At 42.7% G+C, this 72,089-nt stretch overlaps 2 protein-coding genes across 2 annotated transcripts; one reads left to right on the top strand and one right to left on the bottom strand.

Annotated features, from left to right (window-relative positions):
• Positions 1-20,690: 20,690 nt before the first annotated feature.
• Positions 20,691-39,203, bottom strand: FAM199X (family with sequence similarity 199, X-linked). The gene is made up of 6 exons (XM_037908410.2): positions 38,796-39,203; positions 35,019-35,238; positions 30,011-30,160; positions 29,460-29,621; positions 27,686-27,946; positions 20,691-26,634 (listed from the first exon to the last, which is right to left on the bottom strand). Exons 1-6 carry the CDS (start codon positions 38,975-38,977, stop codon positions 26,464-26,466), a joined length of 1,146 nt encoding a protein of 381 aa, XP_037764338.1. The 5' UTR covers positions 38,978-39,203; the 3' UTR covers positions 20,691-26,463.
• A 1,375-nt stretch (positions 39,204-40,578) lies between these two features.
• On the top strand, positions 40,579-71,863 carry COMMD5 (COMM domain containing 5). Its single transcript, XM_037908475.2, has 7 exons — positions 40,579-40,802; positions 47,315-47,475; positions 49,063-49,091; positions 53,692-53,742; positions 61,211-61,306; positions 64,663-64,738; positions 71,603-71,863. Exons 1-7 carry the CDS (start codon positions 40,634-40,636, stop codon positions 71,702-71,704), a joined length of 684 nt encoding a protein of 227 aa, XP_037764403.1. The 5' UTR covers positions 40,579-40,633; the 3' UTR covers positions 71,705-71,863.
• Positions 71,864-72,089: the final 226 nt, after the last annotated feature.

Below are 72,089 nucleotides of genomic sequence, written 5' to 3'. Positions count from 1 at the left end.
AGGAGAGTAACTGCTAGAAGTGAAAGACAGTTTTTGAAAAACATAATGAGGATTTGGCAAGAAGGCATCCTTGCAATCAGGCGTAACAGTGGTGTACATGATGTATTGAGATTTTTAAAAGCACTGGGTATTTAATCATTGGATATCATCCACAAATAACCTTTAAGGCTTGATTAGAAAGGCAGCATGGTCTAATGGTTAGGGCACTGCCTTGGATTCAGGAGATCAGAATTCTATTCTCAGCTCAGCCAGTGATCTGTTGTACTGCCTTGGACTTAACACTTCACGTCTCTCAGCATCCTTCTTCTGCCTGGTCTGTTTCAACTGTAAGCTCTTCGCAGCAGCGTCGTTTCTCACTACTAGTCTATGCAGTGGGCCACTTATCATGGTTAGGGTTTAAGAGTGCTACTGTAACACCAATAATAAATCACACCCTACATAAGCAAGTCCTGTGTGGGGACAAGAAACTCCACAAGTACCGATGCACTGAGTTCCTTCTGAGTTGTTGCATGTGGAGCCTGCACTAATACTTCCCCATTGGCTAGGGGAGTTAGCCCCCAAACTCATGGATCTCCACAGGTTCAAAAAGACCATGAAGCAGAAGCCCTGTGCCTCCATGAAGCTCCCCATCCAGCACAGCTGTGTCAGGCCAAGCAAGACACCTCTACATTACCTCGTCTAACCACCATGGCCATGGACAATATCTGCATTTCCCCATATCTTGCCTAGGATGAGATTTAAATGGTGTATTGAAAGCTGGTGCTTCTTGGGCCTCCAATCCTACTTAAAGGTTGGTTTAGATTTACTGTTTCTTTTAACAACCCTAATTAACAGGGTTTTTATTATTCCTTTTCCTGGGAGTGTTTTTAAAAAGAAGCTGTTTATAAATGTCATTCTAATCCCCAGCCTCTAATTTGCACCTTGCAATATCATACAGCAAATCAGTGTCACTTCCACAAATTAATATGGGACATTACACATTGGCCATCTTATTGACAGGCAAATCTGCCGTACCTTATTTCCATTGGGTGTACTTGGGGATCCACTCTGAATTTAGGCACAGCCCTGAGCAAAGCGGTGGGGTGTAAATGGCACCACCCCAGGGGTAGCACCAGGAGATAGTGTGACTCAGGCACCACTCTGAACAGTTCCTTCCCCGCTTCCTCCTTGTTCCCGGAAGATTGTATAGGCCTGCAATAACCACACACCCCCACACTGGTTCAGCTACTCTGAGCAGCTGCACCCACTCTCCACCCACTCACTCTAGGGAGGAGAGTAAACTGGTAGGTCGCTCTGCTTACTCCTAAACCTCTGGACCCAACCTCGAAGTAGACTGTAGTGGGGATTCTTATTTCTTCTTGTGACTTTTTGACTATGCACCCACACAGTTTAACCCTTTGTAAATTAACGTGTTCATGGAATAGATGGAAATCCTACATTTGAGTCTGCTCTGCCATTTCGAGACCATTGAATCCACTGCAGTAAGACAACTGAAAGGAACAGCCAGCAATGTGATTATGGAACATCCACAGATACATATGTCCTTAGAGGATGTGTTCACTAGAGACATTCTAATAAAAACTATTACAGTCTCCAAATAAAAGCTTTTCTGGGCCTGACTGCTCCTCACTCAACCGATATCCTTTTATCTATTCTTTAGCTATTTGCTCTTTACCATTCTACTTATTACACTCCTCTGTGGGTGTGTTCCAGACCCCAGAGTTTTCAGTTAACCATACGTGTAAGTAATCACGAATAGACCTGAGGCTCCAAAAGCACTAGGTCAGTGGGTAGCGGGATCTGCTGCACTGGTACCTAGTGTAACTCAAGCAGAGTCCACCCAGCAGTGCATGTACATTGATAACAGGATACTGTATCGGGAATTAGAAAATCAGACATTCCATCTGATATCGGTTCTTCTCTGTGCCTACATTTTGTGCATGATGCTTTTGTCCTTATGGAATCAAATCTTGCTGCAGGCTGGGGGTGATAAAGTGACTCATGAAACTTATGAATCATTTGTCAGCCCTAAGTCAACAACCCCAGCTTTGCTGCGGCAGGAACCAAATTCTTTCCAACCTCTCTTCAAGCCAGCCTTTCGTGGCATTAGGCAGCATCTATCAGAATCACTCCTGAAATTCACCGGGAAAGGAAAAAGGAAACTTAGGGGGATGGGCCCAACTCCAACACCACTACTTCAGCAGCTCCTTGCTTCGAGTGCCATTCCCCTCTAGACCTCTCACCATAAGAACTTGCTTGTCATGCTGCCTCTCCTTCACTTTGCAAAATCCAGAGTTCCAGCTTAGTAGATCCTTTCCACTGGGCCATAAAGACCAGCTGCAGCCCTGTTGCTTGACCTGGTGAGTTAATTAATCTTTCCTGCTCATCTTCAGTTCACCTTACTCAGAAGAACGGGGGCTTTATTACTCCCAAATGTTTTGGCACGGTCTCTATGTTGGAGCACCCCTAGCTCCTACCCTCCTTTTAACTTTTTGTCTTCTGCCCTTGTGCCATTTCCCCTCTGCATTTCCTTTTTGAAGACCAGGGACCAGACAAAAAATAAGTAAACCCAGAAAGGAACAACATCCAGCAATAGTGGAACCATCCGTAAAGTTACTGCGGTTACCCAGGGCTGCATTCAAGCCTAGGAGTTCACCAGAATCATACTTCAGAAGCTGTCAGCCTGGGAGACTCCAACCACCGTGGAATGAAGGTGCCCCTGTAAACCAAAAATAAAAGCAGCACATTGTCCACGTAAGCTAAGCTCAGTTTCTTTCCAGAGTGGCTCTTTTGTCCTCCTGTTTGGCATCACTAACCTCTGAAGGAACTTTTCTATCACAACAAGAGATTTACAGATGCCAAATTGTCCATGAAGTGAGGGGAAGGGGGGATTCTCCCCAGTTGAAGATACTTTAAATATTTGGCTTCCCAAGTAGCCACAATTACTGAGAGGAGAAAAAAAAATACATAACTTAAACACAAGGAGTTACTGAACCAAGAGTGATTAGCATTAGCGTAAAGCTTTCAGGGCTTTTTCATCTTATTGATTCTAAACAGAACAAATCCGTAAATGATAATAGTGCTCAATTTAAATTACTTACACCAAGCGCCGCTTTTCAGCCCTCGTCAAACAATCATGCTATTCATTCAACTCCATTTTGTATGGACAAAGCAAATTAATGTGTATAAAACAGCTGTAATACAGGCCAATTTTCTATAAATGTATCTTTTATGTAGCACACAACTGCTTTTTATTGACATGGTTTTAATTAGACATATAATGCTATGCACATTTTCTACCCCAATTATACCTGAAAATACCCCTTTCCCCCCCCAAAAAAAATACTGCAAGCAACTCCCCCACTGTTGAAAGTTCTGAACACTAACAGACGAGGAAGAAATGTCAGTTAAGCATGGATGGGGATTGTTTAGAACTCTTGCAAAAAGGCACCTTGATTATCACTACAAAAGGTTTTCTCCCCACCCCCCCAGCTCTCCTGCTGGTATTAGCTCATCTTAAGTGATCACTCTCCTTACAGTGTGTATGATAACACCCATTGTTTCATGTTCTCTGTGTATATCAATCTCCCCACTGTATTTTCCACTGAATGCATCCGGTGAAGTGAGCTGTAGCTCACGAAAGCTTATGCTCAAATAAATTGGTTAGTCTCTAAGGTGCCACAAGTCCTCCTTTTCTTTTTGCGAATACAGACTAACATGGCTGCTACTCTGAAACAGATAATTCATGTTTCTCAGGACCCTACAGATGAGGAGCAATATCTTGAGGCTGTGATTTCCTCAGCACACTGAATTGGGAAGGCCTGTCCCTCATGGCTGTAAATCAGAATTTGTAAATAAGCCTGTCAAGAGGAAGTCAGGGAGCACTACAGTGTCTGTAGACATTTCTTACATTATCATGAAAGCCTCCAGCCTGGAATAGTTATTTCCTGAGAAACTGATTTCTCTAGCTTGGAAGGAAAAAAAAAAAAAATCTGACAGTGGATTTTATTCCATTGCAACGATCAGTCTCCAGCCAAAACACATCTACAGCCTTCTGAGCTATACAAGGCCCGGGAGGCCAGGATGCTGCCTCTTCAGAGAAATTAGCTTATCCCGGGGAAAGGGAAGCCCTCAAGCCAAAAGGAGCAAAGAAGTTCCAGAAAAGAGTTCCCTGCCTTCCACAACACATTCTCTCTGGGAATGTCAACAGACCTAGGCCTGGAGTAGCTCAGGTCATGGGTCACCATAGAGACTAAAGGGGGTCCTTACATTCACCTGGAGTGAGGACCTCATAAGAACCCTTCCATGGTGGCTAAGAAGGAAACTCCTGTCTGGTCTACGGCTTGAAGAGACTTTTAAAAGGACAGTCTCAATCTATGATTTACCTCAGACACTTGTTAGAAAATGGCTTCCCCCAACCCATGGAACATTTCAACAAAAGGGGGTGGGGGTGTTTGTTTAAATATTCTCCTGAAAAAATATTCAACGTTTTTTTGTGAAAGCAAAAATTTCAGCTTTTGGTCAAAAATATTTGGGATTGGGGTTTTCAGTTTTCTGATAAATATCGAAAAGTTCTTGAGGAAAGCATAGACTTCCCAGGAAAATGTTCATTTTGCTGCAAAACCAATTTTCCATCAAAAAAAAGTTTTGAATTACAAATTTTGCTCTGCCCTATTTATCTCTTATGCATGGAAGTCAAGTTTAGGATTTATCAGTAATCACAACTTGATGGAGACTGGCAGGTTTTGAAAAGTGTGGCTACATTCCAAAATGGCTGCGGACCAGAGAGCTTCAGTGAAGTATTTATTATGCAACATTTACCCAACCATAGAAACTACTGTCTTTGGCCACGATTCATAAAAGTGTCAACCAAAAACATTATTCCCAGAAATGACCTATTAACACTGGAGGCTGCTCTTAAGTCTTTGTTCCAGGAAGCACTGCTCTCAGGAGGTGGAAATTCAGTGCGTGACATCAAAATAAAAAGTATGAAAGTATTCTGCAAGGTATCTGCATTTGGCATCCAACTCTTCTCTAACCAGAATTAAAATAGTATGATGTATACATATTTGTGACCTTTGCAAGTATTGAGAGCACTGAAAATATCAAGGTTCATCTTTGTGAATGCTGACTGTCCAGCTAAAATAATAAAACACAGAGCCCTACTTGGGAGTCTAATGATAAGGGTAGTTTAATTAATGTGATTTAGTTTAAAATTGAATTGAAAATGAGCCCAAATTCTATTTTTAAGGAAGCCAGTCTCTCCTATTTATTACAGGAGTTGCCACCATTTCTCAATGGTTTTAGACTTGGAACTACAAATCTGAAATAGCCTGAAGTTAAAGACATGTCTGTCACCTATCTGTGACCCCCCAGGGACCCATTGGTACCAACTGGCAGAGGGCACAGGAGGTGCATAGGGTTTTACAAGGATCCACTGGGGTAGTTATCTGCACAATAATTCACCAAAGGGTGGCGTGTGAGGTCTCTATTGAAAGTCAGTAGCCCACTGGTCATTAAAATCATTGCAAGATGTATGCATGGATAATATTTAAGGAGTTACATACCTATACTGAAAATTATGTCCTGGAAGTGCTGGAGTTAAGGCAGATCCCCACAAGAGGACATACCTTGGAGATATTCCTTTCAGGCTGGAGACATCTGTATCTCCCTCTCTAGCCAATCTGTGTATTGTGTGCCTTGCACTGTAGGCCTATTGGCAATCTGAGGCAGATGCAAATTGAGAGATTGCAAAATCTACAAGAGAGGAAATATACAGGAAGAAACAAACAGCAGAGGGGTGTCCTGCTTATGAATAAAGACGAAGAACTGGTCAGGTATATCCTGGAGAGCAGAAAGATACACTGAATCCTTCACTTAGGCAAGCTCTCAGCTTGCCTCATGAAAGAAGGGTCACAGCCAGCTTGGCAGTAAAGCTCTGCAAGGATTTTGGGTGAGCAATACTTCATTAGACATGAGGTTCTTGTTAATCAAGTCTAGGCTCCAGAATGCATGTTATGATTTTGTTTTATATGTAGCCATTTGTTTCCAATACATCTACTTGCTATTACTTGAATCTCTGTGCTTTGTTAAATAAACGTTATACATTATTTCACTACAAACAAATCTAAGTTCTCTGAGTTAAGTGAAGCGGTGATCAGAGGTGGAACGAGCAAACTGGTTTGTACTGCTCTTTTGTAAACAGCGGTCAGTGAATAGTGAGGGGTTTGTCTACAGCAGTGGCTCTTAACCTTTTCAGACTACTGTACCTCCTTCAGGAGTCTGGTTTGTCTTGCGTACCCCCAAATTTCACCTCACTTAAAAACTACTTGCTTACAAAATCAGACATAAAAATACAAAAGAGTGCCACAGCCCACTACCACTGAAAAATTGCTGCCTCTCTCATTTTTACCATATAGTTATAAAATGAATCAACTGGAATATAAATATTGTACTTACATTTCAGTGTATAGTGCATAGAGCAGTATAAACAAGTCATTGACTGTATGAAATTCTAGTTTGTACTGACTTTGCTAGTGCTTTCTACGTAGCCTGTTGTAAAATTAGGCAAATATCTAGATGAGTTGATGTACCCCTTGGAAGACCTCTGCATACCCCCAAGGGTACACGCTGAGAACCACTGGTCGACAGTGCAATATAAGCCTGTGCTAGAACCCAGGCTCAAGCCTAATCCCACCTTGTATCTCCACTGCAATTGTGCTAACCCAGGGATTGGACCCAGGCTCCAAGAACCCTGCAGGGGTGGAGGGTCCGAGCTCAAGTCAAGCGGGGACCCAGGGTCCAAGCCCTACTGCTTCACAGTGTAGCTGCAGCCCTGCTTGACTCAGGTCCCAGGCGTCAACTGGAAGTATCGCACAATTCCATGAGACAACTTCCATAGATCTCTCTATCCCAACAATCTGCAATTCACTCTGTTGAAAACAGAAGCACCCGCCTTGGCACATGGCAGCAGCTCAGGTCAGCGTTAAGCCATTCTGTTCTGGTCACCAGGCTGCAAGCACACTAGCAGAGAGCCTCCTGGATTCGCATGGAGAGCGAACCAACCAAGACTTTTGCAAAGTGAGCTGTTTCCTGGTTGGGCAGGGTGGGCAGTAAAGTTTTCCCACAGTGCACCATGCTCCTAGGGCCACATTTTGGGGGTGGAGGGAGGGCGGGAGCCATGTGCTGCTAGGGACTCCGGGATATAGTTACTTAGACTCGGGTCTGTGCACTGTAGTGTGGATGCCAGAGCCCTAAGTTCGAGCATGGGTCAGAAAACTCTTAACCTAGGGTTTAAATACAATGTAGACGCTTCAAGCCCAGGATTCCCTAACACGGGTCAGCTGACTTGAGTCCGGCTAACCCTGGGGTTACATTGCTGTATAAACAAACCCTGAGTGTCTAGTGGACCAGGGTTTGGACACTCCATGGAGCAGCTCGGAGGGCTCAGGGGTTGGACTGCGTCTTTCGCCAATCAGCAGAGAGACAGCAGCACCCACAAGGCTTAGAGAGGAGTGCTTGTGCTGCCTGTGGCCAGGGGAGTTGGGAGCCAACCCATGGCAGGCACAGACAAGTTTTCCTCGCGCTAAGGGCAGGTGGTAGCGAGATGCCTCGCAACCCTGGGAAGCGTTATGCCATCATGAGATAGTTACCAGAGATATTCACAAAAATCTAAACAAGTGTTCACTAAGGGACCCAGTACAGACCAAGAACTGTAATTACCACCTTCATTTAGTGACCGGCAATATCTTACCAGCCACTGTAAAAAACAAACCAATTAAACTGATGTTTCAGATGCTGTTCAAACTCAGTCTGGCATATATCAAGAGGGAGCCAAGTCCAAAGGGCACTTCTGAGATCACTCGGCCATTCAGGACTTTATAGAGGACAGTCAAAATTATCCTGGCCTGCTGTGCTTAAAAGCATGTGTAGACACAATCTATTCTGGCCAGAACTAGTGATACTATTCATGCTGTCAAGTAACAACGAAGACCAGTTAGCACATCTTCAAAACAGAGCTCGCCATTGGGATTCTGGGAAACCAAATACAAGCATGGAAAGAAGTAAGAACTTAGATCAGAGATAAATATTAGAAAAATATATGAGCGGTTGAAAGGCATGTGGACTTGTGTGAGCCCAAGTGTTTCCAAAACAGCATGGAATAACCTCACTCAAGTCTGAATACAAGGAACATACAAATTGAAATAATATCTGCAGAATATAGCATTTTGCTTTTCTTAAGCCTCAATCCAAAGCCTGCTGATCAAGAGGAGTCCTTCCGTGAACTTTGGATTGGGCCTTCAAAGACCAGGAGGACATCATCTGGGTTTTTTAGAGAAGAACCATAGATAGATACAGGGTTACCAGCTGGAGAGTCACAGATAAAAGGAACATGGATGAAATCCTGGCCCCATTGAAGTCAATGGCAAGACTTCCGTTAATTTCAACAAGGTCAGAATTTAACACCAAGACAGCACCTTAACTTTTGGATGTAGTTTTATTTTCTTCCTCACTTGTCAGGCCTGCATTCTACTCCCAGTATCCCTTCACATCCCTTCCAGGAGCATATTTCAGTACTGCCTTGACTTTTCTTCCTTATTGCCCCAGGTACTTTAACTTGAGATTAATGTTTCTTTGTGAATAACTGATAAATGTAGAAAGAAAAGGAGTACTTGTGGCACCTTAGAGACTAAAATTTATTTGAACATAAGCTTTCATGAGCTACAGCTCACTTCATCGGATGCATTCAGTAGCTCACGAAAGCTTATGCTCAAATAAATTTGTTAGTCTCTAAGTATAATGACAGGTTTCAGAGTAGCAGCCGCGTTACTCTGTATCCGTAAAAAGAAAAGGAATACTTGTGGCACCTCAGAGACTAACAAATTTATTTGAGCATAAGCTTTCTTGAGCTACAGCTCACTTCATTGGAGTGAGCTGTAGCTCACAAAAGCTTATGCTCAAATAAATTTGTTAGTCTCTAAGGTGCCACAAGTACTCCTTTTCTTTTTACGGATACAGACTAACGGGGCTGCTACTCTGAAACCTAATAAATGTAGACCCACTCCTGCTCAGACACAGATGAAAGAGTCAACAGCCAGAGATAATACATTGGAAAACAGCTTCCCCAGCAAAAGACCATCCCTTCATTCTGATCCCAATGTAAACAATTCAGATATACCTCTCATTGGATCAACACTTCTGCCTATCGCTTAGATAAGTAGGTAAAATGTGCTAGCCAAATGCTCTACTTCACTGTAATGGTTCTGGTACCTAAGCGACCTTTTCCTTTTCTCTTATCTTTTCCTTTCTTTCAAGAAGACTGCCAGGCACAGAAATTAAAGTGTGTGAGTGCTGGTGGAAGTTAAAAAGTAATGGATGTTTGATCTCTAGGGGAAAATATTTAAGATGTGCACTGGGATGTATTTACTAAACATTTCACTAATTCAAATAAATCAAGTTAAAATTACAGACTTGACTGTCACTTTTCTGAAAGCCTTTCATTCAGAAAAAGCAAATAAAAATGGTAAGTTCATTTGTCCTTTGCTTTTTGACTTGGAGTGGTGCTGACATTGATGTTGTCATGAAAGACCTTAGTATTTAATTACTTGAAGAAATTCATGTTACCAGTGTCCTCTAAATTGCTGTAATTATGTTCGCCACATAAGTTGCTATTAGCAACTGTAAAAACTTATATTACTGGCTTGAATTGGGCAGAGGGGGGTATTGTATTGAATTCTTTAGAGCTCATCCACTGAGAGATGTTTGAAATAAAATGAAAATTTCTCTTTCTAAAAAGGACTTCTGTATTCCAAAGAATATATTGTTCATTGTAAACAGAGCCCCTAAAAGCCAGTGTAGCTGAAATATAATTGCGAAGTTTTATTATATGAAGTGAAACAAATCCTTCTTAGAACATTGAATTTACCCCTCAAACATCACTTTCTAGCTTTTGAGCCAAAATCCATAATATGGATAGATGATGATATGGCTCATATTTAAAATAGATCCTAATTGCTTTGCAGCATCCACGAAAAGAAAGGCAAGTAGGAATGAAATATTAATATATTTTATTTTGCATGCCATTTTCCAAATTTGTTTCTACATAAAGATCTAGAATAGCAAATTAGTTTCCCCTTTAAATTAATAGAGCTGGAATGTAACATATTTAGTGCTGAAGTTTGCAAATATATTTAGTCAGTACATAACTTCAGCACTTTAATATGCAACGCCAATACATCTCAAAGCAAAGCTTTGCTTGAAGGATGGATGAGTTTCCCTTAAATGCGTAAAAAACAATAAAATATTAAAAGACACGATATCCGCTTTATAAAAATAGACATCCCGGATCGTGACATTGGCTCAGGAAAAAAAACGGGGGTTGAACTGATAAATTCTGTACGTAACAAATAAACTGAAGTCCAGCTGGGGAATACATGAATAGATGGGATTCTCATTGGCTTAAATACTTGCTCCTCCAAAATGAGCATTAGCAACAAGCTTCCAGATTTTGAATGAGTAGTGAAAGGGGTCAAATAACAGGTTCCACCTCTGTGCATGCACCTTATGATGCCGGTTTTCCTCTTCGCATTATCAAATGAGCGCCGCGAAAGAGCAAGACAACCCTGTTTGGGAATGTGTTAACGCTCTCAAAAGGAAGGAAGGATAACAAGAGGTCAGATGAGGGCAAGATTCCCAGGTTCTAGGCCCTGTTCTGCTTGATTTACTCTGTAACCTTGGTCAGCTCCCGACTGCTCCGTGCCTCAGTTCCCTATCTATAAAACAGGGTATTCATGCTTCCCAACCTTGAAGGGATGGAGTGAGGCTTAACTAGGGCTTTGGAAAGCACCTCAGATTTAGTTTCTATACAAATTCTATATAGAGGTATTATAAAATGAAAAAACATTCATTTTAGTCATTCAAGAGCCTCAAGTTTCAGGGACAAAATTGTTTCTCATAATTAAGAAATCTGCTTTTCTCACTCTGCCTTATGATTTCTTCTCATTCCCATCTTAAAGTCAAACCAAAGTCTTCTTTAAATTTTAGGAAGAGAAGTGAAAAGCCTATTGCTACGAATCAGAACTAAGACAGGAAATCCTAAAGCTTTTCAATTTAAATTCAAAATTTCACAATCATTTTCTTCTCAGGGGAAAGCTTACTCAGTAGGAGTTATCCCATTATTTCAGTGGACTAATCAGAGTGAGTGACAGGACTTGGAAAGTCACATGAGTGTCATTGTAAAGTAATGTTACTGTACACAGGACTAGCCTGTTATTCGTTGCCTAGGGATATTTGTTAGAAACATGGAAGACAGCAGCCATAACAAAGACCTGTACATTTCTTCCTAAGAACTTGAAGGAATGTGATCATGTGAGATATGACCACACTGGCAAGGTTTCCCACCCCCCCTTTGGCACTGATTCAGCAGCCCATCCCTATTCAACACAGCATGTGCTTAGCTTTAGGCATATGCTTAAATGCTGTGAATTGGAGCCTTCGGTCCCCGTCCTGCAAACACCTGTGCACACGAGTAGCTTTAAGCATTGAAGAAATCCTCTTGGCTATTAAAGAGAGTAAAGTTAACCATACACCAAAGTTTCTGTAGGATCAGGACCTTATTTCTGCTCTCCCTTAAAAAAAAAAAAAAAAAAAAAAAAAAGATCAAAATCTTGGTGTTCTTAGCTTTTGTTGGTTTTGGGGTTGTAGTGTAGCATCTAACATCCTAGCATAGATAAAGACAGCATTTAAGATAGCATCAGCTCATTATCCTTTTTCACCAATTCATGGTTTGGAGCGGTTGGGGGCCATCACAATGCGGTTTGGTTTTTTGTTTAGCTTTTTGCTTGCAAGTGTTTTTCCAGCCCATGGGATCTAGACTTCGTTCAACCCTTGAATTCATTTTTCTACTGCATCCTAAATACCCTGAAGATGGCTAGTTCAGAATACTGAGAGAGACACACACACGCGCACACACACACACATTAGGGGGAGAATTTCATTTCCTCAGGTTTCTAAATAAAAACTAAACAGTTAATGATTTATGCATACAGATTGAGCATTAACGTCATGATGTCATGTTAGTCATGCTATGGCAAGAGGGCCCATTTTGTCAAACAAATGTAGATTAGCTTCAATGACTCAGATTACTTTATCCAAACAATTCTAGGTGTCAGCATTTTCCTACTGATCATCACTAAGATGCATGTAAAGTGGTTAAGTCTTAATTGAAAAGCCGAATAAGAATCATTTGATTTCCAACATGCCTACTTGAAGCACTGCTATCAACAGAATATAGAGCAGCACTGTTGAAAGCGTACACCACTAGTTCCAGGTTCCTTTTAAAATCAGGATTTGTCGCATTGAAAGCCGGTCTCCAGCTATAGTATCTAGCCCTCATGGCTGTATAGAAAAGCTTAAATATAAACTCTAATGACTCAAAAGCCAGAAGGCAAAATTATATTATAAATAGACACATACCAAATACACACACAATATATATGTTTTCACGATTAACTTGATATGATTTTGGATGCTAGCTCAGGATTTTTGACCACTTGGGCTGGCAACACTGTCCTGAACAGGACACCTGTGATTTTTGCAACTTTGCTGAGGATCTTGGTGTACATGTTGGTTCCTAAACCAGAATATTCATCACAATGGGTTTCAAAGGTTTCAGATTTGACCCACTACATGTGTCCTTTCATTTTCTTAACCGTTTACTCACAGCAGCAGAAATACATTTTGGAGATAGTGGTGTCTGGCTGCATGAAAGTCATTTTTTCCTACTCCACCAATCACAATGAGTTCTTGCTCTGCATAAGCTGTTTGTTTGCCTGAGATTCACAAAAAAAGGAAATACCTTTATAATTTGTCAAATCAGTGGCTACCGTGGCAATTTTGATGTTAACTATCGCCTCGGACCACTTTTGGGGTAACTATCCTACTCAGCTTCGTGTGGTGGGTCTTGCACTTGAGAAAGCACTGTGCAATATTTCAGAACAGGCAAGAGACAGAACGCTAGCCATAAAGATATAGCTTAATTGTATGGGAATATGGTAGAAATCTGTGTATTCCCCAATACTTAAATGGGTATCAAAATTATACAATGAGGTCATGTGTAATTTACCAACACCCTGCTTGTTGAACTTTCTGTACAAAGTGCAACATACGTTTGTTATGGGGATTTTTTTTTTAAAATTAGAGCTCTGTTGTGCTGTGCATGGCTCACGCTATTATTTTTATCCCTCTTATAAAGGTAGGAATGGGGTGCTCTTAAACCAGCCAGGCAAAATTGCCTGCCCTTTTCCAGGATGAAAACTAGCACTCTCTTACTCAGCTCTCAAAAAAAAAAAAAATTATCCAAGGTGAGTAGAATTTTGCAAGACTGGTTTAAAACTCATAGTGCTGGCTTTATGAAGTGCCTTCATATTTGCTATTTCCATTTTTCTGGGGTGATGTGTAACAAGTGGGGTCATTAGTCATTATTTGCATTACAATAGTGCCCATAGGCCCCAGTTAAAAGAAGGGCCCTGCTTTGCTAGGCACTATACAAACAAAGGAAGAAATAGTCCCTGCCTTGAAGAGACAAAATAGACAAAAGATGGGAAGAGGTAGAGAGAGGTGCAGTGACTCGCCAAAAGGCGCACAACAAATGATTGACAGCCAAGAAGAGAACCCAGCTCACCCGACTCTCAGTCCTGTGGCCTGTCCACTGGACCATGGGATGCAGACAACCATTAACACCACATCTCTGGATAAGAGGTGCTATAAAAACACATGGTATTATATTACTGATAGCCAAAAACAGAGTAACACAAATGTTACCAAACAATATTTTAGTCTCTCATTCACTCTTCAACATGTAGCATTTCTCCCCCTAGATTTCCTTATGAGAGTTGACAGAATCCTCTTCCATAAACTCAAACCTCCCTTCCCAATACACATTTTCAGAAAGCTCTGTTCGAAGGGCAAGGACACAGCTGGATTAGAGTCAAGTGGAACACAGATAACTTATTAAAATTGTGGTGCTAACATAGCAAGTAAACCCTACAATCCTGATCTAATAAAATCCTAAGAGAGTTGAGAGCACTCATCAGCTTGCAGAACTGGGCCCAATATGAAAAACTGAAGTGAAGAATTCAGCCGCGAGTGGAAGATACTCTCATTTGCAGGGTAAAATTATTTTGGTTTTGCAGATGCAAGCTTGTTACTCCAAATACTACTTTGGTTTGACCAACTGGAATTATTAAATTTGAAGGGGGTGGTGCTGGTTTGTTTTAATCAATTGCCTTTTCCCTCAGTTCCAATTCTGCGTTATCAAAAACTGACCAATTTTTCAAACGACTGCATTGTTCAGACATATTCCCAGTCCCACATTGACAACAAGGCAATTCTCTGCATGCACAGAATATAAATGGAGTTAATGCCACTAAGCAAACATGGCATTTTTGTTGTACTGTGATCACAGATGAGTCACTAAGTAAAATGATTAATCACAAATCAATGTTACTAGGCTCATTTAGAGACGATTCTCCCTCTGCAAAGCAGGTAGAAGCTCTAAATTTATAAGCTAATGCGTTTATTCTAGCTGTAGGAGTCTCGTTATTGGTCTTAAGCATCAGAGTCCGCAGGAAATTTGTGTGCAATTAAGCTAAAGTGATGGCCTCCTTACATACATTTTGGCACTTTTTTATCTAATAGTGTATTGTGCAAATATATAAATGAATTCAAGCATTACATAGAAATTACAGTTAATGCAATACTAAGAAAAAGAAATATTCTAGAATTTTAATACATATGCCAATAAGGTATTTGGAACTATCAATTACACTCATTTTATCAACCTGCAAATGGGTTTGTACTAAGATTTTAGTCACTGCTTCATTTTCGGTTGACTAGCGTTTGTAACTTCAAACAAACAGTTTTACGATCTAAATCCTTTCAGGAGGAAGTGCATGGATTTGTTAAGAGTAATAGGTTAGTAAGCCGTACTTATGCTTTGAATGGCTTCTATTTGGTAAATAAACTCACCTTATTGAACATATTTCAGTGCTAATAGAGATGAGGATGTTGTTTTTCAGACTTCATGAAGGACATGCTCCCTTTCATGTCAATATACACTTTCTCTTTGGATTAATGAAAATATTTATATACATATTACTTTCATCTGCCTACCAAATAAACCAATATAAATGGTTTCTGGTAATACTGTTTCCATGCCGACAAGAGTGACTGTTAGAGCAACAGGAGACACTGCAGCTCAGATACACTGTATAGGCAGCCAATTTCCTACCCTATTTAAAACAGACAGCCAAATAGTACTCAAATAGCGTATTAGAATATTTCAAATAGACTAGTAGGCCTGTCATTTTTTTTCCATGATTCAACCAACTCTAGTAAACAGGTCCACTACTAGAAAGCACTCACATTCTTGTTGATTACACTGCGGAAATTATCTGATTGCAAATCATTGCATGATATAAAACAAGAATCAGTTTTGGCTACTTTGAAGGCATGGGTTTGCACAGTTCCCAAGTTTTGTAAGGTATCTATTGTGTTCACAGAAGGTGCTGGACTGAGATTTGAAGACTAGATTTCTCTGTCTGTCAACCAACCAGATATAAAACTTAGCTAACGCAAGTTGCCCAACATTGCTCTATCAAGTTGCCTATTCATCCAAAGGGATTTAAGAATGAAGTGTCTAAAGCTTCTAGGCTACATAATTTAGGTGTCATTACAAATCAGCTACTGGAAGGTAGCCAATGTTCTATTTATCTTTAAAACAGAGAGCATTTCTGGGAATTACAGGTCCATGAGCCTTCAGGTAAATTAGTTGACACAATAAATGAAGTTATAAAACACTGGCATAAGCATAACATAAGGACAAACCAGCATGACTTGTGTAAAGGAAAACTGCATCTCTCCAATCTATTATAATTCTTTGAAGGAGTCAACATAGTAGCAAATAAAGACGAACCAGTAGATATTTAGCTGGACTTTCAGGAAGCTTTTTTAAAAAAGATCTTCCTCAAAAGACCACCAAAACAGCAAAGCATTCACAGGTTGAGAAGTAAAGTTCTGTCATGGATTGAACCCTAATTAGCGAGTAGAAAATAAGAGTAGGAACAACTGGTCAATTTTACACATGGCCGCAGGTTAATTGCGGGGTGTCCCAAGGATTTGTACTAAAAGTGATGTTCTAATGATTATCCAGGGAAAGAGGGGAATAGAGATGACATTTCCAGTGACATTATTTAGGTTGCAGAGAATTGCAAGGAACTTTAGAGGGACCTCAAAGCCCAGTGATTGGGAAACAACTGATGAAATTCAGTGTGGACACCCAGCGGGAAGAACAATTTCATGCACCGATACAGGTAATTTAAGAACCCATCAGTGTGTAACAACTCAGAGGAAAAGTAGTAGGTGCCCTCGTGCACAGTTCAATGTGAATATTTGCTCAGTGGTGACAAGATATTAGGCTGCCGTAAGAAAGGGACAGAGTATAGAAGGTTACTGAATTGGTTGGCTTGTCTGGATCATGAATCCGGTCTTCCATTCTCATTGCCCTAACTCAAGGGAGATCCATCATGAAAAAGTAAAAAGTAGAGAAAGGCTCTAGAGAAATAGTTAGAGACATTGAAAGACCTCCAGGCAAGGACTGTCTTTTTGGTCTGTGTTTGTACAGCACCTAGCGTAACGGAGATCTGCTTAAGCGCTACTGCAATACAAATAGTAATAAGAGAAAAACGAAACATTTAGGGCTATTAGGTTAGAAGAGGTAGGGTCAAAGTAAATAAAATAAATGGCAGAGAGGTATTCAGTTGGGCTCTTCAGTTTGCCTTTTCTTAGAACGCAAAGCCAAGGAGAACAGCCAATGAAATTAAATGGCACATATTTAAATACTGATGAACAGAAATAATTAACAATTCCTAATTAACCTGTGCAACTCAGTGCTAGAAGATATAGGCTAAGAGCTTAGTTGCATTAAAAAACAAGACTAGGAATTTTAATGAGTAAATCCATCCTAGAATTACTTCAGCTCTTCCTTTTGATTTTTTCCCTTTACCATTATTTTTACACTGTAAAAACCTGGTTTTATTACCCAAGTGACCTTCCTTATAGCACATACAATATGGGCTCTCTCTCTAAAGGAGGTCAATAATTCCACCATACCATCAGAGAATTTATGGATCAACCCTTAACATTCAAGGACATTCAATATGACAGTCCAAAAGGACAACAGAAATTAAGGAAAAAAATCCAGACTACAAAAAGGTGTAATGAAGACCGAACATAATTATTAAATATTAAGATCCCCATGTCTGCAGATTTCTCTGATGTACAACTGCTGCACATTTTAATACTTTGTTCCAATTTGTATGGTTTAATACCAAGAATTGTATTTAGTTATGTGGAAAACGTAGGGCTACTTTTAGGTTGTGGTTGTGTGCGCTGTTACAGTGAGGAGAAAACAACATGGGCAGCTACACATCCCCAAGCAGCATTGCACTGAGGAAAAGAGATGCCCAACTAACATGTCCAAAGGGATGTGAACAAATGGTGTGTCTAGTTGTAACCCACACACCACCTTATGCAGCCCTGGTCTCTCCTCTGCACCACCATTTCAACTTCCTAGTAGGTAAAGAAGGTACTAGAAGATTGGGAAGAGGAGAGGACTTTTGATGACCAAAGTATTCAGTTGTTAATAGCTGAATCGTGTATTTCATTACCTTTTCAAAGTATATTCCCTCACTCCAGGGCTCTTTGGGTAAACTTTTGGTAGGGCCAGTATTCTAGAATTAGCTCCCTAAAAATCTATCCATCTAGGGAGTTTGTACAGGAAGCTCCTGTTTCTTTACAAAACATTAGAGCAGATTTCATGTGACTGCAAATCCAGACTTATTACCAAGAGGTGTGTTCTGAAACTTTGCACCTCCACTCTTCAGTTCTTTCCCTCACTCTCCCCATCCTGCTTACTGATGATGTACACACAAACGAAGTGCCACTGGGAATACTTTACAGGTCAGTGGGCAAGGAGGAAGTAAAAATACCCACTGCTGCTGAAGGAGCTGAACGGTCAGTTTTTCAAGCCAGTTTTCCCCTTCTCAGAGGGAAAACGTGTATGAATAGGATACCAACTCCACTATCTGCAAAGCAGTAAAGAACACTGCAGCTGAGCACGTAATTAAAGGACACATAGTGTATGAGACTTTTTGTACATGCAGCATGTCCAACTCTAATTATGCAGCAAGGGCCAGCTTGATACTAATAGGATCTAAGCTCCTCCCTCATTTTAGAAACCAGGAGGTAGGGAGGGGGAGAAACAGAGAGAAAGTGCACGTGTGTGTTTAAAGTTAGGGGATCTCCTGAGAATTAAGTCCAACTACAGGGAGGCCTAAGAAGGGACCTGCTGCGAAGTAGCAATTAACGTCAAACCTGACAACAGGGCAAGGCTTTCAAGCAGGTGAGGTCTTTCCGGGGCAGAGCACCTAAACTCTAAGACAACAAGACATTGCTTCGCTCTTGTTGGAGCTTAAGTGTTCCAGGGGCAGGCACATCCCTGGCTAGAGCCAGTCCCAAGATCACCCCCACCAGCCTGCCCTGACTCCACTGTAGATGGTGATCTGGTGGGAGCATCTCTGCACTTTAGAGATGCTGAAATCAATGGGAGTTAGGCACCTAAACTGCTCTGGGCCTCTGTGGTTGCAAATAATGCATGCACTGGAGAGCTCCTGAGCATTGCACAAGCACGGGATTCTGGGCAAATACCTGCCTCAGAAATTCTCTCCCTCCTGCCTGAATTTTCTTCAGCATGCTAAGCTGGCTATTTATGCAGCATCATGAGGAGGAAAATGATACTGCCACTGTAGATCCACTCTAGTACAAAGAGTCTTAATACTGTACAAGACCAGTAGGGCCATGAGCTCCCAGAACATGCCTGAGACTCCGGGGAAAACACCGCCCTATGCTGCAGTTGTTGTCTATATTAAGAAAAGATGTTTGATGAGGGTAAAGGGCACAAGCAGAACGTGAAGCATTTTGTTTACCTATAGAACAGGTTCAGCAGAGGCAGCAATCCAAGTTCCCCATGTCACCCACCAATGAACCCCAAACGTTACCTGGAATAATTGGTGAAAGGGTAGGAGTCCGCCCCGCTGCCATTTTTCTAAGGGTGCCAACTGCCATGATCTGAGTTTTGTGATGTAAATACCCCAGCAGAAGGAACTGGATTCGGACTACTATTTCATTTCACATCAACCACCTAGCCGTGCAGCTGTTAGCAACTTTCAGCTAATATTCAGCAGTGCTGGATTTGAACCAAAGTCTAAGAGACTTTAAAGTTTTCCCTGTTCCCTATGAACTACAGGCAGGATACACATCCGACTCACAAATGCAAGCACCATCAACAGAGAAAAATTATGGTAATGTCACCTATTAAAAAAAAAAAAAAAGCTAAATTAAACTTTTACAAAAACTACCTGAAGTGTAAATGTAATTGTAAAAGATAGATACAACATTCTTTTATAGGTTCTCTCTCTCCTACTAAAAACATTCTAGAGCATGAATCAGTCATCCTGATAAGTATAACTTTGAGGAACAAAGAAGGGGAATTGAATAAAGTACACTGTTTGAAGAACAAGTCTGTTATAATGTGCTGTCAGAGGAGGTAAATAATACAATCACAGAACACCCTCTAGTGGAAACAGACAAAATTAAAAACCTTAACTTTTCTAGATTGCAATTGCAATACTTTGAGATTAAATTGCTCCATTTTAATTGGTAAACTGAGGAGTCAGTTCTACAACACATTCTGCAGCATAGCAGAATACACAAGGCCTTGCCTATATGATTCTGAATGTATCTATTTAGGATAGGTCTTCACTAGTTAACTCAAGTAATTAGCAGCCAGGCCTGAGCACCCAGGTTAGCCTGGCCCAGGTGTGAGCCACCACACTGCAAAGCTCACACACAATGCTGAAGCCAGCATTGTGTGTCACTACTACTTCTGTAGGCTTGTCCTTGGTTCTTTGTGCTACAGTAGCAGAGCCATTTGAGTCCTTCCCAGTGAATTGTGGGAGAATTTATCTGTCCTTCTGGGCATACAAGGGGAATTGTGGGAACGCAGTGGAGGACTATCAGCCCTCAAGTGGTTTTACCTGCATCTTCATTATAAAGTAGGTGGGTTACGTGCGTGATTGAAAGTCTCACTTGGGTTTTAGCCAATACCCCAGGATGGGCCAGCTAGCCTGGGCTGAAAGCACCACTAAACTCAGATCAGAGGTTTGATCAGAGGGGGATAGATTAACTCACAAGTGAAGATGTACTCTTAGAGACTTCCTCTCCCTATGCACACCACCAGGATTGTACAGAACAAATGAGAACTTTTGGTGACCTAGTCTGTAGGTGCAAAGTCACTGATTAAAGCCAGAGCATTTTTGCTAGTGGGTCTCAGATTACGTAACTCACTTCCTCTGATCCATCAGAATTCAACTGAAAGCACATCTGCTTTAATCAAGTGTATGTTTTACTATGAACCTTTGCTGGGTTATTTACATTGAACAACTAGGGCTGTACATGCTGTCTTCTACCGAAGGCAGTTTAAACATGCTTCATTTATTGGTCTATCTGCCCACATGTTGGGCAATGGGCACATAAACCCCATGTCAGACTTTACTGTTCAAAACAAGACCACATTTTCAGTTTCATCAGCACATCTTTGCTGTGTTTTTAATTCCAACCCCTACTTTGATGTTCACATGACTATTTTAAATACATTGAAGAGCTGAAAATAAAGTCAGTCACCAGTGTTGCAGCTATTAAGTTCTTCACAACTTCAGAAAAAAGCTTTCTATAAACACTGTGGCAAGTAGGTACAGAATTTACAGAGGGCGGTTTTATGTACAAAAGTGCGTTGTTGCAATACATGTAGCAGAAACCCTGGAAAAATAGCTCCAATTTAACAGTTTCATACATTATAACTCTTAAGACTATTTGAAGCAGATTTTTCAAATGAGACAGCTTCCTTCTTGCTTTAGTTATGACTTTTAGTCTCAGGGTTCCAACATCACTGACCTTTTAGAATGAATTAATTTGAAAATTTTAACCACATTATGAAATGTTTTAAAGCTCTCTGCATTTCTCTTCTCTATTATTCATTCAGACCAAAGCATCAAACATACAAGGTTTAAGTTGGGCTAAAATCTGCACTTCACAAATCAACAGCTGCAAGAATGGGTCTTTATGCACACAACCCATTTCATCTGAGTTTTCCATGCACAAGAACTGCAGGAGTCAGTCAGTCAACAAAATAGTGACCATTAGGCCAGCTAGTCTTAAATGCTGGGCATGAGAAACTGTGGCCTAACACGACACTTCAGACATCTAAAACAAATTTTTAGAAACCATTAATATTTAAAGGCCAACATGTCAACCTACTTTTGAAGGAAAAAGTACAGGCTTACAGGCCTTTCAGCAACTCAGATCAATATATATTGTCAAATTTATACACATCTAGTATGTCCTCTTTAATAGTTTAAATGCGTATGTATAAATTTAAGCAATAGTTTCTAGAGAAAGATCTCCACGTTTTATTGACGACAATATAAAAAAGTTCACATTAAAAAACTAAATATTGAACCAAGAGAAGAGATCTGATTTTTGCTTACTGTAATGCTCAGTAAGCATTCTGTACTGAATGTAAGTTTAGCATCTTTTAATCTAATTAAGTTTGTCAAGCTGTTAAAGGGAAGAAGATACTGAAACCATTTCAAACAAAACAGAAGATGAAATTAGCTATACATATACAAAAAGTGAACAGGTCTGTCAGGTAGCTCTTTCTTCCTCATGTTTAATCGTGCTCAAGACTTTTTTTTTTTTTTTTTTAAATATAAACAGTCCTCTTGCAGTTAGATTTTCAGTGCTCCTTCTAAGCCTTTATAGAGAAATAATTCCCAGGCAAACAGTTAATGTTCTTGCAGAGTTTAAATGGATTAAATTTATATCACAGCTGTTACGAAGCTCAAGATAGCCACAGAACCAATACTCAGGAACCAAATAACTATTAGCACTTCCTTTTCCACTTGGAAATTTAAATATTGGAAGCAATGTACATCAAGGGATAAAAAGCAGGATTGGACTTTTAAAAACGCAGTTCGAAGATCTAAAATTTTAACTGTTTGGCTTCTTTCTGTAGCTACGATGTCAGTCCTGCAAAGACCAGATGGGATGACAAATCACAGTAGTAACTAACATCCATGTGGCAAAACAAGTATCTTTTTCAACTACAAACCCATAAATTAGATTGACACCAGGGGCAAGTACCTGATGAGAAGGACACTGCATTTTGTAAGTGAAGACCAAAATCATTGACAAAAAAACGCTGGTGCTGAAAAAAGTTTTGTTCAAATGTGAGAACTGTAATCTATGAAGGGACAGAAGTATTTAACTTTTTGCATGCTGTTACACCTTTTGTTCTTGGAGCTATTTTTGCTCCAGCTCAGACACACAATCTCAAAGTGTAAATAAGGACCTCAGAACAAAGAAATCATCTAGAGCCTTATTTTCTGAGGTGTTGAGAACTCGGCCTCTGATGGACTGGTTTTACAAGACCAAGGTAAGAAAGTCAAAACATTTAGATGCAGGAGATAAAGAAAATGAAGAATGTTCAGTTTGGTGACCAAAGAACCACACCGTTATACGTGAATAACCAATAATGTAAGATTTTACTTTAGTTGCAGGATGCTAAAAACTACAAGTTATTAAAGCAGCACCATTTTGGCACCTTTTGGAAGCCACTTTTTCCTCCACCCTTCTTGACTACCATCAAATTATACGAGGAGGAGCTGAACTCTCAAGGTGATGGTGAACCACCACCACCATTTGGCCAAAATAGTTCTGGAAGCTATTCATCCAAGTTGATCAAAACTGGAACTATTTAACCACTAAGCTTAAATTTAGATTTACACTTTGTTTTATATAGGACCACTAACACACCAGGATAGAAATGCTATTTCTTTCCCTCTCATTTTGGTGTTGTAAAATATTAATAAAGAATTATATTGGCTAATATTTAAATTGATGACTCATTCTGCTCTTCATTTTTTAAAAAAATTGTCAGATTTTGTCCAGGAGGGACCTATTTTAACTAACAATTCATTTCGTAATAATTTTAATTTGTTTTCCTTTTCCAATACATAATTTTAAACAAGTGTCAGACTCACTTTAAGGCACATTAAAAGTGATATATCCTCATTATGACGAATGGGAATAGACACATCCTTATCTACAGAGGTGAGAACTTAAGTTAAAGCTTGGAGGCTAGTACAACGTCGTTTTAATATTCTAGTATTTTTAAACAAACTAATGTTTTGAATGATATCCAGTTTAAAACAATTATAAAAATAAGTGAAGCATTTCATATAACATTTACCAAACGACAAACAAATAAAAATAGGAAAGCCTCAGGCTTTCCATTCCTTTCAGTGAAGCTTCCCATTTCAAGGAATTCTTCTACTGCACATAATCGCTATAGCAAGGTCTTCCTCAAACATTGCTCTACAACTTAAGGTTTAGATTTAGGAATTTATTATTTAGAAAAACTAACTAACTTGCCATTCTGGTAAGTAAGGGTGACAAACTGCTTTGGGGTTAACACTGACATTTACTCTCCTCTGAAGCTGGTAATAAGTGACTCAAAAGAGTTGCATCTCATCAAAATGAGGGGTCACCTCTTGCAATAAAAACTAAGAATTTTACACTTTGAAGAGCAGACTTGCTGAGACAGAAAAATAAAGTGACACTTTCACGCCCCCCAAAATTGAGATTTTGCATCCTTCTTACAATTAATTTCAGCATTTCAATGCTCTATGTACAATATTCTTTAGATAAAATAGTAAATGCATAGTTCAAAGCCACTGTAGAAAATAAAGGCTGTACTGAACTGCGATAGATACCTATATGGATTATGTGAAATGTTTCATGATGAATTTGTGAACTTCTGCCACAAGGGTTCAATACTTGGACCCTGAAATTAGCAGTTTTAACAGCAATACAATTTCATCTATCCTCCATCTCAGAAACTTGTTAACAGAAAGCACAAGGATTATTTGGTTTGAGTTACACTTATCACTACAAACAAGATTTACTATTCAAGTTTATGGGATTGTTTTTGTATTTTACTATTGCAACCATGTATAAGAGACAAGTAATAAAAAAAAGAGCTCACTGCCCAGGACAAGTTACCAGTATATTCAAATGACAAGACAGAAATGACATAGCAGGTATTTGAATTTTAAAACTGACAATTAAGTTGATATTTCTCATTGCCACTGAAGAGAGTGGGCAATCAAACTTGTTAGTGACTTTTGAAGAATCGACTGAGAAGAAGAGTTTACATTTACTATTTTGACTGTGGACCTCTCTCTTATTGAAGCCCTTTCATTTGGCATATGGCATTATAAATACTTACCAGACATTTCAGATCTCCAGTATATTTTGCATCTACCTCACAGGTGGTCCATGTTCTGGAGTTTGTAGTCTGAACAGTAATATGCCTAGGTCATTTACTATCAAACAAATATTTCCAAAGATGCTACAGTCTAAACGTATGTCATCATACACATGTATAGAAGTTTTTACTTTCGACCTTCCACTGAAAGCGTGATCTCAACTGTAGTATCGTTGTTAACATTTTCTTTGTCCCCAGATTTTTTTCTCCTTAATTTAACTTTTGCAGCCCACCAGAAAGCAATAAAATTCTACTGTCAGGACTAATTTAGGGCCCAATCCTGTAAACACTTGCACTGTTGGATAGTCACACTGAGTTGACAGGACTACTCACATGTGTAAAATTATTCATGAGCAGAGTTAGGTCCCAATCCTGAAAATGCACGCCTCAGGACTCCTGTTTTCTGAGGCCACATCAAATTGACAGTAAGAGACAAACTCGTTATCTCCAGAGTGAACAAATCTAAATGATATTAATGAAGCACCAATATAAATGAGAAGGTCACCTTTCTGAATTCAGAATTCTAGTCACCTCTTTCACCTCTAATAGTTGCATTTGAATGAACACACAGCAATTTTATCCAAAACAAAACATGAACCCAACAACCAACATTTCCATAATAAAGTCAGAAACTGGTTTACTAATTGTCAAGAATAAAATCATCTCAATTTGAGTTTTCAGGTGCAGAAGTAAAAACTAAAAGGTGTGGCTTGTTCTCCTCAGCAACACTTATTCAAAAGGCTATACAACAAAACCAGTACTCTGAGTTAGATTAGCAATGATACAACACCTCGTAAAAAAGTTCCATCACCTTAAACTATCCTGCAAGTGGTAAATAAACAGGGAGCATACAGTTAAAACACACAGCTGCATCAATAATTAGGTTCTCTTGCCAACAGCAAATAGTTATTCTTACATATAGTTTTGGCCATAAAGAAATATCTACCAAGTTTGGGCATCAATTGTTTGCACTTCGGTTTCCAGTAACATTTTTTAAGACTTTTTTATGAATAGTATCCTATGACTGAACTGTAGATATTAATATAATGTATGAGACTTTCATTTTTTAGGGTTTTTTTTCTTCTTAACATCAAGAAAGAGGATGTACTGATTAACCATTAACAACATAAATAAGACCATCAAAGGAACCAAAAACTAATCATCCAAATATTGAGGAGCAAGATAACTTTTTAGAGACTAAGGTTTACATCTTAAAGAACAGCCAATTCCTCCTAGAAAAAATTCTACTTTTGAAAATAACCTTTTTCTTCTACATTTTGTTACTAGCTGACATTTGCATTACAGCTTTGTGTGGTGAGAAGTCTGCTTCTGCTTATTACTCCCCAATTACTTCATAATTCTTTCAGTGAAATCATAACCATCATTTCCAAAAATCCAATTTCATGAAGTATTAGGATTTGATATGGGTGAGGGGCAAGAACAGAGTAACTTATAGAACTAAGATCCTGTTTTCATGAAAACAAAGCTCCTAATAAGAAATAAGGGAACACAGAATAAGACAAAGGTGAGATCTCCTATTTAGAAACAGGGTTTTGTTTTTTTGTTGTTTTTTTTTTTCCAAAGTTTGCTATCAGTATCAGTGTATCTTTAAGAGTACCAACCCATTTAACAGAACAATCCATTGCAGTTAGATTCTTGAAAGCAAATACCACACAAACCTAATTCAGTGGCTTATTTTTAGACAGTATCTTCTCAGCAGCTTGTTAAAGTCACTGTGAAATTGTCTGTTGAAGTCTCAATCTTAGTCAAAATTGTTAGTCTTAAAAAGTCAGCTCACTTGAATAAATTATAAATGTTCAAAATATTAAAATTACACTTAATAGAGGGTTCTGTTTGATACATTGTTAGCTCTGTCCTAATCAAAATTTTGGTCAAGAAACGTATGTAAACAAAGAGAATACACTTAAGGCTTAGAAAGAACACTGATAAATTCATCCCTGTCACATTAAAACATCCACATCTCCTTCATGGTCCTCCTCAGTCACTTTTAAAGAGAGCACTTCTTCATTAAGAAACAATCCACTCAGTCTTTCCTTCCGAGCCTGTCTCTGCTCTTTCAGCTGTCTCTTGCGTAAAGCCTTTTGCTGTAGCTTCCGTTGCTTAGAACGTTTCTGTCAAAATAAAGACAAATGGCAAAATGAGTTCTTCTATATCTAGACTACTGGAATAAATGGTCCTTTATTAGAAACATTAAAGGTAGATTTTAGTGAACATAAATTAGTGTAAAGTTAGGGTCTGCTCTGAGAAGTGACTAAAAAAGGCACCCTTACTCAGATCTATTCCATGTGTTTATTCAAAATCCTACTTAATTTTGTCACTTAAATAAGCAAGTTTTTACTGCTTTTTACTGTTTAGCCATGCAGAGCCAGTGCAACTACGAGTGAGCAAGATGCAAATTTTATTGCATGTTGTGCATTCTCCAAACTGTTTAAGTATCTATCAGTTATACTTGTGCAAGCTCACTGGAAGAGGATGCATAGGTAAAACTGAGCCTTTGAGATGAAGAACCTTAACTATAAGTGATGAGTCACGAGACCAAGAGAAATCAGCTTGTCTTAAAGCCCAGACTGAGTTTGCAAAATTGGAATACACACACACACAAAATGAAAATAATTGAGACACAGATGCCATAATGTTACTTGTAAAGAATCACTTCAGTGTACAACCACGCTTGCATGAGCAAGTAATCTATGAGAAATATGTTGAAAAAACAAAAAGAAATTAGGAAACCAGACAAGTTCTATCAAAAAGATCAAGATATTCTTTAATATTCATGTATTGTGCTCTGAAAGATTAATTGATCTTTGATAAATTCAAAGGAAGAACACATCCTTTTATCATTAAAAGAGTCAAGCTGATTTATCAGCTCTTTAAATACTCAAACAAAAATCAAACTAGTCTTAGCCCTACCACATACACACATCTCAAAATAATTCTTCACTTGCCAAAAAAAAAAAAAAAGTGATACAGAGCAATAAGAACACCTTTAGACACTTCATGGGACAACGAGTCAAATAATTTCCTTCGGTCCTGCGACTATCAACGATACTTTTTCTGTCAGTAAAAATACGACAGTCGCATAAGTGACTTTAACAATTGATGTGCACACTCTCTCTCTCTCTCTCACACACAGACACACGTGCGCATGATTAGAAGTTTTACTTTTGAATCCCGGATTCTCTCGGCGGCACTCGTGGATAAATTACTGTCACTGTGCGCTCGACTCATGTTGGCACTGGAGTTTGAAGCAGAGTTGCCCGCACTGGAGCTGCTGCTGCTTGCCGAGCTGACCATACTGGCACTGCTACTGCTGGCACTTGCACCACTCACGCCACTGGTGCTTGCACAACTGTAGCTGCTTCTCTTCCAGCTCTCCCTTGCAGACCGTTGTCGAGGACCGTGTTCCTTGATATAGTTTCTCACCTTTAGAACAAAAGCATTAAAAAATGATAAAAGCTTGACTGGTGACAGCATATTTAATGGAAAAGCTATACATTTTATGTTTATTACAACTAAGTTTGGGGGGAAAAAAACGAAACCAAAAATAGTCTAAAAACAACGATTCAGTTAGCCAGTTAAAACTACTTATTGTAATGACCACTAGGAACATCTTCACTTCGGCTTTCTTAAAATAGACGTAATTAGCTAGGGAATTACAAACATTCTTCCCCTTTCTATTCAATGTATTACAAAAAATATATCACCATGTAGAAAGGTCAGCCATACTAGTAAAAGACGACTAACATTTGTTTAAGCAAATTATATTTTATAATCTTATTGTACTACATAGACATAGCCAGTAGTAACCCTCAAAAGAGTAGGTTTCAGAGTAACAGCCGTGTTAGTCTATATTCGCAAAAAGAAAAGGAGGACTTGTGGCATCTTAGAGACTAACCAATTTATTTGAGCATGAGCTTTCGTGAGCTACAGCTCACTTCATCGGATGCATCCGATGAAGTGAGCTGTAGCTCACGAAAGCTCATGCTCAAATAAATTGGTTAGTCTCTAAGATGCCACAAGTCCTCCTCAGAAGAGTAGATTCTTATCCATTTTAGGTTAGGATTGGGTTTTTTAAGTGTTCTGAAATATGAAATGGCCCTGAATCTGTGACAGACCTGAGTGCTCTCAATTTCGATTGAATTCAATAAAAGCTGAGGGTGCTTGGCATCATGCCAAAACAGGGCCCCAAAATAGGTTCAGAAATAATATAAGTGGAGGGAAAACAAAGCTTATGATAAAAAATGAAGTTGTGGTACCATCCACCTCATGTGACACTAAGGGTTGGCTGAGTAGTTACTCTGCACACGCAGTGAAGAGTTATTTTTGCTCTATTTTCTATAAGGTCAATAATCCTCTCGCTTCAACAAGTTTTTTCCCCAAAAAATATTCATTTAGAAAGCTGCCAAATCAATCAGAAGAATTACATCATCTCTCATGAGAATTTTTATTTTTCTTTAAGTTTAGTTTAGTTTTTGCGAGCAAATTAAGGCCCCAATCCTGTAAATGCTTATGTAGGTGTAGAAGTATAGTCACACAAGCAGTACCTCCACTTTGGGACTACTCATGTAAGTGAAGTTACACACCAGAGGAAACACTTGCAGGATTGAGGCCTAAATCTTGAAGGTTACTCAGCGAGTATTTTGTCTGAAACTGTTTCATATACCAGAACTAACTTACCACTTCGGTCACGTTTATGTAATTAATGTGTTTCATGTAAGGTCCAAGATCATATACTGATATGAAACTGTTGAAGAAGAAAGCCAAAGTTCAACAACATACTTTGTGTTCCATCCTGCCCACTGGGTACTCAGTGAATATGGAAAAAAAATTAGTCACAACCCAATAGATGATTTTCCAAGACACATATCAACACATACCACATGTCAGAGCAATGGTAACTCCAATTCAGGAGACACATACAAAAATTTTAACCTACCTGTTTCAGTTTTTCATCCGTAAGACAGTTTAATTCAATAATAAACTCGCTATCTGTAGGCGAGATCTGAGCAGTGGGATCAATAATTTTAATAATATCAAGTTGCTCTCGAAGACCCATCTCAGTACTGACTTTCCGACTCAGGTATTCAATATATTCAACCTAATAAAAACAAAACGCACAAAGTTATTAAAAACTGCTAGCTCTTAATATGAGTCAAAGCAGAAGTAAAAGGAAGGAACCAGTACCATTTTGGATCAAAGAAATGCTCTCAAAATGTTGCATTTCCTATGATTCTTGACTCAACCTAGTTGAGTATCATCAAAGATAAAAATTCAGAATGAAAAGTAAAGGAAAAAGTTAGCAGTCTCTATATGTACACTTGACGAGAAATTTGATTTCTCACTTCAATAGTCATGTACACTTGTTCAAAATCCTACTTACATTGCTGTAACCAACAGAACTTCTATTAAACTAACAATTTAATTGAGTCTTAATTCTTCTGTACATCTACACTGGTTCTCTCCAATACAAATGAAAACAAAGCTCACCTGTTCATCATTTGTCATTGCGCTCCATGGGAGTTCATCAAGATTCCTATGCTTGTTTTTCTTTTTTGGAAGCAAGCATGGAGAGCTTGGAATACTAGGTATGACATCAGAAAGTACATCACTCCCACTTGCAATGTCACTGCCAGGCAACTTGTAGGTGTGCAAAGAAAAAAAAGAAACAGAACAAAAATCTCAAAATATGCTAGGTCGGAGTAGAAAAATAGTCAGACCAATACTATTAACCATGCAAAATATGCTGTCAACTGGGCAAAGTATCAGTTCTTAATCCAAACAAACTAACAATTGCCCACAATGATTTACAACTCCAAAACACAAAAATTAATTTTGTGAACCATCTGCAGGAGTGAAGTGTAGCAAACTCAAACTATGCAACTTTCTACTTCATGATTTCCCTTTTCAATTTGCATTCAGGGAAATGTCAGAAGTATGCAGCATTTCACTCTTCCTTATCCATTAATACGATATGTTAGTAAGTTCTATTCCTGGGGGAATTCTGCATCACTGCGCAGAATTTATGTCCCCTTGCAGATTTCTTTGCTTCCCCGCCGAAAAATGACTTTCTGATGGGGAAGCAAAGGGAAGCCACAAGAACGGTCACACAACCGTCCCCATCAGTACTGGGTGCCCAGAGCAGCCGGCAGAGAGGTAAATCACTGTGGGGAAGGGGGCGGGACTGGGGAAGACCCGGCTAGTGGCTCCTACCCTTGCGCTGAGCTCAGCTGCTAGTCCCGGCTGGATTGGGGAGGATGGGACTTCCTCTTCCCCTGCACAGCATCCGAGGATGCATCAGACCCACCCCCAGATTTCTCCCCCAGATGTAGGAAGGTCTGCAAACTCCGCCCCACTTCCTGCACCCATGGCTCTTCAGCTGTAGGGAGAGGGATCGCTGTACAGGAAGCTGCTCCCCAATCTGCACAACCCCCGTGCATCCAGACCCCCCATACCCATACCCTCCTGTTGAGCCCCACTCCCCCTTCACCTGGACCACGCCAATGAGCCACCCGAACGCCGATCCCCACCCCACTGAGCCCCATCCAGCTGCACCTGGATGCCCACCCAACTGAGCCCCACTCCCCCAGCATCTGGATGCCCCACAGAGCCCCCCCCACTCCTTTACCTGGACCCCCCCACAGAGTCCCATTACCATTGCACCCAGAACCCTCCAACAAGCCCCTGTTCATCCAGATCTCCCCCTGCGCCCAGATCTCCCACTGAGCCACCCGCACCCAGATGGCCCACACAAAACCCTCTCAACCCACACCTGGATACCCCCACACTGAGATCCTGCCTTGCTGAGCCTGCCTGCCCACACCTGGTGCACCTGGCACGGAGGTGCAGGACCCTGGGCTGTTTCTTGGGCAGGCCCGGTCCTTGTGCTGTGGCAGGGTTGGGTGCAGCGTCAGAGTCCGTGTCCTGGAGGGGAGCTGCACAGTGATCTCCCACCTCTGTTCAGCCAGTGGCCTATGCTTCCCAATGCCATGGTGGAACTTCCACATTTAACAAATAAAATTTGCAGAATTTTAAAATATTGTGTGCAGAATTTTTAATTTTTTTGGCACAGAATGCCCACATGAGTAATGTTCTCTATTAAAGCATCATTCTCTGCCAAGCATCATCCAACAGGAATGGTCATTGTGAAGGGAAATCAAGTGAACCTGATTTGCCTAAGCTCTGTTAGAGTCAAACTTTTTACACCGAAAGGAATTTTAAAAAATTTAGCCAACTACAAGCTGGTTAAGCTGGCACTAACTGGAGCAGTGCTAGAGCAGCTGGCTATGAACACATTGCCTTCTCTGATGGAGTTCTGTCCAATTCCACTCAGTGAGGTTTTGGATGGGTTGCAGCCAACTACATCAATCTGGAGCCTTGCCACGTGGCCAATGAATTCTAATGAGAAGGGGTTTTAGTCCTTCATTGAGGATTGTTAATGCTTCCCATTGTGAAGCTAGGGTGCCAGCTATACTTAAATAGCATATGATGAAGCGCCTCCTCAGAAAATCACCACTAGTCAATTATTGGACAGTCTCTTACTCACCAGTTTTAAGGAAGCTCAGTAACAGAGTGATATTAAAGAAACTTCAGACAAATATTGAGGTTGAGGGTGCCCTCAACTAATGCCAGATTTCAGAGGTGGGGACAGGCCAAACTCAACTACAACGGAAGCAATGCTGATGGCTAAGGAGAAGCATCTGGGCAGAAGTAGCAAAGGTGAAAAGACCACCTTCCATTTGTGTGGGTGTAGGTCCAACCTTTGCCAACAGTCTGCAGGCTGGAGGTCATAATTTTATCACTACACCTGAGGTCTCAGCTATTAGCTGTAACACATACTACCTTTTTCATGTATGGTTGGCCTGGAGGTTGTGATCATTCTTTTCTAATGCATCCCCAAACCAGTGATACAGGTTTATTACCCCAGACTGCATTACTGCAACATATGCTACTTGGGGCTAGCCTTGAAAAGTCCCTGAAAGCTTCAATTAGTGCAGGATGCAGCACAAACCTGTTGTCCGCAATGGCTACTTACTCACTTCTGTGCTGAGTAACATTCAAGATTATATTTATAATCTGGAACTCCTCTCTCCTCCATCACATGAGTAACTCTGTCAATATACATTGCTTAAACTTCCCATGGCAGGGCATTCACAGTGCCTCTAGAAGTGCTCCTTCTAGAAGTCCACCACAGCCAGAGTTTAACATGCTTCTGGGCACTACAATACTAATCTGTTTGGTCAGATTTCTCAGAATGTTTTATTTAGTTTAGCAATAGGAAGTGGAGGAACATGGCTTAATTGCTGACCTTTACATTGAAAAGCTGGGATTTTATAATAACTAGTTGCTTTTATAAAATAAGGTGCTCAGATGCTTAGAGAAGGGAAGCAACAAATTTATAAATTAATTTTAAAATGGTTACTGCAATTGGCTTAAACTGATTTTATGGATTTACGTTTACTTTGATTAGATTTTGATTTTCAAAATTGCATGTGTTATATACATACCAATTCCTGGCACATGTGGAATTTGAGTTTTTCATATTTAAAAAAAATGTTAATGAATAAATGTTTTGGACGCTTATTTTAAAAAGATGGACTTTTTTGTTCATTCCTATTAACATAAATAACACTAATTTAAAAAAGACTCTTCAAAAGTTGAGAAATAAAACTCAAATGACAGTACATTGTAACTTAAACCCAGGTGGCCCTAATGTTGCAGAAATACTATTATTGTCATTTAAGGCCTGTAATTTATTGTTTTAGATCCTACAAAGATGAACGTATGCACATATAAAAAATGGTAGCTTTAAATTTCAAAGGGACGCCCTAAAATAAAGGTATTTATTAAATTTTTGGGTAAAATTATTCAGTTTATTATCTTTTGTTTATCAAGCCACATTTCTAATTATGAGGTTATTTATTAAAAAAGACATTCTGAACCACACAGTTCTAATTACCTGCACATTTGTGTAATTACAGGTGTTTAACAGAAGTTATATAATTGGGAATATTTTCCACTGTAAAATAAACATTCTATTCCAAAGGTACAGTTTGAGAAGATTGGAAACCTATTTATACTATACACAGTAACTACACAAGACACCTGCATCATGTTTTTTTCCTGTAAGCAACAGCAGAATTTTAACTAGCTTCATTTGTACAACTGACATGTAATTTCTGATCCACTTCAAGTTTAAATGTGACAACTGAATTACTCACTTACAGAATTTGCTGTGCAAGGTTGTAAAAACAATGACAAATCTTTTCCAAAGCTCAACAAGTCCAGTCAAGTAGGTCTCTTCTAGCAAATGCTTATAGAAAAAAATGTCCAGTAACTGCTCAAAAGGAAAGCTGGCAGCTAATCAAATAACCAGGAAACGCTCTTTTAAAATTATAATCCCACTGTATCCATGTGGTAATGAACATTTCACATCTCAGTGAGGAACTAAGTCATCTGAGTAGTTTTCTGAGGTATTTCTACAGGCTGCATTATAAAACTGCAATTGGAATTTCCAACTATATCCCTTTTTGTACAAGGGATATAATTGGAAACTGGGATCCTAAAGCTGCGGTAAGAAACATGGAGCTACTTTTAGCTAATGCTATCCCACACAATGTCATTTACAGTTTCTCTTTTGTGGGATATCTGTAACATTCCTAATTCATCAGGGAATGCTTAAATTGGGGTGGGGGTTGGGGTTTAAATCACATTTGGAACAGACAGTATATTTCTATGACCGCAGAGTATTACATACATTGTATGCCATGACTAAAGTCCATGAAAGATAAAGGAACATTATGCTTTTAATTGATTATTACACTTATCCTAGAACAGCATATTTAACTACAATTAAAATAAATTGAAACCTGTAAAGAAAGGATGTCTGCACATTCCACAGGTGAAAGACTGCTATATGCAAAAACAAAACAAAAATTGTAAAGATACCAGATTAGAATCCGAGGTCAGATCAAATTGCACGTAACAGATGCGGAGAAAAGTGCCATGGTAGCACGAAGCTCACCTTTGCACTCTTCCCACCCTTGGACCACAGAACACAGGGCTGGTCCACGTGATCAGTAACGGCCCCACAGAGCCAAAAATCACAAATGGGAATTAAGAACACAGCAGCAACCCAGCCACACCAGAATGCCAATGCAAGGTATACACAGCCAGATTCTAATACACATGCAGATGCCCCACACCAAAGGATAGGGCCTCATAGATGCAAGATATGCTGATAACTAAAAATGATCTGACCATAATATGCAACAGCCCTATTTCAGAAGCTGGTCATGTCTTGTCATCAAAATTCTATATGAGAACTTTGTAATAAAATGGTCTATCAAAACACTTCCTTTACTGCTGAATCTCAATATAGGCAGTGGGAATTTATCGTACCATCAAAGAGCTTCAAACATTTACTTCTGAGTCAAAACTGCAAACAGCAGCTAGTAGATCCCACTTCATCTGCTCTGTTGACATAGAAATAGTTTACCTGCCACTCAAACTCGCTGTCTGACCAATCCCAGTATGTGCTAATAGAAGAGGAGACATCACTGCAGACACTACCCTCTGGGAACAGATCAAAAGACGTGAACTCCTGGTCATCCAGCAGAGAATAGCAGTCATCCTGATCACCAACTGAAACTGATGAAAACAGCTCCTCGCTGCATTCTGAGCTGGCTACACTTGTTCCACAAGAAGTCAAGTTCCACCTGCAAAGCATACCAAACAAATTAACATCAACACACACAGAAAAAATGCTTTGTCCTTTGAAGATGTACATTAAAATATCCATACCTTTGTATCAATTGTTACATGTGGATTTTGCTGGAAATAAGTTAATTCATCTAATAAGCTGCATTTAAATTGATATTAAGGGTCTAATTTACATGCACAAAAATCAAGAAAAATTCAAAGGATGAATACTCATATACAAAGACTCTAAGTGTAATAAAAAATTTTACTAGAGCTATAATTTCCTTATATTTATAGTCTCAGATTTCTAATTAAATGTACTTTTTAAAAATGATTTCCAGTTTGTTTAAACCTCCATTAAAAGTATTCCCATAATAAAGCATGACAAAATTAAAGGTACCAACACTAGATGAGGGAGGGAGGATGGTCTTGTGTTTAAAAGACAGAACAGGGAGTCAGCAAGCATAACTCTCTCTCACATGAGTAGATCCCATGAAGTTAGTGCTTGCCAGGGAAACATCTGGGACTCATTTACTAAATATTTTGGGCTCTGTTCTCAAAGCCAAAAAAGACATAGGATACAGAGCTTTTCATTCTAAAGACCACACAGAAGAACAAAGAATACAGAAAACGATCCACATAAAAAAAATCGAGTGCCTCAATCAATACTACTTAAAAAGGATTATGTTCACCACAGCTTCATTACTACAAATTAGTTAATTGTGCTAATCAGGGAAAGTATATTTCCAACTGGAAAGTCTGTCTGGTCCCATAGAAAGCCATGGAACAGGTTTTCACTCTGCTGACCTACTCACATGAAGTTTAGCAAGGTCAGGAAATTTGTTTCAGCATCTCAATTATTTTTCACCAATACGATGAACAGAGACTTGACTATCTTTCATAATTGCACAGCATTCTGGCCCAATCCCAGAAGAGTTGGGAAAATTCAAAGGTTTCCAAAATTCACTGTACAAAGCCATGCAAGCTATCTTTAATCTGTTAAGTTTTATCCATTTGACATATTGATTACTATTGGAATATCCCTTTAATCACAGACTGAAGAGCAAAACCTTCTGATGTGGGAAGCATGCCTCTCAGCACCTTTACTTGATTTGCACACATGCTTGCTTGTCAACACTTATGTTTCTTATGATGGCATGTTGCATGTTCCAATAGGCCAAATATTTGCCGTAAATCATTAATGAATGAAGATGAGTGCCGTAATTAATACTGTAATTGCCAATTCCTACAGGAAGTTCATGGTCTGTGAAAGCCTTGCTAGTCTCCTAACGCTTGATCGGACACGAACATCAAAATAGTTCAAAAACTTGATGAAAGAAAAAGTGGTGTCTGGCTGCTGAACATAGTACACCTGAGCAAGTACATGAGAAATGAGAATTGCATTATATTTACTTGAAATTTCAAAAGATACAGAGCACTTGCAGACACCATGGAAGTAAGTAGCGTACTCTGACAGGTGATAAGGACAAAGTGAATTGAAAAATAATGAAGACAAGTTACACGCTTCCCTGAAGAAATGAGGGACCAGCTCAAGATGCAGAATACTGACTAGTTAACTGACAGAGGCTTGGTTACACCTGCTCAGAAACTTGGATGACAGGTATGTTATAAGGAGGAACATTTAAAAATAGTCTACACATAAATTTACAAGTTTGGCACTCACATTGATCCAAAGATTGATCAGAAATACATGAACCTATTGTTTAGGTCACATGCAGGCTGCATAGTAGTATAGTGCAAAAGCCCAGAGAAAATGTAATTGAATTGATACTGAGTAATGAAAGCACCCTTACTGGATAATGTTTGTATTAGAATGATGGCTAGCAATGCTACGATTAAGAGCCTGTCAGCTTTTCCACTGTCAACTATATTTCTAAGGCTATGTCAACGGCACAGTTTTGCCGCTGCAGCCACACCATTGTAAGGTGCGCTGTCTGACCGTTCTTTATTACCGGGAGTGAACATGTCCATCAACAAAATAAAACCACCCCCAACGAGGGGCGACAGCTTTGTCAACAGGAGTGTGGCTCCCACAGACAAAGAGCACTGTCCACAATGGTGCTTCTCATCACTAAAACTTCTGTCATTCAGGGTGGTGTTTTTTCATACCCCCGAGCGACAAAAGTGCTAGCAACAAAAGTGCCAGCATAGACAAAGCCTAAGTTAACTTATTTGAATGTAAATTGAGCCGGAAGTTGGTATGTTTCTTCTCAGTCTAAATTCAAACTTTGCGAAGTACTTGCCATATTTACACTAAAATAATCAAAAAATGTAAAGTGTGGGGGAGTTAAATGCACATGTGTAATGAAAAAACATTTTGAAGTCTAAACAGAGAATCATCAAAACTATCTTGAATTCACATTTAAGGCCCAGATCTGTAAGTTGTTGCAACTTTAGCGTGACTTATTATCGACATACAAAAAGTCACTTCCGTGTACACATGTACAAGATCTGCTTCTTGGGTAGACAAAATTATTGTTTCACTTTGGGAATTGATGTGTTTGTATTTTGTGGTAAACAGAAGTCATAGTTTTTAGCAAAACTAGTTGTGCACTTTTGGAAGTTACACCTTACCAATGCCATAAGACTGTGTGCACCAGAAAATTGACCAGTTCTTAACCGAAATGTGAAGACTGCACTAGTTTAAGCAAAATTTCAATCCATCCACTCTAGCCATTCTAACTCATGGCGTGAATCTCTGTAGGTTTGCTTTGAGCCCACTCTAGTGCTGTTCTAAATGGTTTCAGCTGCATCATCCTCGGAGTTTCTATCCCACAGTTCCCAGAAACAATGATTTCAAGAAGATTCAAAAAGGCCACAAATACACCAGAGAATAGCTATCTGAACCATTTTAGTACCAGTCATAATGTCATCAAACTAATTAGCCCTGCAGAAAGCAAGCCTAATCCAAACGATATTCGCCATGTATGTGGGCTGGCTGGAGCAATTATGCATTTTACGAGCACGCCGGAGTTGGGGTGGAGGAGAAGCAAGTAGTTATTAGCGTAGTAAGGGGTTTTTTTAGCTTAGTGAAGGCTTATAGGCAATGCTACTATATCACCGTGGCTGGGCAGTAATACAGGGATTTGCAAATGTCTTGCGGGTGGGCGAGGAGGGAACTAATTCACAGAAAGACCTTGTCTGCACGAGAGAAACGGGTGCTATTTCCCAACCCAACTAGCTCAAGTTAAACTAGCGCACCTCTTAACTAAACTATCATCCGTCCTGCCGAGCTCGTCAGGTACACTCTGGGGACGGAGAGGTTTCAAGGAAGCGGAGCCGATTGCACGAACTCTACTGGGGGAAGCCACCTTTGCTCCTAGCGCAGCCGGCGGGGGGCAAGGGGCAGATTCAGGAAAACAACTCGGTCGGTGGCAACCCCGTCCACCGGAGAGGCGGGGCGAGAGCTGAGCCGGGCACAGCCCGGGGGCGAGGGTAGGGGAAGTACCGCCAAGAGCCGGGGGCTCGCCCCCCACGCAGGGGAACCCCCCGCCGCCCCGCCCCGCCTAGAAGGGGACCCCTGGGGCGCCGCCCCCCGCCCCCGGCCCCGCACCTGCTGGAGTGGAAGCGGCGCAGCGGGTCGGTGCGGTGGCAGGACGAGAGCTGGCAGCCGAAGTCGCTGACATCCAGGCAGCCCTCCTCGCTCAGGCTGGCGGCCCGCGGCGGGGGCTGGTGGCAGAGCAGGGGGCAGGGCTCGTCCGGGGCCAGGAACTTCTCGTACAACGCCTCGCTCATGGCGCCGCGGGCAGGGCGGGGGGCCCGGGCGGCGGCGGCTCCGGCCCGCCCGGCCTCAAGCACCCGCTGCTCTCGCGGGCCCACGGCGCCACCATGGACCGGGGCCCGGGCGGGGACGCGGGCTCTGGCCGGCCCTGGGAGCGGCTCACAGACAGAACCGCCGAGCTGCGGGTGCCGCCATTACAGGCCGGCCGGTGCCAGGCTTCAATCAGCTCCGAGCGGGAGCCAGCCGCCGCCGCTTCCGGCTCCGGCTCCGGGAAGAGACGGGGAGGCTGCGCCCCCTGCTGCCACGGAGGGGAACTGCGGCCCCTAAGCCGCCGGCGATCAGAGCCCAGACCCATCAACACCGCCAGGGAGAGAGACACAGTATCCAACACCCTTAAGCAACACCTCTAGACACATATATATGCAGCAACACACACACCATACCCAGGAACACCCCCTGCCTGCCACACACACACACACCATACCCAGAAAGAACAGGAGGACTTGTGGCACCTTAGAGACTAACCAATTTATTTGAGCATGAGCTTTCGTGAGCTACAGCTCACCCCCTCACACACACACACACACACACACACCATACCCAGGAACACCCCCTCACACACCCACACACCTTACACCCAAGAGCAACTCCAGCCATACACACAGCCCATACCCAGCAATACACCAGCCACACACACCATCCCGGCAACACCACACTCAGCAACACCCCCTACACGCAACCCATACCCAGAAACGCACACAGACATCCCATCTGCAGCACCCACCAGAGCCAACATACCCAGCAGCATATAACTGCCCTATAGACATCATTCACCACACTTCACACCCAACACACCCCGAAACACACACCTCACACACTAACACAGGGAGAGCCGGGTCTGCTCTAGAGTGCAGAGGCACAAACACAGTAGATGAGAAGAGGAATGGATTCAAGGGTTATTTGACAGCTACATGTGTTAATGGCTAGTTGTGTAGCTTGATCCTGTATCTATTTTTCTGCTTCTCTTTCCCCTTTCTTTTTACTCTTTTGTATTTCTTTCTTTCTCCTCCGCACCCTCGGGTGCACAGGGTGTCTACCAGTTTCTGCCGTTGATTTCAGTCTCACGCTGATCTGTTCAGGCTTCTGTATCATGTTGATGGACTTGGCTTCTTTCTCTGTTCCTCTGCATAATGTTTCTCTAGGGCGCCTTCTTTTTTCTCCTTTGTATTTGCCTCGTTTCTCTTTCTCGCTTCTATATTTGCGTTCCCTAAAAATCCCAGCAAAGCCGACAGGGAAAGCCAAGGAGAGTGCCTTGTGGTGTGTGGTGTGTCTGTCATTCTGTCCTTACAAACACCGGCTGTGAAATAGGGACCCGAATTGGTTGGCAGGGGGATCTGCAGCCAGCTGCAAACATCTGCACAGGCTCTGCAATGGCCTGTGCACTGCGGGGCGTTATTAGCGTTGCTTTACTCCAGGCTACGTTTGGGCGCAAGCCTGACACGCCACCCCTCCACCGAGCCGCCGCTCCCGCTCCCCGCCCCTCCGCCGGTCTCCCAGCGCCCCGAGCGGCGCCGGGCCAGGCGCTGCCGCCTCCGCCTCGGGCCAGCAGGGGGCGCGCCCGGCGCAGGGACCGGCCGGGCGGAGCCGCAGAGCCGGGCGCTCGGGCCGCCATGGCTGCAGCCGGGAAGGCGGGGTCGCCGCCCTACTCGCACCCGGGGCACGGCGAGAGCAGCCTGGGCAGAGTCAGCTTCCTGGGGGCCCGGCTGCCCGCCGAGGTGGAGGCGATGGCCAGGGGCGTGCGGGGCCTGGGCCAGGAAACCTTCCGCCGCCTGCTGACAGGTACGGCCGGGCCCGGGCCCCCCGCCCTCCACCTCCGCTTGGGCCGGGCTCCTGCTTCCCCCCCGACCCCCGCAGCATGTCTCTCCCCGCGGGGTCCTGCTCCCGCCCCCACGGGCAGGGGGGTCCTGCTGCCCCTAGTGGGTCGGGCGCGCCCCCCCCTCCAAAGGGCAGAGGCCTCCTGCTCCTCTCCGGGGGTCTTGCGCGTCCCCCTCCCCAAAGGCCAGGGGCCTCCTGCTCCTCCCTGGGGGGTCCTGCGCGCCCCCCCCAAAGGCCAGGGGCCTCCTGCTCCTCCCTGGGGGGTCCTGCGCGCCCCCCCCCCAAAGGCCAGGGGCCTCCTGCTCCTCCCTGGGGGGTCCTGCGCGCGCCCCCCCCTCCAAAGGGCAGGGGCCTCCTGCTCCTCCCCGGGGGTCCTGCTCCCCCCCCCCCCCAAGGGCAGGGGCCTCCTGCTCCTCCCCGGGGGTCCTGCGCACGCCCGTCCCCCCAAAGGGCAGGGGCCTCCTGCTCCTCCCTGGGGGGTCCTGCGCGCGCCCCCCCCCCCCAAAGGGCAGGGGCCTCCTGCTCCTCCCCGGGGGTCCTGCGCGCGCCCCCCCCCCCCAAAGGGCAGGGGCCTCCTGCTCCTCCCCGGGGGTCCTGCGCGCGCCCCCCCCCCTCCAAAGGGCAGGGGCCTCCTGCTCCTCCCCGGGGGTCCTGCGCGCGCCCCCCCCCTCCAAAGGGCAGGGGCCTCCTGCGCCGCCCCGGGGGTCCTGCGCGCGCCCCCCCCCCTCCAAAGGGCAGGGGCCTCCTGCTCCTCCCCGGGGGTCCTGCGCGCGCCCCCCCCCTCCAAAGGGCAGGGGCCTCCTGCTCCTCCCCGGGGGTCCTGCGCGCGCCCCCCCCCCTCCAAAGGGCAGGGGCCTCCTGCTCCTCCCCGGGGGTCCTGCGCGCGCCCCCCCCCCTCCAAAGGGCAGGGGCCTCCTGCTCCTCCCCGGGGGTCCTGCGCGCGCCCCCCCCCTCCAAAGGGCAGGGGCCTCCTGCTCCTCCCCGGGGGTCCTGCGCGCGCCCCCCCCCTCCAAAGGGCAGGGGCCTCCTGCTCCTCCCCTGGGGTCCTGCGCGCGCCCCCCCCCCTCCAAAGGGCAGGGGCCTCCTGCTCCTCCCCGGGGGTCCTGCGCGCGCCCCCCCCCTCCAAAGGGCAGGGGCCTCCTGCTCCTCCCCGGGGGTCCTGCGCGCGCCCCCCCCCTCCAAAGGGCAGGGGCCTCCTGCTCCTCCCCGGGGGTCCTGCGCGCGCCCCCCCCCCCTCCAAAGGGCAGGGGCCTCCTGCTCCTCCCCGGGGGTCCTGCGCGCGCCCCCCCCCCCGCCCAAGGGCCGGGGCCTCCTGCTCCTCCCCGGGGGTCCTGCGCGCGCCCCCCCCCCCCTCCAAAGGGCAGGGGCCTCCTGCTCCTCCCCGGGGGTCCTGCGCGCGCCCCCCCCCCTCCAAAGGGCAGGGGCCTCCTGCTCCTCCCCGGGGGTTCTGCGCGCGCCCCCCTCCCTCCAAAGGCCAGGGGCCTCCTGCTCCTCCCCGAGGGTCCTGCGCGCCCCCCCCTCCAAAGGGCAGGGGCCTCCTGCTCCTCCCCGAGGGTCCTGCGCGCCCCCCCCTCCAAAGGGCAGGGGCCTCCTGCCACTCCCTGGGGGTCCTGCACGCCCGTCCCCCCAAAGGGCAGGGGCCTCCTGCTCCTCCCCGGGGGTTCTGCGCGCGCCCCCCTCCCTCCAAAGGCCAGGGGCCTCCTGCTCCTCCCCGAGGGTCCTGCGCGCCCCCCCCTCCAAAGGGCAGGGGCCTCCTGCCACTCCCTGGGGGTCCTGCACGCCCGTCCCCCCAAAGGGCAGGGGCCTCCTGCTGCCCCTGGGGTCCTGCATATCTCCAACCCGTTGGGCACGGGGTCCTGCCCCGCCCTCCCACTCCCCCTATGGATAGGAAGGTCCTGCTCATATCCTTTAATCAACTGACATTACTTCCATTTTGTATGTTGAGTTTTCTTTGGCACCAGAAGCCACATGCTTGGTGTCCTGGTCAAACCAGTCACTGAGAGTGTTGGGTCTGAATCACATAGAGCTGAGAGCTCCAAGAAGTGGACAAGTAGACAGCTATTAGAGTAAGATGGTCTGTAGAGAGCCCTGCAAATCCGCAGATTATTTTTCGGATTGTGGATCGAATGCGGGTTCAAATTTTGTATCTGCGCAGGGCTCTAATGAGCTGACTCTAGTTGGCATTAGGAATCTTCATTGTGCTAGTGTATTGGGGTGAGAATGGAGCAAGACCTCCTGACTGAAGCTAGATCTGCAGCTATATAATAATTGTAGGCAATGGAATTACAAATTGGCAGATTCACTGGATAGTCAAGTAAAATTGGAAGTAGATCCATATTTGTGTAGCCCACTATTACCGAGAGACAACTGGTGACTAGATAACCACAGTAACACCAGGAAGATGTCCCTCTTCTCCCTAAATCCTGTACTGGTTTAATGTCCGAGGTAAAGATTTCATGGTGATTTCATCGTGCATTTCCCACTTTCTACTGTAGGGGGAGCATACGGTCTCTCAAAAATGCTCTTGTAATTAGAACATGTAAACAATCTTCCATTGACTCCCAAACTGTTAGTTAATTTTCACTTACAACCAAAGGAAACGGACTTTTCCAGAATAAGCCGAGCTAGCACAGGTCTCCCTCTACCCATCTTTTCCTCTTGCTGACGTGCTGGTGTATGGTGAGCGTACATGTACTACAAACTATTATTCCATTAAAAAAAAAAAAGGAGTACTTGTGGCACCTTAGAGACTAACCAGTTTATTTGAGCATGAGCTTTCGTGAGCTACAGCTCACTTCATCGGATGCTATCCGATGAAGTGAGCTGTAGCTCACGAAAGCTCATGCTCAAATAAACTGGTTAGTCTCTAAGGTGCCACAAGTACTCCTTTTCTTTTTACGAATACAGACTAACACGGCTGTTACTCTGAAACCTGTTATTATTCCATTGAAGGATTGGCAGCCTTAGAAGGCATGGTGAATTTGTTTATATATCGTTCTATATTATAGCTAATGTCAAAATAATATGCAATGTCATACAACCCCTGAGCTGAAGGTGTAGAAATCTCACAAACCAGAGTCTCAAGGTTATCCTGCCAAAGGTATGACAAGCTCCCCTGAATGTAAGTCTGATAGCATAAACTAATGGCGTGTTAGCTCTGACTCAGTGGATGTGTGATGAAAAGTTTCATGTTGAAAACAGTGTTTGCACTTGTACATCACGCTCCATTCACTGATCTCAATCATCATTTAGTTTACCTAACTCACAAGGGTTTTTAAGGCTCAGTGTTCTCCCAGTTTGACAGATGGCGAAACTAAGGTGCGGAGAAGTCATCTGAGTCACTTCTAGAGCCTGGATGAGAACCTAGGTCTCCTATGCTCTATCCACTGGACATGCTGCCTGACAATAGTCAATCTTAAAAAAGTATCAACTGGAAATGTTACTATAATGTGGTTACCAGCATTCCAATCTATCCAGTAAAGCTATGTAGTTCTTTACAATGTGCTGGATTAAACAAAAGGCATTCTAGAGTAGTGTAATACAGTAGTTCTCAACCAGAGGTCTGGGGCCTCCTGAGTGGCCACAAGCAAGTTTCAGAGGGTCTGCCAAGCAGGACTGGCATTAGACTTGCTGGGGCACAGGGCAGAAAGCCGAAGCCCCACCACGAGGCTGAAGCCTGGGGCCTCGAGCCCCGAAGTCTGAGCAATTTAGTTTCACGAGGCCCCCAGTGGCGTGGGGCCCTGGGCAATTGGCCTGCTTGCTACCCCTTAATGCTGTCTCCAGCTTTTATATGCAGAAAAACAGTTGTGACACAGGTGGGCGATGGAGATTTTATAGCATGTTGGAGGGGGACTCAGAAAGAAAAAGGTTGAAAACCCCTAGTGTAAAATACAAATAGATCAAATGGATTTGAAGAGAAATATTCATACGATTCAGTAATGAGAGAAGGAACCTTTCACTTCTTGGGTCGTTTGTTGGCATGTGGCTGCTTGGTAGCCTATTTGATTATTGGTACCAGTCCAACTTGTAGGTCATGTCGAAATGAAGAAAACAGGTTGTTTTAAAACATACTAGCTATTATGTTGTAACTGATGTGATTTTAAACAAGATGTTGCATTTACCGTAGATTGGGTTAATTGTGTTTAAAAATGTATTAGCTTGACCTCACCACCTGCCCCCTCCCACTCTCTTGCCCCTGCTGGAGGAGTTCACAACCAGCTAACGTGTTTTAAAACACAACCTGCTTTTCTAGTCTGGACGTGCACTTACTGGACAGGCGTTAACAGAAAAAACATCCTCACCACTGATACTAGTAGACACTCTTTTAGGCCGTTTCAGTGAAGAAGGAATCTTCCCCTTCTCCTTTAAAGACAATTCCTCAGCTTTAGGGTTGAGTCATTTTCCAACATTGTGGGAAATGATGTACTGGCACGGCCCATATTACATCTGTTCTGTGGATAAATACAGAAGATTTCAGTCTACTGTTCTGATTATTTAGAATCTTTCACTGCATTTAAAGACATTTAAAAATGTACAAAAGGAAGTAAAATTGTCCAAAAATAGAAGCTGGTAGTCAGTGGAATCCATTTAATACCACAAGGAAGTTTGGCAGTTCAGTTAAAACTTTTTTTATTTGTTAATCTTTATGTTAAGCTGCTGTCCCAGCCTGGCCACTTTTAACTTTTCATCTTTTATTCCAGGAGGTAAATCTGGAGCATAATAAATTTCCACTTTAAAGGCCTGATCCTGCAAACCCATCCATGCAGGCAGACATTTATCTTTCCCAGTGGGGCTTCATGTGTTTGTGAGGTCTGCCCACACAGATCTGATTACAGAAGCAAAATTTTTATATAAGCCAAATTCATTTTTATAAGCCTTTGTGTATATGGAATGTGGAAAAATAAGTATATATTGAAGGTCTTAGAGAGTCCAGCCAAAGGTGGCTCTTTATTATGTTGCATCCTGGCTGACTTTTTAGCAACAGTGCAAACTGCTCCAGAATGTGCATTGGTATTGACCCAGAGAGGCCAGCTGAAAAGAGTTAGTTTCACTTTACCTCCATGGCCATTCAATATTTAACCTCTCTGCTGAGCTTGCAACCAGGGTGTCATTTGCGACTCTCTGCGGGATCTAAAGCTGATGAGAAGCAAGTTAGTTCTCCCAGTCCTGCTCCAACTAAACAAGTGTCAGAGCTACAAGTCATCCTAAAGTAGGTGAACCACCACGCTTGTGACGTGAATGACTTTCAGTCACTACACACCCACATCAGATTTAAACTGGTGACCTAATTACTGCTGAAGACATTCTATGCCATTCTGTGGGTTGAGAGAGTTCTTTGTGGGGCAATCGGGGTGTGGGCGGCTCAATGGGGAATCCGGGTGCGGGGGGGATCTGGATGCACAGGAGCTTGTGGGGGGGTTATGGGTGCAATGGTAATGGGACTCTGCAGGGGGGGTCCAGGTGAAGGTGGTTGAGGCTCAGTGGGAGGGAGGGGGTGGATGTGGGGGGATAGAGCTCCGTAGGGAGGTCGGGGGGTCAGTGGGGGTCCAGATGCTGAGAGAGTGGGGCTCAATGGGTGGGGATCCAGATGCATCTGGTTGGGGCCAGTGGAGTGGGGATCTGAGTGCGGGTGGCTCATCAGGGTGGTCCAGGTGCAGGAGGAGTGGGGCTTGGCAGGGGGATTCTGGATGTGGGGGGTGAGGCTCAGCGGGAGGGTCTGGGTATGAGGGAGTCTGGATGCACAGAATTGGGCAGATGGAGGAACAGCTCCCCATACGGTGATCCCTCCCCCTCTTGCTGAAGAGGGAAGGGGGAAAGTTTGCAGAGCTTCCTGCAGCCTGGGGAGAAATCTTGGGGTGGGTCTGACCTGGCCCTGGATGCCATGCAGAGGAAGAGGAAGTCCCATCCTATTCAGCCCACCCAGGACTAGCAACTGAGCCCAGCGCAGGGTAGGTGCCACCAGCTGGGTCTTCCCCAGTCCTGCCCTCTGCCCCACAGTTATTTACCTCTCTGCCGACTGTCCTGGGCACCCGAAACATACTGCTGGGGAGGGTCACATGACCGCTCTTGTGGCTTCCCTTTGCTTCCTTGTCAGAAAGTCACGTTTCTGCACCACTGCGCATGCACAGAATTTATGTTCCTCGCAGATTTCCCCCAGGAGTACATAATGATGAAAGCATTTGTATCTCATTTCCAGTTCCCTGAGCAAATCAAACTCATCCACTGCTGCTGACAGTTCCACTTTAAACTGTAACTCTTATTCCATCAACTCGAGCTTTGTGTGCAAAATGTTGTTGCACAACAGACCTGGTGAACAATCAGTTGTGTTTACAAAGACATGGAGTGGTATATTCATACCCGGGAAAACACCAGCCTCCTCATACACATAAATATTTCCATAATTTTTCTTGAATCTCCCCACACACATCACACTTTCCCCATTTTAAAGGAGCATCCTGTTGGTTTCTCTGTTGCAGTCGTTGTTAGTGCATTGGAAGGAAAAGATTGCAAAGAATCTGTGAGGGCGATTGCAGAAAGCGTTGATCTGTCAGAAGAGCAACTCACTTCCCTCATCTCTGGCATGTATACTCTTCTCAGAGAGGCCCTGCGGCTTCCCATATCGACTTTCAAACAAGAAGTAAGTACTAGGAGTGCATAGTGCCTTGATAAATTAAGATTGTGTCACTTGCAAATTACTGCATAAACTTCTCCGTACGGGGGTGTGTAGCTCAACTCAAAAAGGTCATGTGAAACTGGTAGAAGGATCTCTGCTGGGAATGCATTTGTTGTTACTAATCGTTTATCTTGTTCTGTTTTTAAAAAGACCTGAAGTACAGATTTACAAGATACTTCTGCAGACGTTTATGGAAAACCTTAGTTTATGGAAAAGATTTACTTGCATCTATTTTCTACTTCAGCAGCTTGCATTCTAGTGTTGCTTATCTGTTTTATTTGTCTTCATTTTGTAGCAGTCTCTCTTTTTTAGATAATTTGTCATTTCTTTTGGCATCAACTTTTTTCCCACACTACCGATATATATTTGCTTCGAAAAAACCCTGTGAAATTGTGCTGCACGCCTGTTTTTCCTTGCCTTATATGTGTATCTTAGAGGAAGGATAATTATCTGGTTAGGATACGGCACTGAGTATCTGAAGACCTGAGTTCTGTTCCTGGTTCTGCTATACATGTTCTTTGTGAATTTGGACAAGTCACTTAATCTCTCTGCCTCAATCCGCGACACCCCCCACCCCCATTTTTTATGATTTCGTTATTTTGTTTCCCTTAGCTTCTGCTTTATTTTAACTTATGTTTTTCCTTTTTGTCTAATTTTATTTTCTCTTTCTAAATATGTCTGCTTTTAGCTTCCTGGCATCTTGCGTCAAGACGTTCTTTTTCTCTGTCAGTGGGTGGTGTTGGGAGGGATCTCCCATCATACTGTTATAGTGATGACGTTTCTTTAGCGGTCAGAATTTATCTTTTGCAACTTCTGTTTTGTTCTAATAGTTTAAACAAGCACCCCTAAAGTGTTTTCAGGAGACCACAACATGATTCCAAAGGAAGAACATATATATTTAATAAAGATGGAATGACAGAGGTTCTTCTTAAAACTAATGGGTGGACTTTTCAAATGTGTCTGAGAGTACATCTACAAAGCACACGCCTTACAGCAGTGAGTAGAGTACATACGCTGCACATTCCCTATCTACTGCATAAATAGTGCTTAGGCAAGTAGAGTAAAGACATGCCTGAACCCTGTGGGTAAGTACTCTACACGCCCAAGCAGTGCCTCTCCTGTCTACATTGCTATTTTTAGGAGTTCTGCTGACAGTCTTTCCCTGCTGCCTCCCGCTGCCAGAGCCTTTTTCTGAGGCAGGTAGCTACACATCACACTGTGGACACAGCTTGCCTTTCACTGAGGCAGGTCGCTACACATGCCCTACATGCTGCTGCCAGTGGTGGGCAGTATAGATAGACCTAATTGATTTAGGAGCACAAATCCTATCGAATGTTGACTTCTGCTCCTAAGTCACTTAGGCACGTCTGGAAATCCTATCCAGCATCCGTTTTGCCATCTCAGGACTATTAGCACAAAATAAAATTTGGGGGAGGGGAGTGCTAACAAGCAAGTAACCACTATTTTAGTTCTTGTAAATGTATATCTTTTTCATAAGGAACTAGTTTTCAGGTCTACAGTATGTAAATTGCACATTCCTTGTTTTTGTAGGTTTTTAAGGAAGATCTCCAGGAGCTTAGGTATGCTCATTTATTTCACCTAAATTGCTCACTGTAACTGTTTTTGTACAGCTGCTTCCCTGAAGGGGAAAAGGTTGCTGTAATCAACTTTTTAAATGTTATTGCTCTTCGTGGGAGAGAGAGGCTCTGTCTCATTACCAATTCCTCAAGCCCATCTCCTCTAGGTCGCCAGTTGAAAACCAGCCCAGGTCAGTATAATCCAAAAGTTGATACTGTCTAGTGACAGCCTTTGTGAAATGAGTTGGTGTTCTCAGTCCAGTTCCCTGTGAACAAGTAACCCCATCACAAAAGCACCATCATGATTGGCAGTCATGCTTGAGATTCCAAGGATTGAACATGAAGGTAAAACCAGCCACAACCCTAACCAGCATTTCTCCAGATCATGGCTGAGACACACAAAGAGTGTGGTACAAAGGAACTTGTGTTCTTACTGCCTGGGCTGTACCTGCTCTGTAGATGGAGGATTTGAGGCTCCAGGGCTGTTAGACCAGAAGCTTTCACCAAACACTACCTTTTTAAAAAAAAATTATAGCTCTTCAAAGTTAGGTTTGTTTTAAAATGTCAGAGTGATCAATATAGCATCACACCCATGGACCTGCTGAGAGAACTCTATAAGGGATTGACTTCATCCTTCAAATGCAAGATAACAAAGAGCTGAGCCTGCCACTTCATCCTTGCCTCACCCCTTCCATCCGTTGCCCACCTCCCCCAAAAGAGCTTGATTATCACTTTGCTTATTACCATTATATCAACTGAGCTGTGTGAGGTGAGTGTAACATAACCTGGTCCCATTCAGATGTAATTTGCATGTACTACTTTGATAATGAGGTCATGTGAAGCCAGGAGAAATATTCAGGCATTGTATAAGATATGATTTGGCATTGAACTCATGCAGTAAATTTCACACATTGGGGAGATGGCACAATTTAGTCCTTTGTGTAGGTTATACAAATGTGACATGCGCACACACACCTGCCGTGCAATATTTTGTTGTTGTTAGTATGTTTGCTAAGACAATGACCAACATTTCAGAAGTTGAGGAACTGGCCTACTTTTTGCTTTGAAAGGACAATGATACAATGCTCGTGAAATCCTGCTGCATTGTTCAGCTGTGCTTTGCTGGCTAATTAGCACAAGCGATCACAATGTTTGTTACAAAGACTTAGTAAAATCCGTTTCAGTCTATCCAGAGATAATATCTTGGTATAGAAGTTCAGGCACTATAAGCTAGTCCTCACTGCATAGTAGTGATCTTCATGGTTTGTTGCTGAACACGGAAATGGGGAGAAATAAGAGAAAATGCAACCTGTACCCTGCATTATTTGTTTTAATATTTTGTGCTTCTGTGTAGTGTCTTTTGTGCCAGGATCTCAAATTATTTTACAAACATTCTCTCTCCTAGCTCCTCGGCATTCTGGTTTCTGCGTCTTTCATTCCACCAAAGCTACTTTCCTCAAGGTTGTTGGCAATCACATCTAGTCGCTTGCAGTTATCGCCTCATTCCATCCAAGCCTCCTGCCTAACCCCATCCCTCTTTGTACTCTGTCCCCATTTCATCTTTCCGTCACCTTCCATGCTACCCCTACTGCTTGGGACAGTCTCCCTCTTCATCTAGGTCAATGTATTGTCCTGCCTCCTTTGCATTTTTCTAAGAAGCCCTTTCAACACTAACCCATTTTTTTTAAAATAAATCTGCACCACTTGGATATTTGACTTTCCAGTCCTTGAACATCTGGTATACTGGGTCTGAACTTGGTTGCATGTCTGCCCTAGAATGAAGCAGGAGTCTTGTCTTCTCTGTGTTATACATTAAGAAGTGCATTAATGTGCTCAAGAAATAATAAAACCTCCATGCCACCTGTGAGTAGGTAAATATTATCCCTGTTGTACAGTGGAAATTGAGGTTGAGAAATGAAACTTTCCAAAGCACAAGTCAGTATTAGAGTTGGAAATAGAATCCAGGAGTCCTGACATCCACTCTTGCCACTTGACCACAGTGCCATTGCTTCACACTTGTATGGGTTTTTTTTCCCTCCCACTAATAGATTAATCATGTTGTTACCAACCCTTTTCCCCAGAGGAAGATCTTCATTACTCAGCCGAGGTGACTCTTGTTACAGGACTGACCTGGATTACTAACAGAAGAAAGTATACGAGAGTGACAATATACATGCCTCATTGCTGCTGTTAACGTGGTTGGCGTAGCCATAAAAGTTCACTTGTCTGTACATTCATGCTGCTCTCAGACGTAGGAGTTGACACTGGTAGTCTTCTCTGGCACCCTCGGGAGATTCTAATAAGCTAGTTAAGTTAAGGGGAGGTGTCTTCTAACATTTTCATCTCCGAATGAAAATCATTTCTTTAAATCACTGTCTCTGCTCACCTTGAGGCTAGATTTTTAAATGAGTAAATTAGTGTCTTTCTGGTCACAAGGGCATACAGAGAGATTTTGAAATATAGGTGTTGGCTCTTTTCACAACTTCAGTGATTCTCATGGGAGATGACATTGATATTGTTGCACAGCGTATCTGAGCTGGAGACAAAGCGCACACTCGCTGCCCCAGGGATGTAGTCATTAACCAAAGAAATATCTCCATGCGCATCGACTGGCGTGGGTCGCTGGCCCAAGATTTCTCATCGGCACCAGGACCACATGCATGAAGAATACATGTGGCTAAGCAACAGCTCCTATATTGATTAGCTGCCGGAATTTGGCCAGAGCAGAGCGACAGCAGGTTGTCTGTCGTTTCTCCACCAGAAGTTATGGGCTTGAGTCATATTCTTGCTTTTGTCTTCCCCATAGTCTTTACCATTCCCTTCAGTGAGACTGAAAACTGTTTTGGCTGGAATCGGACAGGCAAAGGTCCTGTAACTCTCAGCAGCTTGACAGCTGCTTTTATGGTCTTCAGTTCCTTACCCCAGGTCTTAGCCTCAATAGATCTAGTGGAAAAGGAGGCAGGGAGGGCAAGCCCACTTAGGATTGATTACATCACTGTGGATTGTCTCTCTAGTTGTCATCCAGTATCGCAACACGCAGGATATCTCCAGGCATACACTTTCATCAGAGAGAATAGCAACCTCTCAAATTCACCTTTCATTTAGCAATACAGAAGCTGCTGAGCCAGTGGGAGTGAGTCTGTGATCACTGCCAGGAATATTTTTCTGTGCACGCTTAGTAGTTTTGTAGCTCAGGCCAGCACATGGTCCAGTAACATTGGATAAGAGTGTCCTCACAGCCTGCTCCTTGTCCCACAGATCCCTCCTTGAAACATTCTTTTCAACAAATCCTTTGCAAAATGATCACTGCTGGATACTTACACCGTCTCTAGCTCAGTACTGTTTGTCTGATCTCTTCCTCCCGTGACTGGACTAAAATGTAAGCTGCTTGAGCCAGGGACAATGTCTGCACATGGTTGGTTTCCTGAAAACATAAGTTGAATTGCAAAAATAATGCAGTTGCAAAGGTGGCGTTAGTACTTCTTATGTGTTTGAGTAACCCACACCGGGACAATAAACACAGTGCACTGATATGTGCCATTAGGTCCCCTTCGTTCAGCCCTTACAGAGGAGGAGCCAGGAAGAGTTGTTTGCGATATGGAATCTTGTTCCTTGCTGGGGTGTTTTAGGTAAAACACTTGCCCAGACAGTGTTTGAATTGTAGGACCATTGCCTTTCATGGAGAAGGAGATACACACACAGCCGGAAAAGCACTCCTCGGTGCCTCTTGCCCACTTCCCTCTCTGTGCCTTCTTCCATGTGTTTCCATATGCCGGGAATACCCTCCCCACTAATGTAAATCATACTTCCCCTTCAAGAAGCTATTTAAAATCCACCTTTACCATTAAGCATTCAAGATCTAATGGCCACACACCACTCCGTATAAATTCTTACCTTATTCCTGTTTGTTCCTATCCCACCTATAACCAATAAGCCATTCAGGCCAGGGACCTTTCCTTTTCTTTTCTGATCTTTGATTGCTCTGTGCACTAAGGCATTATGTGAATGATTAATAATATTGCACATTCCATGTAACGTGGTTTTTTTAATAAGTGCTCTGAGCTATTCCAGAGATTTCCACATCACTCTGAGGTGCCATTCTTTGCAAATCTTTTCCTTCTCTTTCCCTTGAACTTTAAGATGGAAGTAAAATCAAAAAGTGTTGGCTGAGATTTTCCAAAGTACCCAGCATTGGCCTAATTCTGCTCCCATTAAAGTCACTGGTAAAACTCCAATTGACTTCACTGAGAGCAGTTAGGCAAGTGCTGAGCACCTTTGAAATTCACACTTGATGTATCTAACCATTTGCGTTAGAGAATAACGGCTATCCAAGGAAGGAGGGAAAGGTGAAATGGAGTTCCTAAGACCCCTGCTCTAAAAGGTAGTGGAATCCTGCTAGGCTGTGTTCCTCGCAATTTGACTGAACTTCAGTGATTGCTTAAAATCTGATGGCAGTTCTAACTGAGGAAAAAATGTAAAATGTTGATAAAACTATTTGTTTTGAGTTATATAGTGGTTTACATAACTTGGAGAGAGAAGGGTGTGTATCTGTGGTTACAAAACACTTATATATTTGTCTTATATTGTTGACCTTTTCTTTAAGGATACCAGAAGAGTTCATCATGGACTTTGCCAGTGTGGTCTTTGGTAACAGGTTAGTAATTTTATAAATCAATTTACATGCTCTCATCAGAAGTCTAAAGCAGTGGTTTTCAACCTTTTTTCATTTGTGGACCCCTACAAAATTTCAAGTGGAGGTGCTGACCCCTTTGGAAATCTTAGATGTGATTGAAAACCACTGTTCTATGGTAACGACAACCTTTTGCTGGCCCCTTAGACATAGTCTGCAGACCCACAAGGGTCCATGGACCACAGGTTGAAAACCACTGGTCTAAAGGATCGTGGGTGATAACCTGGTCCTGGATTTCACCCTACAAGTTTGATTCTATGTAAAGTTACTGTCTGTTCAAGAGTATACCTCTGTGCAGCAAGCAGCTTCTCTTGCCACATTTAAACCCTTTCTCAAGGCACACTGCTGTTACAGGGACTTTCATTGATGACCCACCACTAATAATCCCAACATAGTAGCTCACGAAAGCTCATGCTCAAATAAATTGGTTAGTCTCTAAGGTGCCACAAGTACTCCTTTTCTTTTTAATCCCAACATATAAATTGTTTTTTCCCCGAATCCCTGACCTTCCCCATGAAGATTCAGTCTTCAGTCTATGTAGTTTGTCTTTTGCTCAATATGACTTGCATTGTAAGCGCCGTGAATCAGGGGTCATATTTACTTTTATGCACTGTTCCTCCATGATGAATACATTCATGTGTATGGACAATTAAACTAATCGTTGAGGTTTTTAAAACAGTGCAGGGAATTTAGCCACAGTTCTTGCACTGCTTAGACAGAGGACATGTAGCTGAATCTCTTGAACTGCCTTGAAAATCTCAACTAGTATATCTGCAACTGAGGGCAAGTAGTGAAATCCCAGACTGTGTCAGGTATTCCTGGGGATTTCTGCACCCTAAAATTGAAAAGTCTGCACACAATATTTAAAAATTCTGCATATTTTGTCAAAATACAATATAATCACACCAGTTTCAGTTCTTTTGGTAATTTATTTCAAAATACCCATCAGCAAGTATGTCTGTAACAATACAGACAACAACAAAAATTCAGGAAATGTTTTTTGGCAAATAGATTCTCTACTCGGCATATTAATACAGAACTTGATGTATTTTGGTGACAGTTATGTTCTGTTACAGTGAAATTAAATACTGCATTTAAACAAAGTCATTATACAAAAATAGGTTATACAAAAGTATTGTAATGACCTGGCCTAAGAGGGCGCCAGCATCCTAAAGGACTGTTTTGTGTCTGTCTGTCATGTCTTGTCCAAGTTCAAGCTTCTATGTGTATTATAAGGTTTTTGAGTCACACCACTGTAGTGGGAGGGGGGTTGGTGAGTTTTGTTTAAGATAGGTGGTTAGCATGGGGAAGAGAGACCCAGCGAAGAATGAGTGTGTGTGTGTGTGTGTGTGTGTGTGTAAGGGTGAGTGTGTGGAGGGAGAGGGGGTGTTTGTGTGGCTTGGGTCTTACACATGATTTGCCAGCTAACACCTCTTTGTCTCCGGATGTGGTATGCATGCCCCCATGCCAGGTGCGGGCAGGAGTGCTGGGGCATTCAGTGATAGATGGGAGCAGAGGGGGATGTGTTCAGGCTCATGTGCACACAGAGATGTTACGTGTATACATAACTAATACATTTGAAAGACGCAAAACTGGAAAAAGGAAGCATTTCAGTGGAAATCACAAATTTTGCATAAAAATATAAAATTCTGCACGGAACATTAATTCTGCACAAATTCTGCATTGTTCAGTGTCACAGAATTCCAGTAGTAGTAGTCAAGTGCAGTGGAAACCAGCAGTTCCTTTGGGAGACTCAGAATGATTTTGGGTTTGTCCCTCAGTTTCCCTAGGTGTAAGATGGGGATAATGATACTTTCCCCAACAGATGGAAATGCTATGTAAGAGTTAGATATTATGTATGTATGGACAAAATTCAGTCAAGCATGTAGGGACAAAATTAGTAAGGCCAAGGCACAAAATGAGATTAAACTAGCTAGAGATACAAAGGGTAACAAGAAAACATTCTACAAATACATTAGAATCAAAAGGAAGACAAAGGACAGGGTAGGCCTGTTACTTAATGAGGGGGAAAGACAGTAAGAGGAAATGTGGAAATCACAGAAGTTCTAAATGCCCTTTTTGTTTGTTTCCACCAAAAGATTAGTAGCGATCGGACATCTAACATAGAGAATTCCTGTGAAAATGAGGCAAGATCTGAGGCTAAAGTAGGGAAAGAACAAGTTAAAAATTACTTACACAAGTTAGATGTCTTCAAGTTGGCATGGCCTGATGAAATACATTCTAATGCTCAAGGAGCTGAATGAGGAGATATCTGAGCCATTAGCCATTATCTTTGAAAACTCATGGAAGATGGGAGAGATTCCAGAGGACTGGAAAGGGGCAAATATAGTGCCCATCTATAAAAAGGGGAAAAGGACAACTCCAGGGAATTATAGACTAGTCAGTTTAACTTCAGTACCTGGTAAGATAATGGAGCAAATAATCAAGCAACCATTCCCAGAGAGTAGTTATCAGTAGTTCACAGTCAAGTTGGAAGGGCTTATCGAGTGGAATCCCTCTGGGATGTGTCCTTGGATCCAGTTCTGTTCGATATCTTCTTCAATGATTTAAATAATGGCATAGAGAGTATACTTACAAAGTTTGCAGATGATACCAAGCTGAGAGGAGTTGCAAGTGCTTTGGAGGATAGGATTGAAATTCAAAACTATCTGAAGAAACGGTCTGTAGTAAATGGGATGAAATTCAGTAAGGACAAATGCAAAGTATTCACTTAGGAAGGAACAATCAAATTCCACACATACAGAATGGGAAATGACTGTCCAGGAAGAAGTACTGCGGAAAGGAACGTGGGGGTTATTGTCAGTCACAAGCTACATATGAGTCAACGGTGTAATACTATTGCAAAAAAAGCAAACAACACTCTGGGATGTATTAGCAGGAGTGTTGTAAGCAAGACACAAGAAACAATTTTTCCATTCTATTCTGTGCTGATAAGGCCTCAGCCAGAGTACTGTGTCCCGTTCTGGACGCCACATTTCAGGAAAGATATGGAGAAATTGGAGAAAGTCCAGAGGAGAACAACAAAAATGATTAAAGGTCTACAAAACGTGACCTAGGAGGAAAGATTGAAAAAATTGGGTTTGTTTGGTTTGGAGAAGAGAAGACTGAGATGGGGACATGACAACACTCTTCAAGTACATAAAAGGTTGTCACCAGGAGGAGGGTGAAAAAATGTTCTCCTTAACCTCTGAGGATAGGACAAGAAGCAATGGGCTTAAATTGCAGCAAGGGAGGTTTAGGTTGGACATTAGTAAAGGCTTCCTGTTAGGGTGGTTAAGCACTGGAACAAATTGTCTCAGAAGGTTGTGGAATCCCTTCACTGGAGATTTTTAAGACCAGGTTAGACCAGTGTGGGCCGGGCAGGCAGGGAGCCAGGACCCAGACCCGGACCCTGCCACGCACAGGGCCAGGCAGCCAGGACCTGGACCCCCACATGCAGGGACAGGCAGCCGGAACCTGGATATTTTTTAGCATACAGCTGTGTACTAATTGGGCCGCAGGTTGACAACCACTGGGTTAGACAAACATCTATCAGGAATGGTCTAGTTATTACTTAGTCCTGCCTTGAGTGCTCGGGTCTGGATTAGATGACCTATTGAGGTCCCTTCCAGTCCTATACTTCTATGATTATTCATCGTCATTAAGCTTTCTATAACTTGCATTGTACAGAGCATATTCATTAGCATGCTTCATTAACAGTCTAACCACGTGTGCCGTGCCGTATGCTGTGCTGTAATTGTTAGAGACTTTCCTAGATCGAGTTCAGTCATCCAACTGTATTGACTTGAGAATTCAATCCAGGTGATTTGATGACACTCTAGAAGGGTTAATAGATGGTGCTGCACTAGTCAGAATTCATTTACCTGATCGCTTAGTGGATTAGTGAGCTACACCAAATCAAGGAGGATTAGAGCAGCCCATTTTTCTTCCCCTCTAGGGGGTCCTTTCTCCCAGATGGATCCTCCACCCTTATTTAATCTCTCCCCATATTTATAAACGGCTTGATCTTGCATGTGCTGACTGCTCCTCACTGAGAGTTGAGGGCACTCAGCCCTGTCAAAATCAAGCCCAGCATTGTTGTTTGATATAATTATTTTCTCCTTGTTCTTGGTAGTTTTGTTTTACCCCAAGCAAATGGATGAATGAGGCTACAGAAGTTCAAACTATTATTAATTTTCCTTGTTTAGGCTCTTTGCTCAAAGTACAGATTACTTGGGAGCAGGTATACATTTTACTCCTTTCTTCCTTTCTGTAATCTTCTTTCTGAATTACACCATGGTAGATGTCAGAATGCGGAGTTCATAGGCGCCAGGTGAAATGTTGGCGATGGAGAGAGACGTTTGAAGGGAGGGTGGAATATGCATGAATTATCTATTTTCATCCAGGCCACTATTGTGTTAGAGAATTTAGCTTTTTTAATTTCAGAAGAGTTAACTCCAGCTGTGATTATCCAATGTAATCTGGCTTCATGTTTGAGAACCAGAACAGAGGGACCTGTAGGACCATGTATCATTTCCATGCGAATCTGCTGCATGAGCTAACACCTAATCCTACATTTTCTTAATGAATTATAAATGTATGTACGGTCGTTCTAAGTACATGACCACTGGAGTGAGAAGTATTAGATGTTTTGATTCAGAACTCATATGAACTACATATCCCAGAGGAATCCATTTCAGAGAAACATTTGACCTCTTATTTTTATGGTTTCCCAGGCATTCTGGCCTATCCACATAATTTTGCACCTTAAAAGACAGTTCCAAAACTCTACAAAATTAAAAATTGTATTTCTCTTTATATCTCCATAGTTTCAGACACATCAAGCTGTGTAGATAAAGGGAGAAGAGCAGCATGTCTGATAGACACCATCAGATAAACTGCGAGAAATTAAAGCTGCTTTTTGAAAGGGATTACTATAGATTCTCCAACTTTTAATACCTACAATAAACTTAGTACAATTTAATTTTAATCCAGATTACTGTATTGTCCGATCATTGCTTAGAGTGGGTCCCATGGTTCTGTGTGTCTCACTGATTCGTGTGCTCTTGTTACACAATAGTATTTTCATACATTCCTTTTAGGCAAATGCTGCTATGTCCGGAATTAATTTATCATTAATTTTGACATTGGTAGTTCATTCCAGATGCTGTCCTGTGGCAATGCATTTTGCTTAGGATACTGTGACACACTAATTTAGGTCCCCATGAATATCATTATGTCCCAAGTGTAATGTGGTGCATCCCAGTGTTCCTTCACTCACACTGTTCCCAGACAGTTCTGTGTGAAGCGTTGCATGCTGATAGTACATGGGGTCACTGGTGGCCGCACTTTACCAAAAAAAAAAAAAAAAAAATTTAATTAAAGTGCTTTTGAAGACAAGAGTCTCAGCAGGCGCCGTGAAGACTCTGTGAAGTCAAAAGTGTCTTATGTTTTGTAGTGTAAATAAACTCTTCTTTTCCTATCACCAACGTCCCATTTCTTTTCACTTTGGCTGCTGTGTTTCTACCATCTTTGCTGTGTTCTCGTGCATTGATTTTCCGTTTCCAGCTGCATTTGTATACTGGGTGGAGAGGGTTAAGAAGGTGTTGACTGAAAATGAAACTACCCTGTAAAGAGAAGTTTATAGCTATCAGTCCAGCACCAAACTAAAGGTCTAAATTTTGTCCACAGAGTTTTTGTGACTTCTAAGTGAGAGTCTGAGGCTAAGTCTCGTCACACTTGTTTGCACTATGGACCTTTAACACCAACCACCCCAACCTAGAAAATGGAAAAATACTTCTCATTCCACCTCTCCCCCCAAGAGCCTACTGCCTAATTGAAGTGTCTTCCACTGACTGACTTTAGCATGTACAAAGGCAAGAAATTGCAGCGTGGATATTTTTGAGGAGATCTTCCTGCAAACGATACCCTGTAGCAACTTGCCATTGAGGGGAAGGCATGCTTATAATGTTTAATCCTGTCAGGATTCTGCTAATGCCCATTTCTAGGCTCTGACTCCTCATAGTCGCACCCAGCTGTGTTGACCTATTTCTTATCCATGGGCTGACTATGGGCAAGAGCCAGATGATCTATTTCCTCTGCTCATGTTTTTGTCCACATTACCAGGGATGCCTCTCAGTTCTGAAAATAACCTGTGGTTTTTTTGTTTGTTTTTGCCTTTGCTCTACACAAGAACATCATACTACCTTAGGCTGTCAATGTTACACACCTTTGTCTAACTGCTAATTTCTCTGGACAAATTATAAGCAGACACCAAGCAAACCGTACGCCTGGATCTGAGTAGAGATAGCCATTAGACTATCAAGCGAATGTATCCTTGTTTGTGAAAAGAGGACTCTCTTCTGAAATAAAGTATGTAATTAGATTATGTGAAGCATCATCCAGCCCTTGGTTGGAGTAGCTTTGAAATGTACCATAAATAACTTACCCTGGCACAAGAAGCTTAACCCAAAAAAAAAAAAAAAAAAAAAAGGGTGAGTAACACAAAGTTCAGACTGTCTCCCCAGCAGATCTCTGGAGACAGTTTTATGAGTACACCTATAAATGGACGCTTGTTGTGTCTTTGTATCAGATTTGGCTTGTTTACTTACCCTGAGTTTAAGATGCTATTAAAATTTTAAAGACTGCCAGGCATCTGAAGTTTAATCACCGTCAACTGCATTTTCTCATAGAAATACACAGCATGTGTGACTCTTGCTACAAAATATGATGTGTAAGAAGCCAAAACTTTCATTTGTTAGACTAGACAAAATCATAAAAGTCATGCCGGGGCTTGCTGTGACTGAGCATTACATAAGGAACTCTGATCCAATCCACTTCACCTACTCTAACAAGCACCCAGAGATGACATTTTACTGCATGCTTCAGACTGCTCCCTGATGTGAACATCAGGTGTGCTCTGCTGCAGCAGTGCTGTATGTGTTTGCTATGGGGAGGGCAGTTGGGGAGGAGGGTGTTGGCACATCTTAATTTCTGTGTTTAAACCCTCTTTTTCCTTTCTTATTTGCTAGTGCTGGCCTCACATGGAGATAAAGATATATTATTGGCAGAGGGACCCTAGTTGTTAATAGTGCATCACTGACATATATTATATATTACCTTGATTCCAATTTCAACACTCAGGTCTCTACCATAACCCTTTGGCAGATCATTACTGTGACCCCCGTTTACTGAAATTACCCACAGTAGTTCGATAAATTATCTGTTGAAAAGTGCAGCAAAAGGCGAGACGCGTGTGTGTAGTCTGAGCACAAGATGCAGCACGTTTACAAAACCTTGATTCGTTCAGACTGCTCTGAACGATGCTAGCCGCAGAGGGGAAGTGTGTTCGTACTGAGAGATATTTTTTTCCCTTTAGATTTTTGCCTTGCACGTATGCTTCATAATTTCCCTTCCCTGGTTTATCTTCCAGGCGTCCTGTTGTTGAAGCCACAACTATGAAACAAGGAAATAAGCTGCCAAGTGTTAATGACATTAAGTGGAGAGTGGACGTGGCTATATCCACAAGGTAAGGAATAAAAGCCTGCGGGACCAGTGAAAGGGTTTTCCAACTCTAAACTCTAATTGCAGTGCCACTTCTCAATGCTAAAATATATCTCACTGCGAGATTTGCATGCAGTGTTAAACGGTACGGTATGGAGATAACCTTGAGTAACACACAAATCAGATTATATACAGGGCTACTGTTACATAAAATCAGTCTGTTGGAAATGCTTGCATCATTTGTTAAGACAGTTCATGCATTTTTATGCCTTCTGTTGTTTGTTTAGATTTCTAAAACATGCATGCTAGAAGCTCCCCTCCCTGTATCTGTATGAAGCTCTGTGACACCCTTCCAATATTTTAAAATGCACAATAATAAATTTAATTAGTGCCCTTCCAGTGGCCATAATTGTAACCCAATCCAGTCCCACTATGTAATTACACCATATAACAGCTAACCACATCCCGTCCCCTCCCCAAACACCACAAAGGAAGATGAGCTTTGTAGCCTGTGGAGAAGGTGGATAAAGCTGGACGCTGGCAGGCCAAGCATGGAAGTAAAAGGAAACTTCCCTTTTCTTTTGTATCAGAGGAGTTCCATTTCTAGTGCCTCCCCTGACTGCACCTGTGTTTGTATGGTCCAAGGAGAGAGGCAGTCCCTTGGGTAACCTGGGCCTTAAAACCCAAGACTGCCACCTTGACTTTCATCTGGAAGCCCACAGGCAACCTGTGCAGCTCTTGGAGCAGCAGTGCTATGAGTTCCAGCATATACTATTAGTAAGCAGGCCATCACATTTGGAACTAGCTGCAGTTTCTAAGTGGTGTCAGGGTGTAGCCCTGAGTAGAGTGCATTACAACAGTCATCTCAGAGTGACAAAGGCATGGGTCAGTACACACTGAAACCAAAGAGGACACTCCCCTTACCAAGCAGATGGGAAAAAATGTTCTTGGACACAGCTACTACCTGCGTCTCCAACAATAGTCTAAACTGCACCCCTGATTTACAGATCATGGCCCCACACACATTGCAGCTGAGATAACTCCAGCCAGTTCACTTGGCTGCTTCCCCCAACTTTCTAACATTGTCTCTGTCTCACCTGGACTGAGCCTCGGTCAGCCAACCATCCTTCGAACCCCAGTCTCCTTTAGATGTCTGGTTATCCTTTCAGGTCCATTGGTGAGATCAACTGTAATTGAGAAGAGTGGAGCTGAATATCATCTGCACACTATAGACACAGCAGCTCTTGTCTCCTTACTAAGCCTCCTTGCAGCCTAATTTACACATTGACTAAGAGAGACAACAGAGCAGAACCTTTGAAGTACCCTACATGAGAGAGCTCTTGGGTGGATAAACAATCATCCATAATTACCCCTTGGGACCACTCTTCTGAATAGGAGTGAATCCATTTCAGAATAGTTCTGTCTACTCCTGCTAGGGACCTCACAGCCTAGTGAACAGCCGTTTATGATCAGCCAGGCCAAAGGCACATCTTACACTAGCCATGTAGATACATTGTCTTTGGGCAGAGCCAGGAAGAAAGAGTGACCAGTACGGCTCATGCAATTTCTGTCCCTCAGACCTGGTCTGAACCGAGATTGACCAGGTTGAAGGTAATATGGAGTGCTGACACTGGTCTAGCTGCTTGGCCATCTTTCCCAAAAGAGGAAATCTTCTAGGTAATCTTTCCCAAAAGAGGCAGATGCAATGTGAGTCAGTAGCTGAGATTGTTGGGCTCAAGATAATTTCGTTAGTAGTGGACCCACCAGTGCATCCCTGAGAAGCTGTCTCCTTACCTTCAGTCAAAGAGACACTGGCATAACACCAACAATGGCCATGGTGTCTCACTGCTGTCCTTTACCAACCAAGAGGCCCATGGGTCTGGTGCACTGTGGCAACCCAAAATGGGCAATATTGGCCAAAACTTAGCCAAAGAAGACACCGCATTTGTCTGCTTGAGACATTACCCTGCACCCACAGATGCAGCAAACTATTGGAAGCCGAGCAACTTTTAACTACTAGCTGTGCAGCCAACTCAGAGCGCGGAGGATGTTGGGCACTCGCCATTGACTGAACTGAATTATACAAAGCAGATAGGGTAGTTACAACTAAGGAGTGCCCTGAGGTGTGTTCTAAAGCAGTGGGTCGCAACCAGGGGTCCCCAAGCAGGGCCAGCATTAGACTCGCTGGGGCCTAGGGCAGAAAGCCAAAGCCCCACCGCATGGGGCTGAAGCCTGGGGCCCTGAGCCCTGCCATGTGGGGCTATAGCCAAAGCCTGAGCAACTTAGCTTCACGGAGGGCCCTGTTGCATGGGGCACCAGGCAGTTGCCCTGCTTGCCACCCCCTAACACCAGCCCTGGCTTTTATATGCAGAGAGACAGTTGTTGTGGCACAGGTGGGTCATGGAGTTTTTATAGCATGTTTGGGGGGCCTCATAAAGAAAAAGATTGAGACCCCCTGTTCTAAAGAGTTCCACTCAGATGCCACTACACTGCAAATTCTTTCTGTAAGATAGAGCAAAGCATGCAGATAAATAACCTTAGCCTCAATGGCTCGAGGGCCCCATAATAGCTTCACCATTCCTTCCAAACAACTCAGGAACAGTATGTCTTCCACTTTCTGTATTCTTCCCTTTTATTTTCCTTTCCAGTCACCCTGCCACTTCCCGCCCCCTCAGAAATTCTTGTTAGTCATCTGGCCATCGCCTCTGCTGAAGAGATGAGGAAGCAGAGTGATCCCAGGCTTCCAGCTCTGATGCTTGTCAGTACCTGACCTGGCTTTGGCAACGTCCGCTGGTGCAGGCAGCACAGGGATGACTCATTTCCCACTCCTCTGGTCACCAAATAGACTCTGGAATAAAATAGCAAGCCACAAACTTAGCACAGTCTCCAGGAGAGCTTGATTCCCCAGCTGGGGCTGCAGTTTAGAGCAGAAGAGGAATGGAAGGGTTTAGGGCACTGTTGTTTAGTGCTGCTTGACATAAGATACACAGGAAGATGGTCTGTGTTCTCTTTTGCTAACAGTATTTGGGCGATTTTCATCCCTATTGTGTATCTGTAGAAATCAGTGGAATTACACCAGGGTTGACTTTGGCTTATTATCTGTAATGATTACAAGTTTGAATACATTTCCTTTTAAATATAAAAGCTCCTTTTTTAGTCTGCTACCTCAGTATGAAAGTGAATTTGATAGGGTTCTGTTAATTTGTGTTCCTCTGAATTTCCTACCCAGCCAAATGTGAATGCTTGATTGAAATGTTTGGAAATGAATCATGTGAGCTCTATGGGACCTCTCTCGGACACCGGAAAGGGTTAACTTATAATGCTATATTATAGCATTGCAAATGTGTACTATTTTAATACTAATCATGTAAATAATTTCAGTTCATTGGCCCGTGCATTGCAACCGTCCATTTTAATGCTGCTGAAGCTTTCGGATGGGACAGCTCATCGCTTTGAAGTAAGTCTGGTTATTCTACTAGATAAAGAGAGAGATCCACTTTACGTTCCTTTTAGAAAGTTAAATTGCTATTAAAAAGGTTAAAGCCTTCATGGACAATTCATTTTTTTTCTTTAGTATATTCTGATTTCTGTGCAGCCACACACGGTATATTACAAAACTCCAGCCAGAATGATTTCTTATCTTCTTCTTGGGCATGCGAAACTCAAACAGCTCAATGGGACTAAATCGGGGGGCCCAGGTAATCTTCATCCAAGAATATTAAAGGAATTGGCACATGAAATTGCAAGCCCGTTAGCAAGAATTTTTAATGAATCTGTAAACTCAGGGGTCGTACCGTATGATTGGAGAATTGCTAACATAGTTCCTATTTCTAAGAAAGGGGAAAAAAGTGATCCGGGTAAGTTTGACATCTGTAGTATGCAAGGTCGTGGAAAAAATTTTGAAGGAGAAGGTAGTTAAGGACATTGAAGTCAATGGTAAATGGGACAAAATACAACATGGTTTTACAAAATGTAGATTGTGCCAAACCAACCTGATCTCCTTCTTTGAGAAAGTAACAGAGTTTTTAGACAAAGGAAACGCAGTGGATCTAATTTACCTAGATTTCAGTAAGGCGTTTGATACCATGCCACATGGGGAATTATTAGTTAAATTGGATAAGATGGGGATCAATAGGAAAATTGAAAGGTGGATAAGGAATTTGTTAAAGGGGAGACTACAACGGGTCCTACTGAAAGGTGAACTGTCAGGCTGGAGGGAGGTTACCACTGGAGTTCCTCAAGAGTCGGTTTTGGGACCAATCTTATTTAATCTTTTTATTACTGACCTCGGCACAAAAAGTGGGAGTGTGCTCATAAAGTTTGCGGATGATACAAAGCTGGGAGGTATTGCCAATTTAGAGAAGACAGGGATACCCTACAGGAGGATCTGGATGACCTTGTAAACTGGAGTAATAGTAATAGGATGATATTTAATAGTGAGAAGTGTAAGGTCATGCATTTAAGGATTAATAACAAGAATTTTAGTTATAAGCTGGGGACGCATCAATTAGAAGTAATGGAGGAGGAGGAGGAGAAGGACTTTGGAGCATTGGTTGATCATAGGATGACTATGAGCCGCCAATGTGATATGGCCCTGAAAAAAGCTAATGCAGTCTTGGGATGCATCAGGAGAGGTATTTCCAGTAGGGATAAGGAGGTTTTAGTACCATTATACAAGGCACTGGTTAGACCTCACCTGGAATACTGTGTTCAGTTCTGGTCTCCCATGTTTAAGGATGAATTCAAACTGGAACAGGTACAGAGAAGGGCTACTAGGATGATCCGAGGAATGGAAAACTTGTCTTATGAAAGGAGACTCAAGGAGCTTGGCTTGTTTAGCCTAACTAAAAGAAGGTTGAGGGGAGATATGGTTGCTCTCTATAAATATATCAGAGGGATAAATACCAGAGAGGGAGAGGAATTATTTAAGCTCAGTACCAATGTGGACACAAGAACAAATGGATATAAACTGGTCATTGAGAAGTTTAGACTTGAAATTAGATGAAGGTTTCTAACCATCAGAGGAGTGAATTTTTGAAATAGCCTTCCAAGGGAAGCAGTGGGGGCAAAAGATCTATCTGGCTTTAAGATTAAACTCGATAAGTTTATGTAGGAGATCGTATGATGGGATAACATGGTTTTGGTAATTAAATATTCACGGTAAATAGGCCCGATGGGATGTTAGATGGGGTGGGATCTGAGTTACCCAGGAAAGAATTTTCTGTAGTATCTGGCTGGTGAATCTTGCCCATATGCTCAGGGTTTAGCTGATCGCCATATTTGGGGTCGGGAAGGAATTTTCCTGCAGGGCAGATTGGAAGAGGCCCTGGAGGTTTTTCGCCTTCCTCTGTAGCATGGGGCATGGGTCACTTGCCGGAGGATTCTCTGCTCCTTGAAGTCTTTAAACCACGATTTGAGGACTTCAATAGCTCAGGCATAGGTGAGAGGTTTTTCGCAGGAGTGGGTGGGTGAAATTCTGTGGCCTGCGTTGTGCAGGAGGTCAGACTAGATGATCATAACGGTCCCTTCTGACCTAAATATCTATGAATCTGTTTTGTTGAAACTTTGGTTTCTAAAGAAATAGTAATCACTCCAAAGTAGTATTGCATAATTTCTGATGATTAACACTTTTTATAGTTTTATTATTGACTTTAATCTTAAAATAAGACAATGTTTTTTGATGGCTGGGAAGTTACTGAAGCAATTTATGAAATGCAAGATGCCCCACTAAGCCTGTTACTTTTGCCACAGAAGATAATTATCAGGTATCTTTACTCATTTTCTCTTTAATACACATCCTGCTTCTAGAAAGAGAGCAGAAAACTTTGATGCCTTTTTATTTCCAATGAAGCAGGGGCATTCTTTTTGACATTGTACATAATGCCTTCCCAGAAAATGGCATGAACTTGTCTGTACTTTTAACCTTTGTAATAGAATGCTGCACTCTATAAATAACGCTGTGTGCATGAGAAGTTCACCTGTTAGTGCTTTTGGCTTCAATTCATACATTAGTTATCCGGTGGTTATGCGCCAGGTATTGGATTAAATGGTTGGCTTCACAACCTTTACTGTGTTTAACGTGGAAAACTGTTTCACAGAAAGACTTAACATAAAGCTGCTTGGAAAGGCCTGACTGTGATTTGCTACATTGTGAAGTCTTTAAGATGCCATATGACAAAAGATGAAATTCACCCCTGTGCAGAGGCCAGCTCCTGAGACTTAAGTGGTGCATAGGCTTTGTGCTAAACTTCTGCACAGGAGTGAATTTCACCCTACCCAAACAAATGAGCACAACTGAAAATTACAAATATTTTCAAAAATCTATTGGAAAATCAGTTCCTCCTTCCCTTAACTGCCAGGATTGGGTTCGGGGTTCCATGTTTTTCTTCCCAGAGGGGACATCAGACACCAAAAGGGCAGTCAGCAATGCAACTCTGCACCTTTTTAAAGGCGGAGCCGTCCTGTCAAGGAGATCTGCTGCTGCGTCTCCCCTAGTGCATGCAAATCACCATGAATCCTAATCCACCTGCCACATAGATCTGGGTGCTGCAGAACTGGCTGTGAGCAGGATTTCTACATGTTAGAGCCCCTCCAATAGATCTGGAGGTAAATCTGTCTTCTGGTTCAAAGTGCCTTATTCAGGCAGGCAAACATTCTCCACTTCTGAGGTTTCCTTCATGCCCAAACATGCACGCACAGTGACCTGCTAGCTCAGGCATGTTTGTGTTTGGACTGGAAGACCAAGATAATTAATCCAAAGGATTGTTCCACAATGAATAGTACTTTAAAATTATTCTGTTGCACACACACAAAAGTTATATGCCCTCTGGTCTGCTGACCCTTCTGTCTCAAGCCGTGTTTGCCGGCGCTGAGTGGTTAAATAAAGAAGGGGGGACTGCAACATTTTGAGGCACATTGCTTGCCTGTCGTTTAAGTGAAACAAAAATAACGCTTTTACTACTCAGCTGCATGAGAGAGTCACAATCAGGTGCTGAATTCCTCTCACTTCACTGGTGGTCCATGCTATGCTTAGCAAACGTGTGATAGCAGTCTCGTGTTGTGGAAGGAACATTTTAGTCTCACAAGGGGTCTGGCAGCATTAATAGATCACTGCCCCCATTTGGCTCCTTGGGGTTTGCAGTGGGAAAGATAAATCCATTAGATTTGTTTCTTCATGCTGAAAAATGAGTGTCTTCCAAGTGAAATGAGGAATATGGGTGCAATTTTTACATGAACCCATGCACAAGAGGCATTCCATTTCTGTAACCATGTAAGCTCTGTAATGTAGCAATAGCCTCAGCCTCATTAACAATCTGCTTGGCTAGCCTTTGCTTTAAGACCTTGACATTAGTGGACATATATTATGCATTTGTCCATCTATTTTCCAAGTGTAATCACATCTGAGGCTGTTACTGTACCTCAGTTATTCCTGTGGTTTTCAACCTGTGGGCCGTAGACCCCTGGGGGTCCACAGGCTGTCTAAGATTTCCAAAGGGGTCTGCACCTCCACTGGAAATATTTTAGGGGTCCACAAATGAAAAAAGGTTGAAAACCATTGAGTTATTCTTTCTAAGGGCATCACTTCGCTAGTGAATGTCATGTGAGAATATGACTGTGAATAGTCAAATTCGCGAACGATGCTAACCATGACTTTGAGACAAGGATAAGTCATCTCCGTCATGTCAGCTAGCCATGGTTAAACCCTACCCGGATCAAGGTTTAAACATCATGGGGCTGACATGATGCTGAACATGCATCCTCCTTATGTACACCAACTGCAAAATCATGGTCTGCATCCTATAAGCTAATTGGTCTCCTCGCAGCAATGTTCTAACACAATGCCATTTTGTAGCAAAGATAAAGTGTAAGGAGTGTATTATCCATTCCACCTAATATACCCCTGTACTTCAGTTAATCAGGGACTCAAGGTCCCTTTGTTTTAGCCAGACCAAATGCCCATTTGAAGATCCACTGGGGCCTGTAGAAATGTGCACAGGCTGCAAGAATCCTTATTTGGAGCATGGAAGCATCTGGGTAAGTCCTGCTAGTGCATTTCAGCCAGGATAAGTCGTCACTTCTGCAGCTTATCTCTAATCCAGCCCATGGATCTGATGAGCGGATTTTGCCCCTGGTAGTTAGGATGCTAACCAGCAGGGAACAAAGAAACCTCAGCTTGGAAAGTAACTCGAAGGCGAAACTGGTTCTCACATATTTTATTGTATTTTGTCAATCAGCATAAACATCCTGTTAAGTGACTGGGATCATAAAACTTTGTTTAACCTTCTTATTCACCTCCAGAAGAAGGGCGAGCGGGGGGGGGGGGAATAGGAATACAGCCAGCGTGCTGGTTTTAATGTTATCTGAATGTGCATTTTGCATAAAGTCATGCGGCCACACTTTTTCGTAACTGCCTTAACAGTGCACCATTGTCCTGTAATCGCAGTTATACCTGAGGCATCATCTCCATAACTACTTCCCATTTATAGAGCATGAATAGACTCAGAGTTTTTTTTTAACTCCAGTACTTATCCAAACAGTCTGCAAGTTCAAAACGTTCTGGCTGTGACTGACCTGCAAAACGTATATTATTCTAAAAAAGAACAACTTGTTTTTAAATATATTTGATGTTCTGAAACCACCATCTTGCGTCTAAAAATAAAAAAGTCGCCTCGTTTGAGCAGACGGGAGCCCAGCGTCGGGTTCAGTTTAGGTGGGTTTTTCCACCTTATCCTGTGCTGCTGTAAAGTTACAGAAGAGAGTCTAGTGCAGGGGTGGGCTAACTGCAGGCCGGATCTGGCCTGCCAGCCGTTTTAATCCGGCCCTTGAGCTCCTGCTGCAGAGCAGGGTCTGGGGCTTTCCCCGCACCGGCGCTCCAGGCGGGGAGCAGGGTTGGGGGCCGCACCATGTGGCTCCCGGAAGCAGCAGCATGGCCCCCACTCCAGCTCCTCTGCGTAGGGGCAGCCAGGGGGCTCTGCTCTGCCTGCTGCCCCTACCCCAAACACCGCCCCTGCAACTCCCATTGGCCCACACCCCCAGCCGGAGCCTGCACCCCTTCCCACACCCGTGCCGCAGCCCTGATCCCCCTCCCATCCTCCGAACCCCCGCGCCCCAGCCCGAAGCACCCTCCCACACCCCAGACTCCTCATTCCCAGCCTGCACCCCCAGCCAGAGCCCATACCCCACTCCCCAGCCCGGAGCCCTCTCCCACATCCTGAACTCCTTGTTTCTGGCCCCACCCTGGAGCCCGCACCTCCAAGCAGAGCTCTCACCCCCTCCTGCACCCCAACCCCAATTTTGTGAGCATTCATGGCCCGCCATACAATTTCTATTAACAGATGTGGCCCTTGGGCCAAAAAGTTTGCCCACCCCTGGTCTAGTGTGCACTTAAAAACCAGCGCAGCTCGGAACCACCAAAGCTTCCTTGCCTTGAAGAGTCCCAAAGGCATTTTATAATCTGCAGAGGTGCAACAAACTTCTTGCCTGCATCTGTATTAGATATAGTGCAAAGTGCCATGTAACTAACTAAATCATGATTGGTTTATCCTGTGTGGCCTCCTTGGTTGCCCCATCTCAAAAAAGATGCACTAGAATTGGGAAAGGTGCAGAGAAGGGCAACAAAAATGATGAGGGGGATGGAACAGCTTCCATGTGAGGAGATTAAAAAGACTGGGAAAAGAAAACGACTAAGGGGGTTGACAGAGGTCTATAAAATCATGACGGGTATGGAGAAAGTGAATAGGGAAGTGTTATTTACCTTTTCACATGACACATGAACCAGGCATCACCCCATGAAATGAATAGGCAGCAGGTTTAAAACAAACAGAAGGAAGTATTTCTTCACACAACACACAAACTGTGAAACCTGTTGCCAAGGGATGTTGTGAAGGCCAAAAGTATGACTGGATTCAAAAAAGAATTAGATACGTTCATGGAGGTTAGGTCCATCAGTGGTTATTAGCCAAGATGGTCAGGGATGCAACCCCATGCCTTTGGTGTCCCTAAACCTCTGACTGCTACAAGCTGGGACTGGACCACAGGGAATAGATCACTCGATAAATCGCCTTGTTCTGTTCAGTCCAGTCCCTCTGAAGCATCTGGCACCGGCCACTCGGAAGACAGATACTGAGCTAGATAGACCACTGGTCTGACTCACTGTGGTCATTCTTATGTTATTACCTAGCATTTTGTTAGCCTCTGATCTTTTGCTTAAAATCTATAAAACCTGTCTGAACCTATATGGGCCTGATGTTCTCGAATGTTTTCTGTCTGCATGGGTATATTAGCCAGATGAGTCATAATTCTAACGAATCTTATGTTTCAGGTGCCAGTTGTAAAGTTTCAAGAATTAAGGTACAACGTTGCCCTGATATTGAAGGAAATGAATGATCTGGAGAAAAGAAGCATTCTGAAAATCCAGGACTGAACACTTCCAAACAGCAAATTAATAGAACCACTTGGAAAACCTGAAAGAGAATTGTGAAATGCAAAATAAAGATCTAGCACCATTTTGCATGTATCAGTATTGTAACATAACATTTCTAACATCTGCTGTAAATATTTTTCAATTAAAGTGTTAAAAGCCTCTGCTGTTTTCTCAAACTTATTTTCTCCTAAGAAATATATTTATGAACATGGTATAATCCACTGTTTGTGAGCGCTTCTGTATGATTCATCAAAACATTTTTAAAATAACTGTCCTAATAGATGTAAGAACCATTGCTTCATGATAATGATTCATCTCTAATTATTTTAGAAAGCTTGCTACCGAAAGCCCCTTCACTATGTAACATAAAAAAACTTTGCAATGC

Source organism: Chelonia mydas, chromosome 9 (assembly GCF_015237465.2).
Source record: "Chelonia mydas isolate rCheMyd1 chromosome 9, rCheMyd1.pri.v2, whole genome shotgun sequence".
In the NCBI taxonomy this organism is placed as follows: Eukaryota; Metazoa; Chordata; order Testudines; family Cheloniidae; genus Chelonia; species Chelonia mydas.
The sequence above is the reverse complement of the archived record's forward strand: the minus strand, read 5'-3'. Positions and strand labels throughout refer to the sequence as shown.

What these genes read in the sequence shown, in the direction of transcription:
- FAM199X (XM_037908410.2), bottom strand. Translation starts at nt 38,977, where the DNA reads ATGAGCGAGGCGTTGTACGAGAAGTTCCTGGCCCCGGACGAGCCCTGC. An exon ending in ACAGCGAGTTTGAGTGGCAG is followed by an intron (nt 30,161 to 35,018) that starts GTAAACTATTTC and finishes CACACCTACAAG; the next exon opens with TTGCCTGGCAGTGACATTGC. An exon ending in CGGATGAAAAACTGAAACAG is followed by an intron (nt 27,947 to 29,459) that starts GTAGGTTAAAAT and finishes TTTGTTCTAAAG; the next exon opens with GTGAGAAACTATATCAAGGA.
- COMMD5 (XM_037908475.2), top strand. Translation starts at nt 40,634, where the DNA reads ATGGCTGCAGCCGGGAAGGCGGGGTCGCCGCCCTACTCGCACCCGGGG. An exon ending in GAAGATCTCCAGGAGCTTAG is followed by an intron (nt 49,092 to 53,691) that starts GTATGCTCATTT and finishes CTTTTCTTTAAG; the next exon opens with GATACCAGAAGAGTTCATCA. An exon ending in AGTGTGGTCTTTGGTAACAG is followed by an intron (nt 53,743 to 61,210) that starts GTTAGTAATTTT and finishes TTTATCTTCCAG; the next exon opens with GCGTCCTGTTGTTGAAGCCA.